The 72,089-nt window shown below is 44.7% G+C and overlaps 1 protein-coding gene across 1 annotated transcript; it reads left to right on the top strand.

The window, feature by feature from the left end:
- Positions 1-27,680: 27,680 nt before the first annotated feature.
- Positions 27,681-71,630, top strand: MRPL20 (mitochondrial ribosomal protein L20). The gene is made up of 4 exons (XM_078642403.1): positions 27,681-27,884; positions 52,176-52,286; positions 64,224-64,301; positions 71,010-71,630. The coding sequence occupies exons 1-4, from the start codon at positions 27,798-27,800 to the stop codon at positions 71,181-71,183; spliced, it is 450 nt and encodes a 149-aa protein (XP_078498529.1). The 5' UTR covers positions 27,681-27,797; the 3' UTR covers positions 71,184-71,630.
- The last annotated feature ends 459 nt before the right edge of the window (positions 71,631-72,089 follow it).

The raw sequence follows: 72,089 nt of genomic DNA, 5'->3' as shown, positions 1-72,089 counted from the left end.
GTTTCTTGCTTCCACGTCATATCTTGGCACATCAGGCCACATTCCTTTGAGGTCTGGTGAAGGGCGGGCTGTCTCCCTCCTTTTTGCTCTTTAGACAGAGAGATGCACCGAGCAGCAACAGATAGAAAGGCTCTTTAGATTTAGATGCTAAACTTTAAGTTTATGTTTTGACTAATTAGGTCTAAAAAGATGTATTTGTTTTATGCATTTATTTCTCTTAATGGGAGATTTTTTGCCAACTATTTAATTATTGATTAGCTTTGCAAGACTATTTTTCTTAGAAACTCTTTAAGAATTTTGACTGATATTTTGCGCCACATTTTCTTCCCTACATGTTATGCTTATATGCAGACTGTAATGTGTTCTTTATTAATGCTATTTTTCCTGTTCTCCAAATTCTGTAACCTGATTGATATTTTACTAATGAATAAAGGGTCAGAGAAAAACTTAACTTTTGACTAGAAAATAAAACCCTTTAAATACTCAACAACTCTCTTTATTGGCTTGAATAATAAAATTGCATTTTTGACTGTTCAGGTTTATTTAAAGTCTCCTGAAGGTAATACATGCTGTGAAGGGCCCAACACCTTTTGAGCGGTAAATTAGAGGTAGCATGAGGGTTTTGCATTGAGAAACTACCAGAAGAAATTAACGCTCCATCAGTTTTTGGTAATCAGAGGATGGTCATTATTGATTAGTTTGGTAATTAATGATTATTGATTTCACCATCAACTATTCAACTAATGGATCATTGACCTTAAGAGGGAAGTAAAATAATTGCCCAAGTTAGATAAATGTCCAAGTCCTGATTCCTGACTCCAATGCTCAGAACCTGAAGACTGACAAAGCAGTACTGGCAGGTGATGCAAGAAGTGGTGTGAGTATCAACAGGGTTGTGAAATGTTGTTAATATGCTTGCATGTTTTTTGAAGTGTTGAAAATAGTAAGGATTATTACTGTTGGTGACATTTTGCTCATTTTGAATTGATAGTGTTATTGATTATATTGGTAATTTCATAGGACATAATTTTTTTGGTTATTGATTACATGTTTAACTCTTCATGTTAAGTTAGTGTCTTATTTATTTATTTTATTTATTTGCAGAGTTTTATGTAGCGCAAACTAGACCCTTGTTCTATGTTGTCTGGAACACGCAGGTATGCACACCTGTGGAATCCCGGGAAGGAATAGCGGGTGGTAAATGGAAGCCACACTGCACTGAGGTTACTCGTCTGTTGGAATAACACTGAGAAGCTAGGTAGGGCTGGCAGTGTTAAATTAGGGACTATTTTCTGTGTGAGGGATTGTAGCAAAGAGTTCGCTGGTGAAACTTTGGTCTGATATCACCTAGAAAGGGTCACACTAAAGGAGTAGCAGGTTCTTCTGAGCCTGAGTGACAGCAAAAGGGTTCGCTGGTGAAACTTTGGACTAAGATATATCCTGAAGGATAAGTCCAAAGGAGTAGCAGGTTCTTCTGAGCTTGATTGACAGCAAAAGGGTTCGCTGGTGAAAATTTGGCCTAAGATATATCCTGAAGGATAAGTCCAAAGGAGTAGCAGGTTCTTCTGAGCTTGAGTGAAAGGTAAGCGGAAGGGATTTACCTGTAGTGTATGAAGAGTAAACGGAAAGTCTTACTTTGTGAAGGGTAAGCGGAATGTGTTACTCGCAGTGAATATAAATCTATCCTTTATTTAGCACAACAGACAGAGTAGCGATTGTATTTATGTTGTTACTAACAGAGTTATTGATTAAGAGAAATATTGCAGTAAGATTTTGTGGAGGGTCAGTGGTAGGAGTAAAACTGACTAAAATTGAGACCGACAGCTTTGGAAAAGAGAAATTGCATTGAACTATTGCAAAAATGAAAATGTTTGAAGGTTTAAAGAAGCTGTTAGGAGGTAAAGTGAAAAATTCGTTTTTTATTGGTGATGCTCCTGAAGGAACGCCTGTGCATTTTATGTCTACCAATTTGGGACAAAACAAATGTATGTGGGTTCACCAATGGTGCAAGATTATTGAAAAGGAAGGTGCTTTGAGGGTTCCAAAAGATGGTACTTTTGAATTGCAAATTATTGACAAATTAAGGGAAGTGTTATGTGAAAGAAAGACACCATCTAAAGCTGCACATTTTGAGGCCTTAAGCCTGTGGGAAAAGACAGCAAGAGAGAAAGCAAGTGAGGATGAAAAGGTAAAGCACCAAATGCAGGAGAAGGGAATTAGTGATGGTAAAGAGCTTCAAATAAATAATGATTCAGAGGATGAAATAATGGATGAATTGTTAACTGAGTGTCCACCACTTTATGTGGTTCCCATGAAAAACACTGAAAATAGTGCACCAGTAAATACTACAGGGGCTACTGCTTCTGTTGAACAGAGAAAAATACAGACTGCGAAAACTGTGCAAACATTTCAGCTTGACCCATTACCTTTTGATTCAGTACTGACAGTGATACCTCCAGGTGTTACTGCTTCAAATGTGCCTGATTCAGTCCAAGAATTGCTAACTGCAGATGCACAGATAATGCCTAGAAAAATTATGACTGTCTCAATTAATATGGTCTCTACTGAAAAGGTTCAAAGAGCTGCAGAATCAGTGATTTTGCCAGGGTTTATTTCAGAAACTAAGAATACACAGATTATTGAACAGAAATTACCCCAAGCACTGAAAGGTGAGGGAAAAATTGTATTTACAACTTCTGGAGCCCAGGATAAAATAAATGTAATTGAAAATGGGATTTTTCAAACCTGCTCTGAGGAAGCAGCAGTAATTAAAAAGATAGAGAACGTGGGAGAACATATTAACACAGGCCCTGAAAAAGAGAGACAGCTTAGTGTTTTAAATTCAACATGTGAACATGAAGAAATTAACTGTCCCTGCTGTTTAAATAATGAAAAAGTGAACCAGTGTCAGGAAAAATAATTCATTTCCCTGAGTAAGGAAACAGCTACATGTGCATTAACTACACATAATGGACTGACAGATTTGGCTCAAAAATATGAAACTGATGTTTCCCATTTCAGAAAAGTTTTAGGGTACACATGGATGATGAAGCAAATGAGAAAATGTGTTCTTCTGGAATGCATTTGCACATTGCAGAAATAAAATATATTTTCAAATGCAATGGGTTTGAGAAATTAGGAGACAAGTGGGCAAGAAAACATGAGAAGAAAAAGAAACCACCAGACCTAGCAAGGAAACTGGATAAGGAAAAGAAGCCACCAGATATAATTGAGAAAAATAATAAACAGAATGAGGGAGAAGATTTTGCTTACTCATTGAGAGAAAAGGTGGGAGACGTGCATGTTCATATGCCACAGAATAAAAGTGAACTTGCAGCATTTCTGAAAACAATCCCACAATTGAGAGACAAGATTGTGCTGTGGTACCCACAAGTTGATGGATTTGATGAACTATTGAAAGAGTTGTGCATTCATTTGGAAATGTTCTTTTACATTGACTTGCAGACTAAATTGTGGTTTGAATCTAAAGTTGTGGAAAGGCCAGGTGAAGAGACAATGAAAAGGGTTTGCATGAATGCACCATCATTTTCTGTTGTAATGGATAAAACATAGCAGTGATTACTTTCCTGAAGGGCAGAGTGCCAGCAGAGGATGTTGATTGGGTACAGATTAAAAGAGCACAGGATGGAAGTAAAGGTGTTTTGGTTTGTGCAAATTCAGGTATGGATGTTGTACTGCTGGAAAATGTGTCCTTTTGCCATCTTTATAACAGATTTGAGCATTGGAAGAAGAACTATAAATGTAAACATGATGCACAAAAACATGGAGAAATGCAGGTGCAAATTATGCCAGTTAAGCAAATGCAAAATGTCAGTACAGGTACCAATGGCAGGAATTTGTCAAGCACAAATGGTCCCACAAAATATGGAAAATGCTAAAATTAATTTAAATAAGGTGTCCAGAGCAAATGTGAAATATTTCCAGAGACAAAATGAGAACCCAGTCAAACAGGTTGCTTTGTTTGCAAATGAGAGTTTTAACACTCACGATTCTGAATTTACCAATTCCATAGTGAAGGCAGTGGGAAGTCCAGATTTAGTAGCAGGAGTATTAAAGAAAGAAATTACAAACCCAGTTTTAGAAAAATGTGCACCAAAAATAGGCCCATTTGAGGAAAATTGCAAAACTGTTGTCTGTGACTCAGGCCTAGCAGGAAAACAATTATTTTGCAAATTAAGCAGCACAGATTACTGTACACCAGATAATGTTATTTTTCAGATTCCTGATGAGGATGTACATTTTAAAATGGTCCAACAAGAGACAGCTGTAGCATTATTTTCAGAAAAGACAGTTGAAAAATTACCTTCTGCTTTGGAAAAAATAATAAACACAGAAATAAGAGAGTTCACAGAGAAGGATGGCAGATTAATAAAATGTGCAGAACATGTCTTATTAAAATTTGAACTAGATGACATGTATTCAGGAACACAATCAGTTGCAGGAATTTTACTAATAAAAGGATTTTTGATGGAATTGATTAGAAGTTTGTGTAACTTTCTGATCATAGGTTCACAGAAAATAAATGAAAATAACAGAATAGTGCAGGAGATTAAAAGCATAATTTTTCCATGTTGTCCTGTGGTACCGAATCCAGCCAATATATTTGTTCACATTCCATGTACGGAAGAATGGCGTATTTTTATTGATTTTTGCAAAGTTCATGTCACAGTGCCATTGGATGAGAATAGTCAGGAGTACTGTCAAAAAGTAGATGAATACCTGGGACACAAAATTGGAAAGGGAGGTAGAAAGGTGTCACCAGAGAAGGTGGAAATAATTTCCAAGATGAATGCACCTCAAATTCAGAAAGAAGTCAGGAAATTTTTGGGAATGGTTAGCTGCTGTAGAGAGTGGTTACTAAACATTTCCCTAGTGGCTAAGCCTTTACTGAGGCTGACACACTCAGGTGTGTCTGATCCGCTTCCATTGGACAACAACTGCACAAAAGCATTCCTAGAGTTGAAAGAGAAAAAATGTCGCGCCCCAGCACTAGGAATGAAGGTTTATTTGAAAGAAAATACACTAATTTGCAGTGAGAGGGAGGGCTGCGCTCTCTCATTGCCTATTGAAAAAGATTACTGTGTTCAAAGGTCTGTGATGTATTGCCCAATGACCTTTGACCCTAACTTCACAGAAATGTCAGCAAATGAATTGGATTATGATGAAACTGAAAATGAGTGTCTAAATATCATGAAAATATGCATAAAGCCAAATTCAGACTTTAATGATGAACGTCTGAGTCAGCCCAACATGTCCATTTTGTAGATGGCCCATGTTTAAAAGGTGACACATTAAAAGCAGCACATGCTGTGCTCCTTATACATGATGTTGTCAAAGCTTCATGGCTTTTAGTAATTACCCCAGCCCAAAATTCTAAATTGTTTGCCCTTACCATAACATGCAGTATATCTGCTCAATTGGGAGTCACTGTTGTCATGGGAGAGAGAAATGCTAATTCAGTTGCACAAATTTGTGTTCTGTTAGCATGTACATTCTATGGAATCTTCACAGTTCAATTAAAAGAGGCTCAAGAAAATGTTTTTGAAGCAGAACAACAGGGTTGTATCAGAACTGTTTTTGAGAAAAGTGACAACTGCATAGTGGCAAAAGTGTTATTGCAAAGACTGATGCCCAGGTATAGATTGCCAATTTCTCTGAAATCAGATCATAATGTGGTCTGAAAGATAATAAGTGCAGAACAACAGATTGGACAAGGAATGGATTGTAGCTATCTGCCTGAAGTGTCAAGCATAATAAAGCAACACAGTGGCAGCACAGAGTTACCTTTTGCAAAAGACTGTGTTTCAGCAACACTAAAGTGGCTTGAAAATACATATGCAAATACACTTGTGGAAAACACTGATGAGAACACTAGCCATTGCTGTGTAGGTCTGGTTGATGTACAGTGTGCAGTTTCTCACCAGATTGCAGCTGCTACACAAGATCTGCATAATGGATGGTGCAACGGCTTTGATCTGAGAGATGCTGTGGTGAAACATCTGAATCTGATCAAAGTGAAAATAAGAGTGAAAGGCCTTGGTTAAAAAAGTGCAAAAGGATTGATGGTGCTCTGTCAGAGTTTCTCAGCACCTAAGTAGTCCAATTTGCATGGAAGGTATGAGCCATACTGATGCCAAGCTGATGACAATGAGAAAAGAAATGCTGAAACTGTCCTGTTGAATTCTTTTTATTGTTTTAGTTACTTGTTTTAAAGAAGACTAACTGTTCCAAGAAGCTACTTACAGATCTCTGCACTAAAACATTTGAGCTTGGCTATATATGATCTGATTACAGACCAAACTTGTGTTTGCCTTAGAAATAGAAGTAACATTGTTATATGCTCAGCTTTTGCAATTACAAAAAAAAAAAAAAAAAAGATATTGTCACTTGTGAAATGAAATATTTGTGATGAATTATAAATCATGTTATTATGATTTGAATCATCAGAAGGATGGATTGATGGAGCAGATTTCATCTGCAGTCAGGCATTGTTTTATTTTTTGTGCTTCAGACAGGCTGCATTTAAATTGCCACGCACATTTTGGTGCAAGTTAAAAACATGGCACATGAAAAATATGAAAGTGAGGCCTAAGTCAGTCTGAAATGCTTTTGCTGAATTTACATGTGTTTTTACAGTGTAGAGAAAAGAGGCCTTTTTAGCTTTGAAGATTAATAGAATGTGTTTTTCTCTTCCCAGCCCATCCCATGTATACTAAATTCACTATTTCTGTCTTAAAGGACTTTGACTTGTTGCATATTTTGATAAATATTTTCAGTTAATAACACCTCTTTTTATAATGTGTGTGTGAATTAACAAATGCACCAAACACTACACAGGGGACTAAATGCTTTTTTGCATGAAAAGCTATCTAAAACACTAATGCATGTTGCTGTGTGCGCTGTATTAACTGTGTGTGTGCTTTTAAATTTTACACTAAATGCATGAAAATGCTATGTTACACATTTATTTTGCATCTTGTCATAAATAATAAAAAAGCTGCTTTTCACTAATAGCTTGGCTAGGTAAACATTTATAAGGGGTATTAGTATGAGGGAGGGAAACATAATGGGCTGATTTACATGAAATTAATATTATCTTTGTGTTTTGTTTTATTTTTGGGGCCTACACAAAACATGGCTGCCTGTGAATCCATCAAGGCTATGGCTTGCAATTTAATGAGAAGGGAGCATACGCAGACTGTGGCAGCTTTCCTCATGTCAAGAAGTGACGGACATCTTCAACTATACATTCTTGTGATTCTGCCAATGTACCAGTGTTAGTTAAAAGTGTCAATCTGACTACGCTGTGGAAGGAAGGAAGGAGAATTAGAATGAAACATTTTTCCTAGTAAATGTTGCAAATTGTTTATGAATGTAGTTATTCATGTATGCTTCTTTTGTTAAAACTGGTAAAGTCAGGATTTTAGAATGAGTCAGGGTATTGAGAACTCATGCCATCATGACTGACCAATCACGTACAGGTTTTCCTGAAAGATGCTACATCTTTGTGTAGTCTGCCAATAATTAGGGTATAAAATAATGTCCTCTCTGGATGGGGGCTGGCTTTTTTCTCAGCTCAGCTGGCTTCTATGGGTTAGGTACGAGAAACGTCCCGGGAGATTGCTGAAGGGGAGGTGCGTCCGAGGAGATTCAGGGGGAGGTTTCTTGCTTCCACGTAATATCTTGGCACATCAGGCCACATTCCTTTGAGGTCTGGTGAAGGGCGGGCTGCCTCCCTCCTTTTTGCTCTTTAGACAGAGAGATGCACAGAGCAGCAACAGATAGAAAGGCTCTTTAGATTTAGATGCTAAACTTTAAGTTTATGTTTTGACTAATTAATTAGGTCTAAAAAGATTTATTTGTTTTATGCATTTATTTCTCTTAATGGGAGATTTTTTGCCAACTATTTAATTATTGATTAGCTTTGCAAGACTATTTTTCTTAGAAACTCTTTAAGAATTTTGACTGATATTTTGCGCCACATTTTCTTCCCTACATGTTATGCTTATATGCAGACTGTAATGTGTTCTTTATTAATGCTATTTTTCCTGTTCTCCAAATTCTGTAACCTGATTGATATTTTACTAATGAATAAAGGGTCAGAGAAAAACTTAACTTTTGACTAGAAAATAAAACACTTTAAATACTCAACAACTCTCTTTATTGGCTTGAATAATAAAATTGCATTTGTGACTGTTCAGGTTTATTTAAAGTCTCCTGAAGGTAATACATGGTGTGAAGGGCCCAACACCTTTTGAGCGGTAAATTAGAGCTAGCATGAGGGTTTTGCATTGAGAAACTACCAGAAGAAATTACCGCTCCATCAATATCACATGTTAATTTGCACGTTTAATGAAAGGCACATTTCCATATTTCTGTTTCTTTTTGACATAATTTGTGTTAATGTTTTACAAGTTAACCACTTTATTTTAAGCTACGTTCTCTTGCTTTATCACAGCTTTTAATTACTTTTAATCCCACCCTTTTGGGTATGCACCAAGAAGAAATTGAAAAAAAGCCACTTTCCCCCAGAACTGGACTTAGCGACTGCGGTAGTACGACAGAAGTCAGACCGACCAACCTCCAGTCCGATGTGTCTCCTATCGACTGATATCTATATTACTAATATAATAAAGAGAAAGCCCAAACCTTTGAGGCGGGTAATCTCAGGAACCACAGCACCAATCACAACACCCCATACAGTGTTGGAAAGGGCAGTTGCAGAAGAAGGACATAGGCTATGCAGACGCCCACCATATACATTTAAAAGGTAAAAGAACCGTGCCAGCAAAGTAGTCCCTTGTGGGCGTGTCTGCATTGTGCTGTGGGCATGTGCTGGGGGTGTGACAAACACTGGGGGCGTGTGGTACGTTCCGCCCTTCATGCCATGTCTCATATCGTGTGCTGTGGGCGTGTGCTGGGGGCGTGGGCGTGTGCTGGGCGCAGGATTACAGAAAAAAAAGCGAGCATTGTGCCTAATATTTCATTGTTTTTTCTTCCCAGGTTCTGTACATTCCAGCTCCGGGTGTCCACCCTACTCACTTTAAATACCCCTCAACCCCATAATCATAACCCACTCTTACTCCTTAAAATACCCCAACACCCTTAAACACTAACCCATCTTAACCCTATAAATATACCCTGTACCCCAAACCTATCCTTAAACCCTAAAAATACCCCTGTACCCCAAAACCCAAACCTAGCCCTGAACCCTTAAAATACCCCTGTACCTCAAAACCCAAACCTACCCGTGAACCCTAAAAATACCCCTGTACCCCAAAACCAAAACCTAGCCCTGAACCCTTAATACCCCTGTACCCCAAAACCCAAACGTACCCCTGAACCCTAAAAATACCACTATACCCCAAAACCCAAACCTAGACCTGAACCCTAAAAATACCCCTGTACCCCAAAACCCATACCTATCCCTAAACCCTTAAACTACCCCTGTACCCCATAACCCAAAACTATATCTGAACCTTTAAAATACCCAAACACCCCAAAACATATACCTCAGTACCCCAAAACATATTCCCCTATACCCATACTTACCTTATCCAAACATTAAAAAAAACATGCTTTTACCATTCATGCATTTACAACGAATTTTGTTGTAAATATATGTGTGGTAAAAGCATATAAAATGTAATGCCATGCGTTATAATGGCATTGCGGAGTCATGGTACTTTCGTAATGAAAGTATGCGGAGTGATGGTATGAGGAAAGAAAGTTGCGGAATAATGGGTGTTTACCCTCCCCCCGGTAAGTACATTGGTGGTACTTCAGCCCACATCTCCAGCAACATACTTATATTTTTTCACCACCGATTTGAAAAATGCACAGGTCTCTTTCATTGATGGCCAGCACCGACATACACTTTTAGACACACCTGCCGCCACAAGTTCTAGAATTGCGAACTTTAGAGCTGGGGAGCTACGTTTGAATCTCGGCATCAGCTCAACATCCTGTGATTCCAGGCAAATCGCTTTGTCTCCCCGTGCCTACTACAAATGAATGTGTTCTTCTGGAATGTAAATTGTGCTCATGCCATGTTGTCGAGTTCGCGCTATATAATATTGCAAGGAAAAATAAAGTAGGGAAACTGGAGTTCACACACTACTGAACGCGCACTCTTAAGTGCATCAGCAGTGCACTGTGAATCGGAGCGTTTCACAGGCCTATCATAGATAAGAAATGCTATCGAAACGAAATCCTACAAAACAATATACTACTGGCCGGCAGCAATTCATACCCGGACAACGTCGGGACGGGCTGCTAGTCTCTCATAAATGCAGAGATCAGAATTTATGCAAAAGCCTTTACAAACAGGCTACTAAGGGCCAGATGTATCAAAGGGGTTTACACATTCTGTGTCTATGGGAAAATGTGTTCATACATATGGCCCTTAGAGTGTTGCTAAATTTCGTCGATCCAGACCAATGTGCTTCATGCCATACCGTAGCACTAGACACTATATCTGTAGACACCAAATACCTTTGGCGATTCGAGCTGACCTGAAAGATCCCAGTGGCTTTGAGAAGGCCTTTGATTCGGTTAACTGGACTTTGCTTGAGTGAGCACAATGAAAATTGGGGTTGGACCTAAGTAAAGGACATTTATCCAGAATCCACATACTTGATTGCGTGCTCAGTTTCAAGTTAATAGTACTCTTTCCTCTCCATTCCTCATCTGTAGAGTCTACAGACAGGAGTGTCCTTTATCCCCTCTGCTCTTTGCCTGAGCCATAGAACCCCTAACAGTGTGGATTAGCTGTGACACTCAGATCTGGAGATTCAACTAGGTATGGCAGTGGAGGACCAGATTGCACTATATGTGGATGGCATCCTCCTGTTTCTCTCTCTACCCTCCCTCACAGGTCCTCGAATGCCTGAGAAGTTGACCCTTCATGAGAAAGCTTCTGGCCTCACAGTTAACTCGGTCAAACCTCTCCTAGTACTGTTGAAAGTTTACATGGATGCAGTACACTGGCAAATAAATGCTGCCTGCCTGCAGGTTAAGCTTCCACTATTTGAGGATCAACATAGCCTAATTTATCACAGAATCTCAATTTGGGGAACGTGATGCGCAGATTGAATACTGATCGAACTACCTGGGTGAAACAGCCACTTGGCAGGGTAGCACTGTTTTAAATTATGGTATTGCCACATTTGTTGTATGCTCTCAAGCACTTTCCATTGGTTATCCCTCATACCTGGTTTTCGGAAGGTGTAAGCTAAAATGTGATCCTTACAATTGCTGAATCAACCTTTCAAATGCCAACCTTTTGTAAATGTATGCATGACTAAACTCTCCGACTAGAAATGGCACTGATAGGATGGGGTAACATTTTGGGACTGCTCTATGGGGATCCTATCCCTCAGACTCTGCCAGAAATCACCAAAGTAATCTTGCACACATGACAATTTGTGCTGTGATGGATTGCATGAGATCAGAGGATCACACTCAAAATGCCAATGCCCCTGTGGCGAGGCAAATAGTGGCAACACTCGGCAGTCCTTGATGGTTTTAATAGATGGGACCTTATTGATATATATATTATTATTATTATTATTATTATTATTATTAAATTTTATAAAGCGCGTAGTCACCCGTGAGTATCCCAGCGCTAAGATCCATACATCTGAGGGGCAGTGGGGCAAGGGGGGGGGGAGTCAAATTAGGGAAAGAGGTGAGTTTTCAGGCGCTTCCTGAATCAGAGATAATCTAGTTCTGTTCTGAGGTCGCGGGGTAACGAGTTCCAAAGGCGGGCAGTATGAACAGAGAAGCGCCTTCCTCCCGTGCGCGCCTTCTTGACTCTAGGAATGGTGATAAGATATTCCTGATCGGAATTCCTGATAAGATATACGGTGTGCAACCTTTGGCAGGGAACAGACATGAAAGCCTTCCAGGATTTTCAAACTTATTTCAAATTAGACTAGTCTCAAATTTACCGGGATCTACAACTGCGCCATGCTTTCATGTCCTAACAGGAATACCTTAGGGATATACCCAAATTTAGCCTGCCTGAAGCAAAGATCTTTATGGGATCCTGAAGGAAAGGGGATATTGCGGATCCACAAGACCCTGGAGATCAACTCCCCATATATTTCTTCTACCTAAATCTTTTTTTTGTTTTGTAAAGCGCAACAGCTGTCCCGGCGCTACCACATGAGGAAACAATAACAATGTGGGCCAGCCTAAAGGAATTGATAGAAAAGACTAGGGTGATGGGAACAAAAAGGTCTTAATAGCCTTTCTGAAGGACGTCAGACAATCGATAGCGCGGATGTGTACCGGGAGGGAGTTCCATAACTTAGGCGCAAGATATCGGAAGGCCCGACCACCTGTCCTGGAAAGCCTGATTCTAGGCACCTTTGCTAAGTATAGCTCTGCTGAGCGAAGGGGGCGCGAAGGAACATAGTGCGAGATCAAGTTACTCAGCAGGGCCGGGCTAGCACATTTCAGGATTTTAAAGGAAATACAAAGTGTTTTGTAATGAATACGTCTGTCAAGGGGGAGCCAATGCAATTTACGGATAGTGCTGGAAGCTGAGCAGAAACGTGGCAGACCCACCAAGGCTCTAGCCGCAGCATTTTGAATGTGTTGCATTCTTGTAATTTCTGCTTTATTTACCCCCAGGAGAAGAGAATTTGAATAGTCAAGACGTGAGATGATGGTAGCTTGCACGATGGCAACAATATCGCTCTAAAACAAGAACCATTGGTGTGGCCTGGACACTGAAGATAGCAGTTGCGATTTGAGAGAGCACTGCACCACTGCCTCAATCCCAAATGATCCTGCACTAATCTGTGCAGTCGACTGGAACCAGGGGGCTGGTGGAAGAATGGTATATGACATAAGACACTCATGGAATCACAGATGCCTTTGCAGACTACTAAGAGGCGCTCTACATATTGCATCCACCTCCTCAACTGGAGACTTGCCACCCAACTGTGTGGGATATGATCATGCCCAGACTTACTCCGAGGATCGAAGGATCCTAGACACACCGATCAAGGAAGAGGAATTATGATGATTTGCAGGCTATCCCATCGGGGAAGGCCACAGCTCCCAATGGTTACCCAGCAGAGTTTTTTCAAAAGAAATGCGATGGGAGGATGGCCCAGAGGAACGCATTTCCCTATATGTTGATGGTGTCCACCTGTTCAGTCAGCGTTCTGAGGCCTTGATCCTGAGGCCAATTCAAATTTTGCAGGTTAACAGGATGGTTCAGGCCTTCGCATCAATTAGGACAAACCCACCCTGGTCCCCTTGTCTGGGTCTTCCAATCCCCCCATGAGCCCATATACTCCGAAACCTGAAATATGTGACAGGCATCTTCCTCTATTTGGGTATTCTGGTGTCAGCAGACCCTGATACTTGCTGGATGCTAAATGTGTCAGGATTCTGACATCCTACCACTAGATGTAACTCATGAGTGCCCTTTACATCACTATCGGTCAATATACAAATCAATACTCCCATACTTAGCTTTGCTTCACCTTTTAGTCCAGATTTCTGTTCCACGTCTCTGATGCATTATGGTCCTAGTAGTTCCCTCTCTCTTCAGACCCTTCCTCAATCATGTCCTGATGGTGGTTCCCTGTTCACTTGCTTGGCTCCTGGACCATTTGATTATTCTGGTACCTTTTTATCTGCATTTTATCCCCCCCCCCACCCTGCCAAAAGGTAGGCACATAAAAGATGTATTTAGGCACCCTTTGATGAGGGCTTAAGGGCAGTGGAAGTACAGTTACAATACAGGGCTATGCAAATGTGGCCAATTAACAACTGGATTTTCAGCACCATGAACGATCCAGCATTTTGTCTGGAACTAGCAGGCTTTCCGACATTGGCCCCATGGTCATGGCACAAAGACTATCCCGCAATTACCCCAGGTCACTGCTATCCCACTTGAATGCTGTATAAGGCACTGAAATGGATAGGGAGGGACCCAAGGCCCACCAATGAACAGCCCCTGTGGCTGAGCAGTTGGATAAAGTCATCCCTACGGCTGCACATGTTTCAGAAGTGGGACAAGCTGGGCATATCCAAATTGGGGGATGTCAGAACCCACAAGCTTCTGCTCTTCTTCATACAACTGACCAAGGAGTACGAGCTACTTTGGTCTCAGTATTTCCTTTATTTACAGTTACAATATGTCTTGGAACACCTGGGGAGAGGTCCTGCCCTGCTTCACAATCACAACTAGCTGAAACCCAAGATTACCATGGGGGAGATTAGTGGGAAAGGTATCTCACAGCTGTATAGGACTCTAGTCATTAATGTGCCAGGCCCTATGATTATCACGCGGGAATGATGGAAAGCCAACATAGGCGAATTGGATGAGGAGGACTGGGCTCAGACGAAAATGGTAGCCAGACATTTGGTAATTCTGCTAAATTGTGACTGATACAATTTAAGCACTTCCACAGAATATGCTACACACCAGATAGGCGTTAGAGGATGAGAAAGGACTTGGGGCTGGAGTGTCTCCGATGTGGGGATGCAAGGGGCAACCGGATTTACACATTTGGGCGTACCCAGTTATTTCCACCTAAAGGAGCTGAATCCTTTCAAAGCTGGAGGAGGTGAAAGGAGTCACCCTTGAGCGGGATCCCAAATTGGGTCTTTTAGGAATATTAATGGGTTGGGATGGGCTAAGGGGCACCAAATTCTGTTTGGTATTGATTGTGTGCTGGCCAAGCGGGACATAGCCATGCACAGGCGCTCAAAGACATTCCCCACTCCCTTTAGGGAATGGCAGCATGGTATGGACTACAACTTAATAGCAGGAGAGGTGGTTCTTGGATCCAGGTGGTGTCTGCATAAATATATTAAAATATAGGTCTCTAGAAGGACTCCTACTGAATCACTTGATCTGCCGGAATTGTTTGCTTCGTAACCCATGGCCCATATATCCTAAAATATCTTGATAGGAGTGAGGCGGGTGTAACTGTATTATCCCCCACCTCTTTTAACTAGTGCCCCTAATCACACCAAATGTCATAGGATATATACCTATTACCAAGACAACGAAGATCCGCAAATGTTCAGTTCCCAACTCTGTAAAATACCTACCCTAACTCTATCTTCACTCATTCCTTTCCCTCTCAAATCTTCTCTTACTAAGAATTTACTCCTGCGCTGTCTTCAAATTAAAAACATAACCTATTCTCTATGAGCACACCCATGCCAATACCTCTGGCACCATCCAAAGTCAGTAAAATGCTTTCACAGTATATTGGGGCAACAAGACAAACACTTCACTAAACCTTGTTCAACACCTCCATTGCCAAACACGCCTGAAACCAATATGAGCAATCCACCAATCAAGTTCTAGAACTATCAACCAATTCATGATTAAGTAAAGAAATGAAAAGCAACTCAATGCGTCAACACTACAGAACATCACACCCCAGCAACACTGAAAACAGAAACTTATAAAAGACTGGCTGTCAATCACTCCCGAAACCATTTCACTGCAATACTTAAACAAAGAGCCATTTATTGTCTCCCACCACCCAGTCCAGTGGGATGAGGTACCTAGTAACTTCGAGCATTACATGACATCTTGCCTTACTCGCTACTAAAAACATTTGCTGCTATTACATTTGCTTCGAAAATGTAACTCTCTGCACTTTACTTTTTAATCTGCCCTGCAGTTTTATTTCTTTGTTGTGTGGGAATTTTAATAACTGGGAATTTGATTGTGGAGGGAGGGGGAATCAAACCGGTCTTCTGGAGCTCCGTGACCGCTAGCCGCCATTTTTCCTCTTCGGCGCGGTCTAGTGGTTGGATGCTGCCCCCTTCAAAACGGGTCGCTGCGCTATCGCGCAGCAGGCACACCGCTGGCGCGCCTAAGGCTCGCCAAAGGCAAGCCCGTCTGCACCCGTCAGCGTCCCGGTAGGGCCCCGGGCCGGTCATGCTGCCAGTTTTACTTTGGAGCCATCTAAGGTTATGACAGGGACCATTTAGTAGCGCTTGATAAGGACTCGGCGTGTAGACCCCATTCGATTACCTTGGGGTACAATGGTTTTGAGAGGTGTAAAGAATGTAATTGGTCAGCCCGACCTTCTCTAAGAGAGCACAAAGTTAAATGGGCTATGCCTGCCCCGGTCAGGGGACAAGAGGTCCCAGATATATTTTGGAAGGCTTCTCTGTTGAATGTCCGTTCCTTGAAAAAACATGAATTTGAAATTTATGATTTTCTAAGCGACTCATCCCCTGACGTGTTGTTTCTTACAGAAACCTGGTTAAATGATGCTTCTAATCCCACTTTTGCGGATGCGATTCCTCAGGGTTACCAGATCTTGAGGAAGGCCCGCCCGGAGGGGAGAGGCGGAGGGCTAGCTATCGTATATAGGAGCTCCTTTATTTGCACGCCTTTAGCGAATGTGGAGATAGAGGGGGCGGAAAGTTTGGGATTTCTCTTAACTCTCTCGCGTCAGCAATCCATGGCAGGAGTAGTAATTTATCGCCCTCCTGGTCCGGCAAAGAATTTCCTGGACTCAATTAGCCATTCCATTTCTCCTATTGCAGTTAAATACAGCCATTGTATGGTCCTGGGGAATGTTAATATCCATATGGATAAATCTTTGGAGCCTGACCCTATTAGACTATATGAATCTTTGGATATCCTTAATTTGACCCTGTTTGTATGTGGTGTTACGCATGACAAAGGCCATATACTGGATCAGGTTTTCTCCTCTAATCAGATTCATATGGATGCCCCCTTAGCCCTAACCTGGTCCGATCATTATTTGATCAATTTTAAAATCTGTAGAGTTGCCGTTAGGCCTCAACCTTTAGATATAGCCAAGGTGAATCATTGCTTTAGACAATTTCACTTGATGACGACTGTGGCCATCCAGCTTGCGTTGCGACAGTTGCCGATTCTCCTAAGCGGCGTCCTGGAACAGGATGTGAAGACTTTAGAGGATTGGCTACAGGAACAAGCCACTGAATTGGACCCCCTTGTGTGAGACCTGTCAAATCTACTCGAGTCTAAGCCCCTTGGTTCTCTGAGGCTCTAAGGGATAGTAAAAGAGCCTGTAAACATCGTGAAAGAGAGTGGCGGAGGGACTATATTCCCTCAGACAAATTGATTTACAATCTAGCATTGAACAATTATTATAAGAGTATACATGAGGCAAAGAAACTTTTTTGTCCAGAAAAATAGATATGGCGGCTAATAAGAGCAAAACCCTTTTTAATGTTGTAAAAACATTTACCTCCCCTGCCTCTATAAGCCAACCGTTTGCTCCTACAAGTGATTGGACGGAACGAATGGCCCTCTTTTTCTATGAAAAAATTAAACGTATCCAGGATTCCTTTGAAGCTCAATCACTGGATCGGGAGGGTGTTGAGGACTCCCACCTAGCGGCCTGCTTCAGCCCTAGGGCCTTCCTGAGGGAGTTTCCAGAGATTACCTTAGAGCAATATCTGATGTTTATGAAAACTTTGAAATCTGGCTCACCTACGGACCCTTGCCCAGCAAAAGTCTTATCTTCACTAGCAGATGTGATTAACAGGGTTGGATTGGGATTAAAAATCAGCCCGGGCATAATGCCTTCCCTCAAATCTCTGCTTCAGTGTAATTTTACATAAAAATGGAGCGGGGGGGGGGGGAATGCACGCATCAGTTTACACTAGTTAAACACACCTGAAAACAAGTGAGGCCACTTCTGCTCAGGCCCCCTGCCCCGCTCAGTATGCCTACATTAATGGGAGGCCCAGCGAGATAAAAGGGGTGACACCTCTATCTGTTGCTGCTATACGGGAGGTAATGAGTGCCCATCTCCCTCCAGAAAGGTCACTCGAACACCCACTGGACCGCTGGCGGTGTAGTCAAACAACAGAGACACCGCCCAAATCGGCCCCCAGGCTGCTCAACAGCAGCCCTCAGCTGGAACTCGGACCCCGGCCCCTCAGGCATAGCCCGAATGCCCCCATTACCAATCCGACGCTGGTGATTAACCCTTGTGTGAATACTATTCTGAACACGGCTCTACGGGTGGGGCTGATGCCACATAGGTGGAAACATAAAAAAAACTTCCATTATTGAAAAAACCTTCGGCAGATCCTGAGGTTGCATGTAATTACAGACCCATCTCGCTTTTGCCTTTCCTTTCGAAGGTTCTGGAAAAATTTGTCAACAAAGTCTTAACGAACTTTGTGGAGACCAATGATTTGCTGCACCCTAGCCAGTCGGGCTTTCGAGCCAATTTTAGTACTGAGACGGATTTATTGGAAGTTGCAGAAACTATTAAACTGCATTGGACAGAGGAGGTAGTGCCGTTTTGGTGCTACTGGACCTCTCTGCAGCTTTCGACACTGTGCCCCACCCGAGACTTCGGGAAAGACTTAGTGATAGTGGTATTGGAGGCACAGTGTTGAGTTGGTTTGCATCCTTTTTGGCTAACCGCTCTCAAACCATCTGGGCTCCTCCCTTCTCGGCGGTAGTTCCTTTTCTGAATGTGGGGGTGCCTCAGGGCTCTATTTTGATCCCTCCGCTTTTTAATTTGTACATGGCCCCCCTGGCCCTTCCCGCTGAGAGTTTTGGTGCCAAAATAGTGTCATACGCAGATGACACTCACCTGTTGGTCTACCTGCGAGAAGGGAGCTGAGTTTGATGGCAACTTAATTAACACCTGTCTTTCCAAAGTATTCTCTTGGTTAAGTCACAATCATTTAAAAGGCTACCCCGAGAAGTCTGAGATGATCTTTTTTGGGCCTCAGCCACCCGATATCTGGCATGAATGGTGGCCCAGGATATGTCTCCCCCTGTGTCACCCGTTTCTCCAGTGAAAAATCTGGGAGTCAAGATGGATTCCACCCTTTCCATGAAGGCCCAAGTACACTCGGCAGCCAGGTATGCATTGGTTTGTTGAAAATGCTGTGAAATTTCCTCCCATTGCTCTCTATCCCATACAGGAAGACAGTGGTTCAGGCGATGATAATGTCCAGATTGGACTATGTTAATTCCTTGTAACTCGGACTGCCTGAATATCTTTTGAGACGACTACAAGTGATCCAGAACTCAGCAGCCAAGGCCATTTTCCTGTTAGGTTCTAGAACTCACACCACCCAGCTTCTGTCTTTTCTTTATTGGCTTCCAGTCCAGAAAAGAATTCTGTTTAAAGCACTGGTTCTGGTTTTTAAAGCCTTCCATAAGATCAGAGCTCGTTATCTTAGGGAAAGATTTCAGCCTTATCTCCCTCAGTGCTCCCTGAGATCTTCATCTCAACTTTTGATCATTACTCCCAGGGGGCTAGGGGCCTGGATAGGGGGTAGATCTTTTCATGCAGCTGCCTCACGGTTGTGGAACAGTCTCCCTTTCGCGATTAGACAGAGTCCTGACCTTCTTACCTTTAGGAAAAGGCTTAAAACGTGGGTCTTTCCAGTTGTGAGTCGTTGGCAGTGTTCTTGTTGTGTTTAATGTTACTTGACACTTGGATGTTTTTTAGTGCCGGGACACTCCAGGGAGTAGCCGTGCGCTCTATAAATATGCAAAGAAAGAGAAAGTGTAAAGCAAAATCACAGGCCCTTCAACAAATCACCATAGATGTCTAAAAAATCCTGAACAAGAACAGTACACAATCAAAAAGACCTAGAAACTCTTTCCAGGCAAGATAAGCATGTGTGATGCATATTTCTTAAATCACTAAGCAAAAACAGAAACCACAGATGTGATACATTAGTAGACCTTTATTAAAGATAACCTCGCATAGGCCAGCTTTTGGCGGAAATTCTTTTGGACTCCACAATAGACAAGTCAATTAACACAAAACCTCTGCATCCCAAGGGATGTCAACATTTGGTTTGTTAAACCAGGACTAGGTTGAACATCATGCCTAGTCACAAAGATTTTAGCAAATGGCTTTCACCAGCTTGCCAAATAATGGACACAACTGACTCTCGCACAATACTGTGTTTTTGTACTTGCTGCTAGCAATCCTATCTTCAAACTCCTTTGCCTACAACCACAACTATATGCTGCACCTACATTCCACTGCACCAAGCCTGGTTTCCACCACGCACGCTACTATACAGTAATAACTATGAAGCTCCCTGGGTCCTTAGAACAGTAGCTTTTTATAGCTATACACAGGACTACAAGTCTCAAAATGCAACCAACAAAACCTGAACCGGACGAGTTAGTCGTCCTTGGACCTGTGAAACTTGAGAGCTCTAAGCAAGAGCTGCCGGAGCAGCTTATGACTTTCAGCCAGTACAATGACTTCCTGTGGGCTGTGGATATGTTTCTTGACTATGTTTTTCATTATCATGCTGTTGGCCAGTCAGGAGAAGCCCTTACAATCTTGCAATGGCCACCATTCTCTGTGGAGAAGAGTCCTGTGCTTCTGTCTCGACTAGGCGCAGGCGAACAGGCAACCAACCGCACAGATCTCTTCAGAAGATTGTCAGCGGACCTCAGTAGGTAGTACCTAAAGTCAAAAGAAAACCTGCTGCGGGAGGTGGTGTGGTTACTGCTAAGCCAATAAAAATGTCTTGTTGGTAAAAAGCTGAAAATATAGTGCTTTTCTTTGAAAATAAAAAAGGATGTACAAGTCTCTGTGATGTAATGCTCACAATGTGGAAGTTGCTTACAAAGTGCATTCTAACTTCCTTTTAGGAAAATGTTTGAGGATGAGCCGCCTGTTGTGGGAGATTAGTATAGCAATCAAGATGTATTCTTTCATGCTCGGTGATTCTACGTGCCACGCTGAATTTGTGTGGCATTTTGCACCTGTTCTAGTGCTGAGCTGTGAAGGCTTTTGGCCATCTCTCAATAAGTTCCCAATATGCCACCCCCTTTCTCTTTTCACAGAGCTCCCTGGAAAGCAGGAACAACTGTGTGGGCTTTACCAGGTCAATGAACAGCTCCAGCAAGGACCGCACCGACCATACAGGAGGTGGAATCGCTATCGTCCATAAGAAAACAATCCGCATCTCAACCAGCTCTGATGCCAACCTCGCCAACTCCGAACACCTTCACTTCCAGATCCACATCGACCCCAAGACCACACTCAGAGGCACCCTCCTCTACAGACCACCAGGACCACGCGCAAAATTCAGTGAAGACATCACGGACTTCATCACCCCACACGCGCTCCCCTCCAAAGACTACATCCTTCTGGGAGACCTCAACTTTCACCTTGAAAAGATCAACGACCGCAACACCGCCACCCTCTTAGACAACCTCGACAACCTCGGACTTAAACAACTGGTCACTTCCCCCACCCACATCGCAGGTCACACTCTCGACCCCATCTTCACCTCCAGCAACCATGTCTCCTTCAGCCACACTACGGATCTCCTCTGGACTGACCACAGCTGCGTCCACTTCACCTACAACAAGCCGAAACCCATCATCCACCTCCAACCAACTCTACAAAGAAACTGGAACAAAATCACCACAGAACAGATCTCCACATCGCTCCTTCAAACCTCCCCAGCCCTCTCTTCTAACGCCAACGAAGCCGCCTCCAACCTCACCCTTTGGTTATCCAACACCGCCGACACCTTAGCACCACTGAAAAAACGTCAACACAAACTTGGCATCAAGAAGGCCGCATGGTTCAACGACGACCTCAAGAAGTCCAAGAAACTATGCCGCTCCCTTGAAAAGGCCTGGAAAAAAGACCCATCCACCAGCAACAAGGACGCCTTCAAAAGCGCCATCCGTACTCACCACCAACTGATCCGAAAAGCCAAGAAAACAGCATTCAAAGATCGACTTGACAACAACGCCCACAACAGCAAGGAACTTTTCAACATCGTCAAGGAATTTTCCAACCCCTCGGCCAACTCCAACGACATCACCCCCTCTCAAACCCTCTGCGATTCCCTAGCCTCTTTTTTCCACAACAAGATTGCTGACATCCACAACAGCTTTGTCAACCAACCCGGAAGCCAACCCACCCTACCATCAGCTGACCATCTTCCCCCCGTTAACACCCTTAACGCCTGGAAGCCAATCTCCACTGAGGACACCATCCGCCTGATGAACTCCATCCACTCTGGATCCCCCACAGACCCATGCCCTCACCACATCTTCAACAAAGCAGACTCCGTCATAGCTCCGCACCTCCGAGACGTCATCAACTGCTCCTTCAACTCCGCTACCTTCCCAGAAGACTGGAAACACGCTGAACTCACCGCCCTTCTGAAAAAACCAACAGCAGACCCCACCGAACTCAAAAACTACCGCCCCATCTCGCTTCTTCCATTCCCGGCCAAAGTCATCGAGAAAGCCGTCAACAACCAACTCGCCGCCTTCCTCGAAGCCAACAAATCCCTCGACCCCTCACAATCTGGCTTCCGAGCCAAACACAGCACTGAGACCGCCCTCATCGCAGCAACAGACGACATTCGAACTCTGCTGGACAATGGAGACACAGTCGCCCTCATCCTCCTCGACCTCTCTGCAGCCTTCGACACAGTCTGCCACAGCACCCTTTTACAACGCCTCAGAAACATCGGAATCCAAGGAAAGGCACTGGAATGGATCACTTCGTTCCTCACCGGAAGAACCCAGAGAGTCCGCCTCCCACCTTTCAAGTCCGAGGCCACCGAAGTCATCTGCGGCGTACCACAAGGATCCTCACTTAGTCCCACCCTCTTCAACGTATACATGAGCCCCCTCGCGGCCATCGCCCGCCAACACAACCTCAACATCATCTCTTACGCGGATGACACTCAACTGATCCTATCTCACACCAAGGACCCCAGCACCGCCAAAACTAACCTACACGAAGGAATGAAAGAAGTCGCCGAATGGATGAAACAAAGCCGTCTGAAACTAAACTCAGACAAAACAGAAGTCCTCATCTTAGGTAAATCCCCCTCTGCATGGGACGACTCCTGGTGGCCGGAAGCCCTCGGAAATGCACCCATCCCGACAGACCACGCACGGAACCTTGGCGTCATCCTGGATTCTTCACTCTCAATGAACAAACAAGTCAGCGCCGTATCCTCTTCCTGCTTTAACATTCTTCGCATGCTCAGAAAAACATTTCGCTGGATCCCCTCCGATACAAGGAAAACAGTCACCCACGCTCTAGTCACGAGCCGACTGGACTACGGAAACACCCTCTACGCAGGTACCACCGCTAAACTCCAGAAGAAACTACAACGAATCCAAAACGCCTCAGCCAGGCTCATATTAGACATCCCACGCAACGAACACATCTCTGGTCACCTTAAAGACCTCCACTGGCTACCCGTCAATAAGAGGATTACTTTCCGACTGCTTACCCACGCACACAAATCACTCTACGACATCGGACCAGATTGCCTCAACTCTCGACTGTCCTTTTACACCCCCTCCCGACAACTTCGCTCTTCCAGCCAAGCCTTCGCCACTGTACCTCGCATCAACAAGACCACCATGGGAGGCAGATCCTTCTCATACCTGGCTGCCAAAACATGGAACTCACTCCCCGCTTACCTTCGCCTCACCCAGAATCACCTAGCGTTCAGAAAGCAGCTTAAAACGTGGATATTTGACAAATAATCCTCCTCCCCTTCCTAAGCGCCTTGAAACCCTCTGGGTATGTAGTGCGCTATATAAATGTTATGACTTGACTTGACTTGACTCCTGCAGGTTAACCACGACACACTGGAGCGGCTTATCTTTCACCTCGTCCAGTAAAAGCTCCCAGCACAATTCGATTTTTGGTTTACCTTTTATACTTTAAATCAGGATCCAAACTGAGATTCACGTTCTCATGACCTGCATTGTTTGCAAAACTATGCATCTGTACAATTTAATGTATTTTTTATCATTTACTGTTAAAAAGTTATTTAGATTTTACTTGATTTCCTCTGTCCCGGAAAACAAGTCAGGACAATTCTTAAACATATATTTAAGTCCTGTCTCACAGCATAACAAACATATTGATACTGATAATCATGCTGTCTTATGTCTTGCTTTCGTACCGCCATTGTTTTGGTCTCTACATCTACCCAGGGCTCGAGTCGGGGTACCACGCGGGTGGACGGCGTCCCCCCACTTATTTTACCAGAAGCTCGATTACTGGAGCAAATGGAGCCACACATTCACTCATTCAGAAAGCTGGCTTCTCTGATGCAATCGCATCCAAGGGGTGAGCGAAGGGGAGGCAATGAGACTGATGGTGCAAGCCACCTTTTGTGATGTCACTTCCTGTCGTGACGTCAGCGTCCCCCACTTCTTTTTTTAGGACTTGTGCCCTGCATCTACCTTAATCTGTAAACCGATAACTACTGCTATGCAAATTTTGTGAAGCGCTCTGATACCTTTAGGACAAGTTCGCGCTATATAAAACTCTACAAATAAATAAATAAACAGAACAAAGACTCCCTTGCACATGTACACAACGAAAGAGCAAGTGCAGTCCTGTCAAGTATCACGCATCAAACGTGACACTAACGCATTTCAGTGTGGTGCTCCGCATCACCGCACTGAAATGCATTGTCACGCATAATTCATAGCACCTCAGCTGGAAGACATGCTGTTTTATTAAGCACTCGGCTGCCAAATTAAACTGTGGAGTCACTGGGCAGCTAGCAGCGCTCCATGCGGTGTGTGTGCTGCTCCGACAGGCTTGGGGCACTCGCATTGCTGCTTAATGCCACAATGTATCATTAGTTGAAATCTCGCCTCGGCGATGATTTGCGGCGCGGTTATCTGATGATGTCAGGTCGAGGTAGCACCCAATGGCTACTACCGAGACATGACACAGCCAGTAAGGTTCTGTAACACTGATGTGGGCTCCGCTGGGAGCCGACGTCACATCCTCCATCCAGAGTTCACTTGTGAGAGGCAGTAGGCCGAGGCGCTGGCCTTCTTTGCGGAAAATTCGAATACATCATCATAATCACGGCTCGCAGGCAGCGCTGCCTTTTGCGCCGCTTGCCTCCCCTGCTGCATACATCATCTGTCTCAGCAGTTACAGTAAACTTGACCCTCGGCCTCGCCAATTAAATTGGAGTCCTGCTGCAGGTTGGTAAGTCACAGAGATCTACTTTATCATGTCTTGTTGAAGGCCCAATGCAGTAACACTTTGGTCTCGTGCTGGCCTGTAAAAGACCAGCCTGGCAAGAGGATTGTCACCGCACAATACCCCTATAAAACGGTACTTAATGTGAACATGAACAATAACGTTTGAATAAGCCATAGTACGGATATCCTGAAACCCTCACTTTAAAACTCTTAGATACGTTGGTAAATATTTCTTCTGAAATACATAGTCCTGAAAAACAATCGCCGTATGTTTGTATGCAAATCTTTTTTAAATGTCGTTTGTTGGAATTAAGTGGGAGATACGTGTGAAAACAAAAGCAGTTAAGAACGGAGGCAGTTTATTATGTACACATTTCTCACTGTCTGCAGGTCGTAAAAACTATTCTGCATTAAATCAGCTGCTAGGGTATATGTAACGAGTGGACTGTACTCATTAGGTTTTACTCATTTTCTATGTAACTGTGTTACTATGATATCAAACAGGCTTGTTGAAACGAAGCCTGTTTGTATGTTTGCAATTTATTCACGTTACAGAGACAAAGTCCGTGTAGTGTAATAATAAATATCGGACCTTCTCAGGTCTTGTAAAGGCTCCCAATGTAACACTTCGGTCTCAGGCCTGTAAAAGAACAGTGCTGTGAGATTGGGAGTCAGCTGGCAAGTATTCTCTGCGCACAACACCCTTATCCGTCTATTGAAAACAAGATGAGACATCTTTTTGGAGTTACACGACAGAGAATAATTCTGACAAATGGGTGCTAAAATAGGGTTTTCAATAAGCCATAGTACCGATATCCCGAATCACTCACTTTAATGCTCCTAAACGCATTGGCAAATAGCTCTTCGGAAAATACACAATCCTGAAAAACAATCGCCATATGTTTGTATGCAGATCTGGGAGATAAGTGTGAAAACAAATGCAGTTGTTTCAATAATGTAAGAAAGGAGGCTGTTTATTTTACACATTTCTCACAGTGCCTGCAGTTCGAAACAAAACGATTTTGCATTAAATCAGCCACTGGGTGTACCGAGGGGACTTCGCTAATTAGATTTTACTAATTTTGCATATTACTGTGTTTCAATGATAACAAACAGGCTTTCTTGCCTGCTGAAGTGTCACCTGGTTGCATTTCTGCCATTTTTTCACAGCCCATGCACATTATATGTTTATTTACTTGCCATATGGCAAGCACGTGATCGGCAACTGCCTGCAGTCAGTTGGGTGCCGATCTGGTCGTGATGTGTTCGACTCATTTAGAAGTTCTGCATTGTCCTCTGGCATGGCTGCCCACTGTGACCCAGGCTGTGACAAGCGTGTGTTTAGATTCTGGCCACCTTAAGTTTGCGGTTTATTTCTTAAAACCGCCGGGGCTGGGGTAAGTTTAAAAGGTTTCTGACAGGCGTTGCTATGTTGTATGGGAGATTATTGCACTGGCCTTAACCTGTGACGATAATCCAAAACAGTGCTCAGCCTGTTCCCGCGCGAGTCAGCTAACTGGCACTGTGTGACAGGCAGCTAAGATACCTGGATCCCTGTGTAACTTGTCTTGTTCATGTTGGAGCCACACTCATCCTTTCTTTTGGGCCTGGGTTTCCACGTCATGTGGACAGACAAAGGCCCTGGAGTCTTGATGCTCTCCTGATTGATTGCTGGCAGGCAAGGGGCCAAAGGTGGGAAATGATTTCTGGTGCTTTGCTGCAGTTTTAAGATCTTCTTGGAGTTTCTTGTTGCTCAAATGGGTGTAATTTCTGATATTTCTATGTTTCCCATATCTTCATTGTTTGATTTTGTTCTCGAGAAAGTGTCACTCATAGTTGTTAAAATGTCACTCAAAATTACACTGAAACTATGAAAATGTCACACATGGCAATCTGAAACCTTGGCAGCTATGCAAGTGGGGTCGTTAGCTGGCACTCGCATCTCCCTGCAACACTAGCACATCATAGCGAGGTATAAACAGTCTGTATACTACATTACTGCGTATATGTTATCGGTATTTTTATGTTATATGTGTTTTTCTAGCGCTCGTCTCGAATCAGCCGTCAGGGTATCTAGGCGCTCCATAGGTGTGTCTAGCAGCCCTTGGGGGCTTACTCGAAGAGGCAGGCCTTCAACTTCTAGCGCAAGTCAAGAAGAGAGAAGAAATGAGTGTACAGAAAGGCGTGGTGCAGTCTCGCCTAATGAATTTGTGTCTTGAAACGGCTGCCTTTCTCAATAAGAACAAGTCTAGGTGATGTGTAAATGAGTGCTTAAAGCAGTCTGTAACGTGCTCTTGCAGATCGCAAGCTTTTTATTTTTTGCAGATTTATATAGCGCGAACTCGACCCGAACGTATTGGAGCGCTTTCCATAAATACCAGCTGCATTACAGAGGGGCACATTTATTTTTGGTAGGCACAGAGAGAATTATGTGATTTGCCCAGTATCACAGCCACTTAGAAATTAAAAAATATATTTTTAGCCAATCACCAGCCAAGGACAATCTTCGCGGACTCTCAGTCAATAAAAAGCTGACAGCGTTCAGCTAGCCAATCCAACAATACATAGCTCTTCTAACCAATGCAAGATCGCAACACTCCCTCCAACTAGAGGCAACGGTTCTTTCTGTTCCCTTGGCTGTGCGCGTTCCAGTCTCCGTTTGTGTCCGCTTTAATTATTGGGCGAACGCTGTCTGTTCAAAATGCAATCAATCACAGCGGATATAGGATATTGAATACCGTACAGTCAAGAGAAATTGTTGACCGGTGGTACTGCCGACCGAAGGATGGTGTTTCTTAGTTTGTCACGTTGGATACGGAGCAGAGGCCCAGACCGGTACTGGCGGGTGCAGGAAGTACTGAAGCATGCTCGGGTGAGCCAGAAACACATGTCTGAACAGTTCTCGACTTCCGATTTCGGGCGGTGCACTGCTGACCTTCATTTACAGTTGTATATTGCGCGAACTCGGCACAAACGCATTGAAGCGCTTTACACGAGCACTATATTACTTTACATAATTTCAGGATCATGTTTTAGGCATGGGGCGATGACTCAATGGATGCTGAGCTGATTTTCCATTTGTCGCCGTGCTTTTAATGGGCAGGTACTGAGTACCTGCACTTCGTTAGTTTGAATGTAAGTAACTGCACTTCTCAGGACTGCTGCAATATATGTAATGAGGCAGTGCCCGCAGGTCTTAGAGCAAATCGTTACTTTATAGTCTGAGTACCTGCATTTCTATAATTCTGTTTAAAACACTGCTTTCTCACACATCTTGAACGCCCGATATGTTGTGACACTAATGCAACAGTCGATGTTTAGCCCATATTATATTATATATTAATGTTCTGATGAAATACATCCCCGGTATAAAATGCCTCACTAATATACCATAGCTTACTACGTTGTATTTGTGGGTTACGTTTTCTTTGTGTGTTTTTCCTTGACACTCCCTGACGTCATAGTATCCTGCTTGGTTTAGGGACCTAATGTTGCCTAGCCAGTCATTTTGGCTTTGAAGGACTTGCTGGACAGCAGTTTATCTTGGAGCTCTGTGTATTGGCTGCTTTGTGGGCTTATTCTCTTTGTATGCTGGAATATCAACTAAACCTGTATTCATCCACTTCTTCGTGATCCTGTCATGAGATTGCCTCAATTTATTTGTGACTAGGATTAAAAGGACTGCAGTGAGGATTACGGACTCCTGTGAAGCCCACCGAAGCGCATTTCAGTAGTTAATATTTTCTACATTTCGGCTTGCTTCATTTGGCGCGGCCTCTCTTCTCATTGGATTACCTGGTATGTGCTGTCTCGTTAAAGTTTCAATATTTTAAATAACATCATTTTGGAAAATGTAGTTACCTGTAGCTGATTTTGAAACCCTCACGTCACTTTGGCAGTGTGCGCTCTGCAGTTCGGGTTGAGCAACAAATTCTGCTTCGCCAGTGGAGTTTAGACCACTCTGTATTCCGCTTGGAACACAGAGTTTCAGCTTAATCTACGAACCCACTGCATGGTGGATATTTTTCGCGCGTGGCTCGTCATCTTAAAGTTGGCGAGCTCAAGGGAGAATTTGCGTCCTCAGTGCGATTTTCAGGCGCTAGAACACCTCCCAGTGAGATTTCTCAATGCGGGTTGCTGCGGCAGGTCCGCATTGAGAAAACTGTTGCTCAAATAGAAAATCTCCTTGAGCTGCAAAATGAAGCAGCATCCCGCATGGTGCAGTTTGCGCTGATTTTTACAGCACAGAATAAGGTCCCGGTGCTAAAAATCAGGACGAGCAGAGCAACGTGCTGAATTCTACCCGATCGCAGAGCTCAGCGGAATCTTGCTGAGTTTTTATGTAACTACACGGAGTGAAACTCTGCGAGTTCCGCCCAGCCCGAGGGTAAACAGATTACAGAGCTCAGTCCAAAGAGGAGTGCTATTTGCAAAAGTACCATGCAGTAGTTTGGGAGCTCCTTGGGACTAAGTGCCCATTTATTTTTCAGCCTACAGACCGCTTCATTAGGAGGTGGGTCCTTTTATTTTGTGCTCTTCTGGCAGGTGACTTTCATTATGGCATCTAATCCGGTGTTCCAACTTCAACCAGGTTCTTTTTTTCTACAAAGACCAGGAAAACCTAGTGTAAAATGGCAACAATGGCTTAAAACATTTAAGAACTACATTGTCACTGACAAAAATGTTGCTCCTGAAAGAAAACATGTCTGCTAGGAGATGCAGGTCAATAGATTTTTCACAATTTACCTGAAATTGAACCACCAGCGAGCAGTTTATCCCATGTTTATACTGAAGCTATTACACTCTTAGAGGAAACATTTACTGCACAACCAAGCATTATATTGGAGCAGCATAGTTTCTATCAAAGGTAACAATTTGCAGTTGAAAGCATAGAAGGGTATTTTTCCACTATATGCATTTTAGTGTCAAAATGTGAACTTGGTGAAAACATTGATACTTACTTGAGTGACCAATTTGTTTTCAACTGTTTTTTGTAAAAAAAAAAATCCAAACATAGCTATTGGCTTGCAGGAATCCTATTTTGAAAGAGGTGTTAGACATTGCGAAAAACATATAACATTCTTCCATATCCACAAAAGCCATAGCTGGTAGTACAGCAAGTAGTGGCGAAGTTTGTTTCATTTCTGATAAAGCTAAAGAGACTTTCTTTGACAAAGGAAGTAACATGTTTATGCAACAAAGAAAACTAGTGTGTTTCAGCTGTGGGTCAAAATGTCATCTTGGGAATAATCATACATGTCCAGCTTTGAGAAGAAATGCAAAAAAGTTGCTTTTTTCAAGGAATTTGTCGGTCTAGCAGGATCACTTCTACTGTAAGGATTAATGCAGTGAAGGATGTAGAATATTATTTTGTTAATAACTTGGTGCTTACAGTTTGATAGTGAATGTAGTGTTAAGGAATCTGTATAATTGAATGCACCTTTTTCTATGGTTCTTATTGGTGGGATTGGATTGAAATTTACGGTGGACTCGGGGTCTAATGTGATGCCACCTATTTATATGAAGACATTTAACAAGGAGTTGATGGGGTCCGATGTTCATTCAAAGGCCTTTGGTGGTAAAGCTATTGACATTTTGAGATATTTTCAAGAACCTTACAATTCAAAGGCTGCTTAGTTTTCACAAAAGTGTATGTAGCTCTCAGAATTTGTGATGCAGTAGGCTGGCGTGATCTTGGTAGAGTGGGTATAATTTTGAAACCTGGCACTGATAATCCCATTGTTTTGGGTGACATGCCTATTTTGACTATTGAAATGGAATGGGATAGCACTGGGAAATAAAATAAATCTATTTTGGACAAATATTCTTACATTTTCAAGTCTAATATTGGGTATGTGTAGCCTTGTCCAAATAAAATTATATTTTCTGGAAGCTGTTGTGATATTTTAGTTGCAGGTTTTATTCCATTGAAGGACCCACGACCGCTTGCCACAACAGGAGCACAGTCAGTGAGACCAAAGAGTTGCAACAATTCTAGAATTCCCCACAAACAGAACACAAGTAGACTCATTAAAGAAACATGGCATATTAAATTACACGTCACCATCCCCCTTTTATTTACAGAAAATGAAAACATCAATAAGGTACATAATCTCTAAACCTGATAGGAGCTGTTCTATTCCTACTACTCCTATGCACATTACTACCATTTACACTCAGAGCATCACAACCACCAGTACTCTGCATAACAGATCTGGAAGTGACGCAGTCATTATCCTCTCTGCCCCCACAAGAATTGGGAGAAACTGTGCCAGGAACAGCGCAAATACTAACTGTCATTAGAAGAATTGGTCACTTCATCTAGATAAAGCCAATCATCAGCATCATTCTTCTTCCATACACGTGTTGTCTGAAACTGTGATTTATAATGGCTGTCTGTTCTTTGCTCAACTTGACGAGCATTTTGTTTCCTCCACCCCTTGTCTTGCAACAACAAAGCCATGTTGGACACTTTAAGTACTTTTAACAGGTTCTTCAGGAAATTGAACGTCCTTTCATTACCTTTACCGTTTTTTTTGCTTAACTCCCAATCACCAGACACCAGCCTCATCACTTTCACATGCTTATGCTGATCATAATTTCTTTTGCAGGCAGCTTGCTTTTCTTCCACATGTTCAGTAACCACCATTCAATCCAAACTAAGGGCTTGTCCCACACGATATAGTAACCACACAGGATTTAAAGTGGAAATAGGGTTTCTCCCCCTCAAAAGCACATATGGAGAAACACCTGTTGCACTATGCGGAGTGGTATTGTAACTCCAGACTTTGTGGTGCAAATCTGCTACATTATGTTTTTTAGCAACTGCTGTTTGCACCCCTTCAACAAGTAAGTTACCCTCTCATCAAGTCCAATGGAGGAAGGACTATATATTAGCACCTGACTATGCTTGATGTCCCGCTTTCTAAGAAATCTGGCCATCTCTTCTGCAACAAAGCGCATTCCATTGTCAATAACTATCTCCTTAGTCATGCCTTCAATGAGAAATAAACGTTCCAAAAATGAGATCACACTACTGGTGTTAGCAACCTTGACAAAAGCAAAATATCACCAATTTGAAAAGTAGTCCATGGCCAAAATGAGAAATTTCTTATCACTGCCCAAAACATTGAATGGACCAGCAAAATCCAAACCTATTTTCTCCCAAGCACCCTTAGGCAATTCAATCGGACACAAAGGTGCAGTGGTGGTCTTCCAATGTTTGATGGAACACAAACATTCAGCACACTTCACAACAAGTTGTTTAACCTGACCATCGATACCAGGTCACCAATAGCTCTGTTTAATCTTTCTGATAGAAGCTGTAATGCCAAGATGCCCTTCTTGAGCGAGTGTAATAATCTTTCCCTGCAAACCTTCAGGTGGTATAAACATGTTTTGTCTTACTAGAATGCCATTAACTAGAGATAATTTGGATGCTACCTTAACAAAGACCTAATCTCTAAAGACAAACGTCTATCACATGGCCACCCTTCAGTCAAAAACGTCTTCGCATTATTCAATCATTCATTCTTGATACAACACTCACACCACTCCTTTTCACTAATATTGACGTCTTCTGTAACATCACTCACAGTTAAAATAACCCCTCCTTATTCATATACCTTAGTACAAACGTAGCATAGTACTCAATAAGACCAAGGATGCTCTGGGGGAATCCTTGTCTGTAGTTATAGGAGCATCATTGATGGCTGTCATGAATAACAATTTAGGTTTTATCCCTCCATGTGAAATATGATGCCCAAAATAATGAACTTCCTCATTGACCAATTTGCACTTGCTCAAGTAGACAGTCGAACCATGTTTCGCCAGTTTATCCATCTAGTTTTCTAACAAAAGATAGTGTGCTCCAAACTCCGAGTGAATAATAATATCATCCTGAAAGTTTGGTACCATCCTCTCCCCCAAACATCTGCTCCATCAACCTTTGAAAAACACTGGCCGCCGACGACAGGCTGAACAGCATACATTTGTATGTATAGGCTCCAAACGGCGTTACAAACGTCCTCATAGGTTGAGATTCTTCAGAGAGCAGGATCTGGTGGTATCCTTCATTCTTCTATCCCTCCACTATCCTTTTCAACCAAAACAACAGACTAACATGTCCACTTCTCAAATTTTATATTTCCCTGTAGTAATTCACCACTAATCCTTTATGGGTTCCAGTTTAGCCTGCTACTCGCTGAAAACGTGCGTCAACACCTCATCAGGGGTAGCAAGCACTATATAAATGCAAACCTTTTCCCTCTTCTATCCCTCTGCAACCCTTCTCAATCCAAATAACTTTCGAACATATCCACCACTCAAATTATTTTCATATTTCACTATACTAATTCAACACTAATCCTTTATGGGTTCCAGAGTAGCATGCTACTTGCCAAAAAAGCGCTTCAACACCCCATCAGGGGTAGCAAGCGCAATATAAATGCAAACCTCTTTCCCTCTTCTATCCTTTCGAATCCAAATAAAGTTGAAAGTTGAAAAGATTTGTAAAGCGCTCTGTTACCCAGCGGTTTCCTGGCGCTGAGGGATTGACAAGAAAGGGAGGGGGTAGCACCAGGGAGTTACTGTAAGGGAAAGACTTGGGCAAACAGATGGGTTTTGAGTGCTTTACGAAAGTGCTGGTAAATGGTGATAGACCTGATGTTCAGGGGAAGGCTATTCCAGAATCGGGGGGCAAGAAGGAAGAACCTAGTGCCGCCCACTCTGGACTTACGAAAGCGAGTGACGCAGAGGAGCGCCTGGGTAGAGGAACGGAGGTTACGCAGGGAAGATAAGGGGTAATCATGGAGTTTATGTAAGCTGGAGCCGCACGGGCCAAGAAGACCATGCAACCCATCTTGAAGAGAGTTCTCTGCGAGATGGGGAGCCAGTGTAGGGACTTGAGTAGAGGGGTGGTGTGGTGGAACTTAGGGAGGCGGTGAATGAGGCGAGCGGCCTGATTCTGGATGGACTGAAGGCACCGCAGTTCGTAGGCAGAAATGCCCACGTACAGGCAGTTCCCGTAGTCCAGACGGGACAGAATCATTGCCAGGACAATAACTTTGAGAGCATCAAAGGGAAAAAAACGGGAAATCTTGTGAATAATTCTGAGGGACAGAAAGCAAGATGAGACAACAGAGCTAATCTGAGGGCGCATGGAGAGGTCCTGACTGATTTTGATTCCCAAGGTTTTGACTGAGACGGAGGGTGCCGGGGGAGAACCAAGGATGGAAGGCCAGAAGGCGGGAGTCCAAGGGCTAGTAAGACTCTCGGTCAGGACCAACTCCGTTTTGTCCGGATTAAGTTTAAGATGATTTTGATTCATCCAGTCAGAAATAAAAATGAGGGTGGCTTGAAATTTAAGGAGGGAATCTGAGGAAGAAGAAAGATCAAAGACAAGCTGGAGATCATCCGCATAATTAAATACAGAGATCTCCATATTGAGCAAAGAAACAATGAGGGGGTGAATGTAAAGATTGAAAAGAAGAGGGGAAAGGGAAGATCCTTGGGGGACCCCACAGGGCACCAGGCGGGTAGGGGCGGTAAAACCCGAGAGCTGAACCGCCTGCGTCCGGCCTTGAAGATATGAGGCGAGCCAAGTGAGAGCGGTCCCCCTGATGCCCGCTGCTCTGACACGGTCGAGAAGAATGGAGTGGTCGACCATGTCGAAAGCAGCGGACAGATCAAGAAGCCCCAAGGCTTGGGGAGAGTTGGAATCTGTCTTGCTCTTCAGCTCGTCCAAGACGGAAAGGACCACAGATTCAGTCGAATGGGCCGGACGAAAGCCCACCTGGTGAGAAGCCAATAAATGGTTGTCCTCGATGTAAGCTGATAAACAAGAGGTAATATGGCTCTCTAAAATCTTGCCACGGTAAGGGAGCAAGGATATAGGCCTAAAATTGGCAGGGAGAGTGGTGGTCAATGCCAGGTTTTTTTAGGATAGGGATAACTAACTATTTTGAAAGAGGCCGGGACAATACCCTGGGAGATGGACGCGTTAAGAAGGGACAAGGGGGGGTCGGGACAACCAGAGAGCAGCTCCTTTAACATGTATGCCGGGCCGCAATCGGCGGGGGAGCCTGACTTGACCTTTCTAAGCAGAACAAGGAAAGATTCCTTGGAGATAGGTGAAAACTGGTCGAGGGAAGGAGACGGTGGGGGGGGGGGGGGGAAGGGAAGGGGGAGCATGACAGAGGAATGTTTCGTTTGATGTTGGCAATTTTCTCAAGGAAGAAATCGTTGAGAGAATAACAGAGGGCTTGGGGCTTGGGAAGGGACAGGGTTGGGGTCGGCTCTGTTAGAAGCAGATAAGTTGTGGACAATGGAGAAGATCTCCTTGGGTTTATTGGCCGCTGATATGATCTTCCCAGAGAAGTACTCTGTTTTAGCTAAGAGTATAGCTCTCTTATAGTTCTTAAGAAGAGACCTATATTGAGCCTTCAGAGGGGGCCAGTAATTGTGCCTCCATTGGCGTTCTGACTGTCTAAGAGCCAGTTTGAGAGTTTTTAAATCGCTGGAAAACCATTTATTGGCTTCATGGAGGCGACAAAACCTGACCCTCCTAAGGGGGGCGGCCTGGTCGCAAGTAGTAGACAGCCAGCTGTTGACGGCGTCTACTTGAAAGTCAAGAGAGAGGCCGGATAGGTCAGGGGAGGAGGTCGCCAAGGAAGAGCAGAGAGTATTGAGGTCCACCCAATTCCAGTTCCGGGCCAAGACTTTACTAGGCAGGGGGGCCTATCAATAGCTCCCAAGTCAACGGAAAAGGAGATAAGCGAGTGGTCCGACCAGGGACATGGAAAAGTAGTTGGAGAAAAGATGGTTCGACTAGCTGACCAGAGCTGGTCAAGGGTGTGACCATGCACATGGGTAGGGACGTGAATGTGGGAGACAAAATTGAGACAACGGAGAGTGTCAGAGAGGTCTTTAGATGTCTCGTCTTCCCTAGGGTCTCCAGGGCAATAGTTAGTCGCCCAAGAGAAGGACTGACGAATTGTTGACCACAAGGGTGGCTAAAGTTCCTGTAGGGCTGACACAAAGTGAGGCATAGTTTGAGGGGGGCGGTATAAAAGGACGATAGTAAGAGGGACCAAGAGGTTGACAGAACGGGCAACGATAAAATCCACATTCGAAATGGACGAGTAGGAAAGAGGCTGGAACTGGAGGTTTGATCGGATAATCATGGCCACACCCCCACCGGTTTTCCCGTCAGGGCGGTCGGCACGGAGGGCATAGTAAGAATCAGGAAGTGCGGATAAGACATCGGGCAGTGAAGCTGCAGAAAACCAAGTTTCCGTAAGAAACAAAAAATCGGGTGTCTCAGTATCCAGAAGGTTATAGAGTTCCAGATGGTGCCTAACCGCCGAGCGGGTGTTCAGGAGGTAGGCCGAGGCCACAGCCGGCGGATGAGAAGGGGGAAGGAGCTGGGGAGGCAGCCAGCTGGGACCTGGGGAGTAGGACCGCGGGGGAGGGAGGGTCAGCTGAAAAAATGCCAAAGGCATGGATGCGTTCAAGCGTGGAAGAGTTAAGAGGCAAGTTGCCCTGAGAGGCAAGAAGCTGTGCGGGTGAGTACCTCACAAAAGGAACAGGGTCTGATGCAGGGTCTAGTTTTTACCCCAGGCCAATTCTGCCCACCCTTGAAGCATGAGACCCCCACCAGCCAGCATAAAAAGGAATCTGTTAAATTGACCCATTTTGTCCCAGCTGCTCTTTTTCTATGAATAGGCCCCAAAGTGTCTCTCTCATACAAATCGTCTCAGTGAGGCCCAGTTCCCCCTGGGCCCCCACTCCCTCGATCTGCACGTCGTCTCTTACACACACGAAGATGCTGCAAGAATAGCAATACCACAAGAACAGGGATCTTCCTAAGCTAAGAGAGACATCACGCAATACCTGATGATCCACTTGCCGTCTGTCATCTATCATATTAGTGTATCTGTTGCTAGCCATAATGTAACTAAGACATGCGACCAATATCTTTCTAAATGTTTCTCCTTTTTTTTATAAAAATTTCCCTGAAGTGACGCAAATCCTGGTCAATCGGTGTGCAATTTCATTATGATTCACGGTCAAACTTCCTGTGACCTTTTGAGAAACATAGCGTGGGTGAAACTTCTGTGTTCTTAAAAATGTTCCAGACAAGACCAAAATGTGTCATGTCCTGTACAGACACTTGGTAATGTCGTCATCCTCATGTCAATAGTTCATCAGCGAAAGAGTATAAAAATCTGTTCCTCAGACCATCCAACAGACGACCTCGTGGCAGTGACCCGTTGGGTCACTGGCGCCTGTGTCGTTTCCTTCAGCCTATCTATGCACCTTTGGCTGAAGCTCTAATTCTTTCTGACACTTTAAAATTGTATTTTTCTCTCTCCTCTGCTCTGCCTTTATTCTAAAAAACATTATTGCAATTGCAAAGCAATAACGTTGTTCCACCCACACTTGACAGGTACATTAAGAGCTTTGCAGTCAAGAGTAGGTTTCATCCCCTAAGTAATTTAAATTGTGCCGCCGTAATAATGCTGGCCCCTCACATTAAACTATTCAATCTGCAGGAATTATTCTCTTCATGAAGGCTGGTTTCAAGTTCTTTCCATTTTCATAGAATATATTCTGTGTCTTTTCTGAGACTCTAGCTGATTTAAATGTGAATTTTAATGGCTCCTCACTCCAGCTGGCCTATAGTTCTCATCAGAAAGGCTTGATTCTAGGCACTATGTTTTCATAAAAAATTGTACTCCATGTCTTGAGTCTCTGGTACTTTAGAAGCAAGTTCTATTTAGCATATACTCCTGGCAGAGTGAAGCCAGATTGTCTTAAAGAATATTCACTAGAAATGCGTTTTATCGAAATACATGTGTTTTGTGCAATAAAATGTCACCCAACTGTAATCTTGTTTGCTTGTTCCTTATTCCTCAGTGAAGTATTGCGTCGGTGACATGTGCCCACGGCTCGAAACCACAGGGCAGGGTGGTTTATGGTTTGTAACTCGTGACCACACCCCTGAGGGCTTCAATTCACCCTTCATCAGGTCTATGGCCCCGGCTCCCGACCGGTCGCGGACGGGCGCAGACGGGCTTGCCTTCGGCGCGCCCGCTTCGCAGCCGGGAGAATGAGGTCATTATATGCTGGTCAAAAAAAGGGGGGAGTGGCCGAGAGACTGCACCGGCAACCCCAGAGTACCCTCGAGATGGCGTCTGAACTCGCCGGTCCCCGTGACAGCAACCTGGTCGGCTGTACGGAGGAGCGCTCAGTGAGTAAAGGCAGGGCAGGAGTTAAAAAGATGACACACAAGTTACACAAACAAATACTTTTTTAAAATGAGCAAAGTGTCGGTGCTGACTTACCTATCCACCACTGAAATTACTTTCATATTTCACTATACTAATTCAACACTAATCCTTGAAGGGTTCCGGAGTAGCGTGCTACTCGCCGAAAAAGTGCTTCTTCAGGGTTAGTAAGCGCTATATAAATGATATTACAATGACAAAATGGGAAAATCTCCTAGTACAACTCTCTCGGAATGTCCTGGTGTAAGAATAATACCCATGTTAGCTTGATCTTGTCATCCATTCAATGCGACATATATCTTGGTATAAATCTCTTTCTTTAAACTTAACCACCTCAGTAAAATAACCTTTCATAATGATATCATACTCCCTGAATGCTTTTGGTTGGCATCCATTGGTCTCAATAAGGTATTAGACCAAAATATATTAAATCTGATATCTGCAAGAATGGTAATAGGTGAACCAGAGTCAGCAATGACACCCAAATTAACTGCACCAATCGGAACCACAGAAATAGGACCTTTACAAATTTTGCGAGAACCATTCCGTGTATTGAGCTCCACAGTTAATAACTCATTTAATCCTTCACATACTGACTCATCTTCTTCACTGAGCTGATACACTTTGTACTTTGCATAGAGTGTAAAAATGTCCTATTTTCTTTGCAATTGTTGGACCTCTTTCCTTGTGCAGGACTTGTACTACTATTACCCATGTGATATTTAGAATCACATATGTAGCATGCTCCAGTCATCTTCTTATCCGTGATCTTCTTACTTTTGTTCTTATGTAAGCTAGCATTAATATTAGTATCCTCCACCTCTGCTTCCTTGATTTCCACTCCTACCTTTTAAAGATTTACTCTTGCGAGGCCCGACAGGCGCCTGGAGTGCAGGTGATCGGAGACCGGACTGGAGCCTGGTCACAGAGGACACAGCCATAGCTGAAGCATTTTGAGACTTCTATACCCAGCTATATGCAGGGCAGAAGCTGGAGGAAGCAGACCGGGATGCATGCGTACCTCGCGGAGGTGCAACTCCCTACCCTGGCCTCAACCCACTCAGAGCAACTAGAGGGGGACATTTTAATAAACAAAGTCATAGCGGCTTTATCAAGACTCCAATTAGCCGAACCCCCTGGACCAGACGGTTACACCGTGGCCTTTTACAAACAATTTTGCTCTATGCTCGCACCACTTCTGACCAGGCTTTTTAATTCCTTCGCACCCCCTGGGGCAATTCCGAATCTATGCTCAAGGCAGCCATAGAAGTAAATCCTAAGCCTCAAAAGGACAAAACCAGCTGCGGGGCATACCGCTCCATCTCCCTCCTGAATATAGATCTAAAATTATACACAGGGATCTTGGCGCATCGATTGGCTATTCAAATGCCAGGAATGATTGACCCCGATCAGGCGGGATTCTTCCCGCACAGGCAGTCGAGTGACAACACTAAGAGGGTCTTACACCTAATCAAGAAGGCGTTACGGATCCCGGGAGATTTCATGCTCCTCACCGTTGATGTGGAGAAGGCCTTATTTGTAGCGGGTATTGACTCGCGCTGGACTCTGCGAGAAAATGAGGACTCAAATAATGAACTGCTACCATTCTCCCACGGCTTCCCTCAGGGTAAATGGGCACACCTCGACTTTGTTCCCCATGGGCAGAGGCACACGGCAGGGGTGCCCCCTGTCACCCCTGCTCTTTGCAACTTACATGGAGCCGCTGGCCCAAAGGGTTAGGGACCATCCACAAATCGCTGGAATCCGATGTGGAGGCGACGTCCACGCCATAAACTTGTATGCGGACGATGTGCTGGTCACCCTTTCGGACCCGGAGGTATCTCTGGAGGGCCTTCCTGATGGAACTTGATTAATTTGTGCGGGTCTCGGGGATCAAGGTCAACATTGGAAAGTCTGTGGTTCGCAACCTCTCGCTGTCACCACACATACTTGCCAGCCTCCAACGGCGGCACCCAAGACAGAGGACACGGTCCCCTATCTGGGAATCCAGTTGGCACATACTCTTCAAACTATTGAAAAAGTTAATTACGCCAGGTTACACACTCAAATTTGCTCAGATCTGAGGCGGTGGAAGCATTACCCTATCTCGTGGTTAGGAAGAATAGCAGCTGTTAAAATGACCGTCTTACCCAAGACCCTCTACTTGTTTCAGACGCTCCCTCTACAGCCCCCAGTGGGATGGCTAAACCGGGTACAGTCGGAACTCTCTTTTTTCTTATGGCAGGGCTGTAACCCACGGATGAAGAAGATCCTTAGCACTCTCCCACCCACCGCAGGAAGGCTGGGGGTCCCGGACATTCACCTTTACTATAAAGCCGAGCAGCTGCGACACTTAGTTGAATGGAACCGCACTGAGTCTGAGAAACATTGGCTCTTTCAGGACCGGGCAGTGGCTGGCACGTCGCTCAGAAAAATCCCCTTTCTGAAGAAACCACACAGACCCCCTAACCTATATGCTTCTCTTATCACACGATTTTCATTAACGGTTTGCGACCAGGTCAACACAAGATATGGGCTCACTACCTTTCCCTCTCCTTTCACCCCGCTCTTTGACAACCCAGAATTTGGTCCAGGAATGGGCAAGACCACCTTCTCACATTGGCGTGCTGCGGAGTGTCACGCCTTGGGCCATCTCTATGATGAACGAGGGGTGAACTCCTTTCCATGAGTTAGAACTAAATATGGAATCCCAGAATCAGAACGGTTGTGCTATCTGCAACTCCGACACTGGGCATCACACCCCGACAACAAATCGCAGGCGCAGAGACACCTTACCCTTTATGAACGTTGGCTCCTCACACAAACATCAGACAAAAAACGAATCTCCGACCTGTACAAGATGCTCCTTACACGCTACACCCACACGTACAACGCTAGTCGCACGCGCTGGGAGAAAGACCTAGATCAAGCACTCAGTAGCAAGGAGTGGGAGGGGGCCTACTATAGAGCACGGCATACAGCCAGCAATATGGGCCTAATTGAAACATTAACCAAAATAGTAACCTACTGGTACTATACCCCGGAGCGGATTCACAAGGTAGATCCCACACAAAGCCAGGACGGCTGGAGGGGTTGTGGGAAACCTGGTACGCTAGTCCATCTGCTTTGGGATTGTGAGCATTTACACCTTTACTGGACCCAAATCCTGGCGGAAATTGACCAACATCTGAATACTGAACTGCCAAGATTCCCTGCCTATATCCTTTTGGGGGTGCCAAATACCCTAACATACCCCTCAAGTCGAAAAGAGGAAGCCAAATTGCGATAGCCTTGGGGACGGCCATTCAAAACATCCTGCTGCATTGGAAAACACCTCGCATTCCTACACACACAGGCTGGCTTCAACACTTATGGCTTATATTGGGGATGGAGAAGATTTCCCTTACACTAGCTGGGAAAGGCTTTACCTTTGGAGAATTGTGGCAACCATTCCTGAACATACTAGTCCAAGGGTTTCGGGAACTCACGTGCCCCAGGTACCTGCGCTTACTACGGCTGACCGCACCTGACACCACTACCACCCAGCCAGCTAACCAACAACAAGACACACTTGCTCCGCACGTGATCTTTAATTTACAGTAAACGGGGGTAGGGAGGGTGGGGGCTTTCATTCACACTGTTTTACTTTACTTGTTGGTGCCTTGGTATATCAGCTACCTGGGCTCTGCGTAGCTCCTGCTTGATTACTCTATGTAATGTACACTGGCAACCAGCTGTTAAATCAATAAAAAAGATGTAAACCTAAAGATTTACTCTTACAATCCTCAGTGAAAATTCTAGAAGAAATCACAGAACGTTCTTTACTGGGCACAATAGCCATTACTTCCTTTAAAGACGGTTTTTCACAAGTTAATATGCGTTATTGAATTTTATTGTTAAATTGTTAAATACAAGTTGATCACATAAAGATACATCTAAATTAATGCTACATTCACGTTTAGCTGCCAACACCCCAAGTACAGCTAAATAATCTTCAATAGATTCCTCCGGCATCGGCTTACGTTAAAAAATAATAATTCTCTCTAACATGACAGACTGCTCATCCACATACTGTTTGCGCATACAAGCTAAGGCTTCCTCATACACATCCCAAGTATCATCACCCGCAGCTACAACAGGTAAATTATCGAAACCTTGTTGTCCTGTTTCCCCCAGACCATTGAAAAACAAAGCTTTCCTTCTAATGGCAGAGTGTTTAGATTCATATATTGCCACCAAATAATGTTCAAAGATCCTATACTATTTATGCCATGCCATTGACGGTTTACCTGGATTCTGTAAAAATGGTGGAGGTTGTACAGCATTATTGGGCATAGCCATAGCAAATAAGCCCAACAAGAAACACTTGTAATTCACCTGAGAACACCAAAGTACCTTCAAATGGCAAAGAAACGGAGTCTTGTGTAGAATCCACTTAGAAATATGTGCCAGTCACAGAAGGCAGTTCGTGTGCCCGTCATGGAAATAAGCAAAAAGTAGAATTGAAAAAGTGGAATTCATAATGTAGGGTCAAAGCAACACAGTACAACTCAACACTTGAATGTGCATTGTGTGCCCATCACGGAAACAGGCTATCATCTGATGATCAGGAATTGCAAGGAAAGAACACGTGTTGTTCTAACATCCCAATGAGGAGCAGCCCAACGAATCAAAATAGCTGTGGAAAAAATGGTAAACGTGGTTTTCTAAAGGAATTAGAAGCACAGGAAACCAAGAGGCGTCAACGCGCAGAGACTGATTAGCATCAGCAGGATCTCGCTTACAGGACGCGCTCGCAAACAGTCATGTTCCACTGCAGAAGACCAGTGGTAGTGCATGTTTTGAAATACACAGCAGACTGTGGAACTGCTCAAGTAAATAATGATCCTCTCACATGATCCATATGTAAACACTGAGGAATACAGGTATTTCATCACCCTAAAAAAAACCTCACATGTGCAAAGAAATCCAATCAACTCACATGTGCAAGGAAATACAATATCATAACATCCATCTCTCCTCCATAAAAGTATGGTCTCTTGACATATGTTAGCTGTCAGTGGGTCCCAAAAGCTCCTTAATTCACCAATCGCTTGTCGCCATATAAATGTAGCATTGTCTAAATAAAAGAACAATTCATGAAAGCTGCTTTGCTTTGATAATTTCAATTGCAGGTTTTATTTCAATAAAGGACCCAGCACCCACGACCGCTTGCCACAACGGCAGCACAGTCAGTGAGACTAAACAGTTGCAACAATCTAGAATTACCCACAAACCTGAGACAAGTAAATTATAAGCATCAAAGAAACATGCCGTATTACATGATGCTACACCCATACTACTGTGTCAAAGGAGTCCAACATGAGACATTAAGCGAAACTCTGGTGCCTTTTCTGTTAAACATAAATTCAAGCCTGTACCACCCAGTGTTAGAGAAGTACTGAAGCAGTTGTTGGATGACAGGTGTAAACAAATTGTATAATTCAATCTACAGACTTCTCGAATTTGTTGAAGTTGTAGTCCTAGCTAAGAACAAGTCTAGAAAGTTTCATTTGTGTGCTGACTTGCAGTCTTTGAACAAGAACATTGTAGTAGATTGTCATCCTCATCCTCTACCCAGGCAAGATGGCCACCGAGATGGACCTCATAGAGCTCCAGGATTAAGGATCAATAATCAATAAATATCTCTATCATTACCTAGTCATTCAACCTGCTTTCATACAACCGCTCACTGAGGATTCTACAAAGGACTTTACTTAATTTGCCCCCACCATCCATGGTTTGTATTTGGTGAACAATTCTCCTTCCTTGACGATGATACCACGTGGACCAAGTGGCTGTCTTCAGATCAGTTTCCAGCTCTTCCCACAGCCACCAGGGCAGTTGCTGACCATAATCACCACTGGGCTTGCTCTGCCCTTTGCCATAATTTTTTAAAAAGGCCAGTCGCTGGCTTTGATTCTGGATTTGGGGCCGAGGTTGCTCTGCGCCAGAGACTCTGCATCGGATTTCAGAAGGGACAGCGAGCTGTTCCACCTTGTTGGTCCAAGCACCCACTATTCACCTGTGTTTGGGCCGATTTGCAGCAGCAATGATGTAGAGAGCTGAAGAGTTGTTGCGACCTGCATCACCTGTCTACACATCGTGCCATGATTTGGCCTGGATTGGAGTGCCCAGTTGTGGACCCAGTTTGTGTGGCAGCGCTGAACTGGCGGCGGCCAACTGTTTTGACCAAAATTAGCGTGTTGTTCTCCCCCTCCCCCCCCACCCCACCCCACCCCGAGACACCCACACAGGCCTCTTTCTCCCCGCTCTGTGTGACAGCGCGGAGCAATAGACCACAGGAGGTGTGGCTGCCTCAATTTCATTCGCCTGCTCTCTCCGACCCCTTTATTTTGAGGCCAGCTTCAAGCCGTCGTGGGTAGGGGGCCCAGCAGCCTCCCTTTCATTTGCTCACACCGAGGTCTGCAGGTATTTGGGCAACCTCTCCCTCAAAGCATTGAGACTCCTAGTTGGGAGATCTTGCTTTAATGGTGGATTTTGGCAGAGAGCATTAGTGGCTATCTGGAGTCCCTGCAGGGGCGATTTGAGTTGTTGGGGCCTTGTATTACTTTGTGGCTCAGATCCTGGTGCTGTTGCCTTTTGGCCATTTTAGCATCCCCTCTCTTTCCCTCGGGTATGAGGGCCGCTACCTAAGATGGTGACCCAGGCATTGCTTCTAGAGAAACAAAGGACTGTTGACTTGTTCTTCTATACAAGGTACAGACTACCCATTTTTTTTCTCACCACTCTGACGCCTAGCCTGATTAGCCTAGTTCTCCCATTGAGCGTTAGCTGCTCGCTTAATATGGGCCCCAATTCCCCTAGGGCAGTGGACAACAAACTAGATAGAGCCTACAGGACTTAATGCCCACATAATTAAGTACCCTCCTAATCTAACTAAAAATGCATCTAAAAGCCTAAAAAACAGACTCCTCAAATCTCACCCAGAAACTCGTCTCTCCGACCCACATGTTTTGCTCTAATGAAGGAACTATAATTAGAGATCTCATGTTCTACACAAAAAGATGAGCGCAATGGAGGAAAGACTTATACCCCATTCTCTGGATCACCAACTCCAGGAAAACACCACATGGTCATAGACTATCAGTAGCTCCCTCGCCCTTCTGTAGAGCAGAGGCTACCATATCCCTATATAACAATGGGATCATCCTTCTACAATCTTCAAATAGCAATCTAGAAATATTGACCAGCGCCTGCTCCTGCACCATGACCCCCTCCTACAATACCTTAGATGCAACACCTTCTGCATGGACCGTTGCTCACCCTTGACGCGCAGAACCAGATGACATTCGCACTGCTCCTCTAGAACACTGAGCACAGACTTGTATAATCCTGGCTCTAACACCTCCCCCACAACCATGTCCCCGTCTTCCTAACTCAACCTCGCGGGTCCCGTTTGCACTCCCAAATCTCCCCCCCAGGGCCCATTTGTCAACCATATTGGAGTCCAAATGACCGAACATGATTAACAAATCGTCTTGTATGACTCCTATTCAGCACTCGAACTCCTCACTTCCCCCTCTCCCACCTAACTCCATCCTTACTCTGGCACACCCTCAGCTGGATCTCCTTGACCTGCAAAACTCCTGCACCACTGCCTGAGGCTTCCCTTCACCACCTGGCCACCTGCCCCACACCATGACAACTTGTTTCCACGCATCTCTGGAATCTAGACTAGACGATATTTCACTTAACCTTCTTCAACTCAAAGCAGAACTGCAGAGCCTCACAAACATCACTGAAGAGGTGGTGATCACTCTGAGGTCCAACAGGTCCCCAATGAACTTTACTCATACCCACGCTCAAGCCGTTAACGTCTGCACTAGGCTGCTGGAAATTCCCACCTCTCTTACTCTCCTCACCAGAGTTGAAAAACCATACCCTCCCCTAATTCCCCTTCTTGGCCATGAGACTGAACGAGCGACTAGCTGACAGTGAAATTCACGCCCTGTGCCTTACTTATAACTCTACTAAAGATACTGAAATGGACACTGTGGACCAAATCCAAACTATCCCTGCTAACTCACATAGAGAACCTAGAGGCAAAACTGTAGCTGTAAACAAAGCCAATCTTAGACATAGTAACATCACACAGACTCCCTCAGTTGACGCCGCTACTCGCCTGTAATGCATGAACCTCAACTGCAGATTGGTTGCTAGACACACACCATATATTTCTGGCCTCATACTCGCACATGAATTCGACCTAGTTATTCTTACAGAAACATGACTAAACAATGCCTCTGCTCCTATACTAAACGTACTAGTCCCCCACCGCCCCCCCCCAGTCACAACATCATTAGACTCTATGGCGCTAGCCGGCCTGGCGGCAGGGTCGCCGGCAACTACCATAACACTTTCTCTGTGAAACAGTCACAAACCATTGTTCTTCCCACTTACGAATACCAATGCATCGAAATTGCTAGTAACAACAAATTGATTTTCAAACTTCACGCGATCTGCCATCCACCGGGAGGCAACCTACCTTTCATTGAACAAATCATGGAAGTTCTCACAACCAACTCTAATCATCAACCTACCCAGATCTTCCTTGGGGACTTCAACTTACACTGGAATGACTTGAATAACCATGCCGTGAACAACTTTAAAACCTTTCTATCAGACCTTGAGCTGACCCAAAATTGTAACAGTCCTGCACATAATAAAGGTGAGACCTTGAACCTAATGATTGCGAAAATAGACAACTTTTAACTAGAAGCAATAGGCTGTTGCGAATGGACAGATCACCACCTATCACCTTCCTCATCACAAATGCTGTGAGTTCCAAAAATGCTCAACTAAAGAAACATAAACCATGGAAAAGAAGTTTGCAGAACATACACCTAATGATCTGACTGCTCTCAATAACAACACCCTGCTTCCTTGGGTGGACATGGTAGATGTCCACGTCCTCACAGATCACTACAATACTTAAATGTTTAACATCCTAGACTCGATTGCGTCCTTACATCTAAAAAGAATGTCCAACAAAAACTCTAAACCTTGGTTCAGTGACAACCTTAAAACAGAAAGGAGCAATCTGAGACTAGCTGAATGAGCTTGGAGATTCTTGCCGTCTATTGATCATCTAAAACGCTAAGGATCGCTGAGGAACACCTATAATAAACAAATCTGAGTTTAAAAGCTAATTTCTTCAGAACCCAACTCGATCTAGCTAGAAACCGCCCTAAAAAACCTTTTGAAAATGTTAAACAACAATCAAATTATCAAACTAATCATTCTTACAATGGGTCCAGCATTCTTCCAAACAACGAGGATTTTACCTCCTTCTTCTTGGGCAAAACGGAAAACATTGAAAATGATCTGCAGTCAGCAAGAGAGCCCCTGTCTGTCATTCCACATATCAACCTGCCTCCTTCACTGATAGCTGAGCTTGCTGGTCTGCCAGGGCACACCCCTAAAAACAATGCTTCTTCTCATACATTCACAACCCTCAATGAAAGCAACATTCTTACAGCGTTGAAACCTTCAAACCACTTCGACCTGTTACCCTTGAATATCTTCAGGGAGATTAAATCTTCTATACTCTCACTTGGACCATGATAGTAAATGCCTTGCTTTACCAAGGCACTATCCTGCAGTGCATAAAAGTAGGGCAGGTAACCCCCATCCTAAAATAAACAACTGCACATGCCTGGGACCTTGACAACTTCTGCCCATCTCTAACATTCCCACTTTGGCGAACCTCCTTGAAAAATGTGACCAGGTCCAACTTTGCAACCACATAGAACATTTCCAACTTCTACACCAATTCCAATCCAGCTACTGTCAAGGCCACAGCACTGAATCAGTTCTCCGGCACAAAGTGGACAACATACTAAAAATGATGGATCAGAATGAATTGTCTCTTTTAATCCATCTGTGTTCGATATGATTAAACATGACAGTCTACTAGATTTACTTGACTGGAGGATGGGGTTTTCAGGGTCAGTCCTAAACTGGTTTACCTAGTTTTTCCACTACAGAACTCAGAGTCCAGGTTAATCACTCCTTGTCCAATGCAACAACAGTAACCTTAGGGGTCTCACAGGGCTCCCCTTCTCTCTTCAAAATATTCATTTAGCCTCTAGCAGAAACTTTGAAATGCTCTAACATTCGTTATTATATTTATGTGTATGACCACCAATTGTACTTGAATTGGGTAACTTACAACCATATCAAACTAAATGCTATCAAAACGGAATTCCTCCACTTCGTCTCACCCAGTAACAAGCTTGAGATTGATCTATGGCTGAAGCATCTAACTGCCTTCAACTGCTCAGCACACATTATAGATTTTACGAGATCTCTGTGAATAACACTTGACAAGAACTTGAACATGCAGGAGCACATCAGTACTGCCACCAAAGGATTGAAATATCAAAAGAACATTTTAAGGAAATTAACCCTTTCCACGCTGGGCTAATTTCCTCGCGGTGCGGGGGGGTGCTCGAGATGAGCTCAACTCGTCATGCTGCACAGTGGAGCTGTGCTCATGACGAGCTGAGCTCGTCACGACTCCGCCCACTCCCATGGAACGCCTGCCCAGGAAGGGAATTAGCTCCGCGTGGGCGTTCCGCGGCAGTGAGCACAGCTCCACTGTGCCTCATGACGAGCTGAGCTCGTCATAAGCGCCGATGGGTTAAAACCCTTCCTCCCCCATGATGACTTGAAATCAGAGGTCCAAGCACAAGTTATTCCCAGGTTGGACGGTGGAAGTACTACCCCTTGTGGCCTTTCTAGGTCCAAGTTGGCATCACTAAGGGACTCTCCTAGCGCTGCTGCTAGACTCATCACAGGAACAGAAAAAAAACACATCTCCCCAGATCTAAAATCCTTGAACTAGCTCCCATATGAGGCAAGAATACAACTAAGAATTGCTTGCATGACTCAAATCTTTACATTACAACACATTAGGGTACTTGGCACAAAAATTAGAATGATCTTGTAGATGCATAACGTCTAGAAGCACCAACACCATGTTGCTAAAACCACAGGTATTCCAAAAAAAGAAACCTTGCAACAGAGCCTTCTCAGGTAGTGTCTCAAAAATGTGGAACTCCCTGCCTCTTGAAATCAGACTGATCCCTTCTACTGCAGCTTTAAAAAAAAAAAAAAAGAGGTTAAAACACTACTTATGAATACATTTATGCTCTAGGTCACACATTTTGCCTCTGGAGCTTCACCCATGATTATTTCTTGTTTGTTAAATCAGGTCTATTGTCCTTTTGACTTGTATGGAGGTTAGTTTCCTCAGTTTAATTTACATAGTTTGTACATCTCTCATATATGTGGGTGTTCTCTTGTTTCTTACTTCATATCACCTGTGAAGCGCATTGATAACCTGATGGGTCATGTTTGCTCAATATAAAACTTTATACATAAAATAAAAATAGGATTCAAAAGATGTTATTGGCAGTTGGTGGCTCTACTTGTTTTTATATCATTGATCTCATGTCAGTCCACCAACGGGTGTCATTTTCCAAACGTGGCCCCTTTAAATACTTGAGATTATCATTTAGGTTGGCATCCGCTGCTAGCGTTTTTCAGAAACTTATGGAATTTTTGTTGAAAGGCATCAAAGGGGCGCGCAAGCATTCCAAGATGATATCTTGATCTTTGCTAAGGATATTGAAGAAGATAATCTTATTCTGGAGCAGGTTCTTAGTATTCTTTGTAAAAGAGGCACGGCTGTTTTGGAGGAAAAGCGCAAATTCTTAGTTTAAAAAAACTCTAATATCTTGGTCACTATTTCCATGGAGGTTATCAGGCCTAAGGATGATCTTATTTATTCCATTGTCAGTGCAACATCTCTAACTGATAAAGATTCATTCAGATCGCTTTTGGGCCTGAGTGAATGTTATGCCAGATGTGTACATGTGCGTGCCATAATTGGGAAATGTTAAATGGGTCTTGTACTGAAAAGCAAGACCTTTTTATGGGAATAAGAACACAATGACGTTTTTTCATGCTATAAAGGACCTCATTAGGTTTGCCCCTTTGTTACAACCTTTTTATGGTACAGATAAAAGTTCAGTAATTGTCGATGCCAGTGCCATAGGATTGGGTGCTGTTTTGGCACAGTTACGCGGCATAAAGAACACTATCGCCTGTATTTCATTCCCCCTCAACGATTCTGACGTACATTATAGTACAATTGAGCGGGAGGAGCTGGTTAGTACTTGTGCTGTTGAGAGCTGGCTCTTTTCAAAGGAATGCAGGCAGATCCTCTACTTACCTAGGCCATATATGACAGCAATCTGGTGCCGTTTTCAAACAAAGGAGAGAGTCTCTGCGAAATACATTAAAACTACTATAGTTTCTGTAGAGACTAAAGGAAATTAAAGATGTGGCACACATGTTTTAATACCACTATAGTGAGAATTTAAAGTTCAAATGGACTATAGATTTAAAATGCATTTACTAGGAAACTTTATTTTTCTTTAAAAAAAAGTTTTCAAAAGGTGGCCTCAATTTTCTTTAGAGGTCACAAAGAAAGTGTGCAGAGAACTAGCTTTTGAAAGTATTCCACATGATATGCAGTTTTGGTAAATTTTACATTATTTATTGATAAGCAATAACAATGAAAACAAATGGCCATGTTACTTTGTTGCTTGTGAAACTGAATTTGTTTCCCCAGTTTTGGACATAGTGGCTGCTTTCACATCCAAAGTTCTATTTAGTTCTGCCTTAAAGCACCCGCTTTACAGACACCGCACTTTAACTGTTGTAATTTCGTCCGAAATACACGCTGCCTTGCAGCTTGAAACCTCGAAAAAACTTTGAAACGAAAAAAAGTTAAACCCCTCTTTTCACTATGTTTCAATTCTAACGGACTGCGAGATTGAAATGCAATTACTAGAAAGATTTCTCTTTTGCTCTTCAAAGCGGCATGTTTGATTGAAGGAAATCTGTGCAAATAAACTACAAAAAAAGCTATCTTTCAACACTTTAAAATCTTTGATACAAACTTTAAATATACATACACTAATTATATGGTGTAAAGTTAGAAAAAAAGGACATCACTGTGCTTTTCACGCACATAAATATATGCTTATGCGGTATAAGCAGACAAGTGCTATCTTTTACTTGCACACTCCCACACAAACAAATTGATTGATGTTAAGTAACATGCTGCCTTGTAAATTACACTTTAATTTTAGTTTTAAAAACAAGATTACTCGTGCTTTTCCATAAAAAAAAAAAGAAGGAATGGCTGCAGACATTACATCTGAAGACACAAGTTTGTTGCCGCATCCATTAACATATGTGAACATTTGACTTGGGTTACTCAAAAGGACTTCTAGCACCCTGCTGCAACAGTTTGCACCCCTTTCCATATTCACACCATGCCTGTCTCCATCCTGTCGCTGCATTTAAATAATGTCTTGGCTTGTTTCTTAATTCACAATTTAAGAAAAGGATTCCATACAACTGATGAGTCTATTTCCTTTGAGTCGTATTAAAAACCACTCAATACCACATAACTGCTATACACAACTTCACACCATGCCACATATTTCTACTACACAAATCCACTCCACATCACACAATTCCACGCCACAACTAACAATTCCTATCCGACCCACATAATTCCACTCAAACCACATACCTCCATAACACAAGGGTTATAGACGTTGCCATTTACGACGCCACTAGCTCTAACTCAAACAAATGCGAGATCTATTGCATTTCTAATGCTTGTTTCTCATATGAAGGTGTGTAGTATTCCTATGATGTTCTTTTAAGCAAATACATATTTGATTGTGACTTTGATACTAATGCGTTTTCTCACGGATATTCCAATTTAGCATTTTCGTGGGAGGAGGAATCGGTGCTACAGTCTGGCTGTGCGAGCGGTTCGGAGAGCTTTTGTGAAATCAACCCAGGCCCGTAAAGCTAAGGGACGACGGATGAGAGCGGTAAATTTAGAAGCATCTGTGCCATGTTTATGATTAAGAAAGGAACAGAAATTGCTTGGTTCAGTGGCCACAATTGTGATTTAATTGTGGGGAGGCAACACAGAGGGGAGAGCTAAATTTTTGCACATGTGGGTTGTTTGTGGCTAAAGGGTTAGAAGACCACCATCGCTGTTCATTTTCAGGGAAGGGTAGGGTCAGTGGTTGGTTATGCATATTATTTGATTAAGAGCAGCATTCAACATAAATTATCCTCTTCGTACTAGGAAAATACTTCTGTAATCTGTCTTGCTGAAATCAAGGTTTTCCAGTTTGTAAAGTAGTGCTCCTTTACATACTTTTTGCATGTCTGTTTGAATTGGCTCTAAAATGTGAATATTCGGGGAATAATTGTAAACAATTTGTACAAATAGAAAGGATTGTTCCTTTTTGCGCTTTTACTGTTTAGGGAGTTGTACCTTTTTGTGATGATTCACAAGTGAATTTAAGTGTACTTAAAACAGAAGTACTACTTCACGTACTTGTGCTTTTGTGAATCTTCCGCCTCATGTCATAAGTGTTTTCAAAATAATTTTCAAAGGACGCTAATCAACTGTGGATGAAAATTGTTAAATATGAGAATACGTTTATAACTCCACAATCACACAGAGAGACTAACAGCCCAGCTATGAGACCAGTACAAATTTGATGAGCGAGTAAATATACTGGTCGATCACAAGTATGCGAAAAGCATGCTTCCTCACTGGTTAAAACTTTATATAAGAATTTTTGTATTAGAGACTACTGTGATAGCTTTTTTTGTTATGTGCTAGCCTGTGTTCTAAATGAAATGGTTTTGCTACTGTCCCCAGTAAAAAGAATAAAATCAGACCAAGGCTGGTTATAGTCTTTCTTCACACCACCCATGCCAATAATGTTGTTTTTCTATTGATTTACTTGTGGGGGAAATAGATCTGCAAAGATACTCACACATTAAGTGAAAACGGAAGTGGGTTATCAACTAATAATCTGCTTCCAGACTATCATACTGCTACAGACGCTGTCATCTGCATTAGTAATATTTCTGTTTCAACTATTTTCAGGGAAGATGATCCCAATAATTGTAACCTTCCTCTGCATTATGCCTCCTCCCTTGGGTGTGCTTTCTGGAGGAGCAGTAGAAAAAGAGGCGAATAAGAAGTTGTTCTTGAGTCATTCATTTCTAACTTGGAAAACAAAACATTTGATGCAGATTATTTAACTTGCTTAAAGAAGTGTGCAGACCAGTGTCTATGGTGATAATGTGAACCTACAGATTTTAATTGTGCTTGCCAGCATGAAAATTCAAGCATATATTCAGGTCCAATCCCAGCTCCATTCCTCATTTAAAATGTCCACTAGGGTTTTCCCGTAACCTCTCCTTGACATACACCATCGGCACTCTAGAGTAACTTGTAGAGAACTCCGCAGTTGATCCTTGAGAAAATAAGCAGAGTTATCCACTTTTTCCTCTCATTCTCATCTTTGGACTTCAAATTCTTATCTAAGTAGGCTTGTGATTGTCCAAATCCAAGCCATCCTAGAAAAGAATGTGATTAGTTTTGAGGCCAGAACTCTCCCTTCAGAGTGCTACATCTGTTATGTTTGAATTTTCGTGCTAATTTCCTGATTCTACTTACCTATCCTTTCAGTGTAGCAAAATGTTACACACAATTAAACCCCTCTCTTAATTTCTTTGATTTCTCTATAAAAAATCTTTCTTGGGTACACTAAATATATCCTGCTGAGATAGTGAGTACTCTCTTGTGTGCTCGGTTTTGCATACCAAGCAGGCTTCCCCCTTTGTTCGATTTTAAATATTGCAGTGATTTTTCTGATTTGCTTTTATCTGTAATTTTTCATTCATCAAAGGTTTATGGCTGAAGTGTGTGTTAATACAACTTGTTATGTCATATAGTCTTATAGAGCGCACTATCACCCCACGGGTATCCTGGACTTAGATTACATTAATTCCATTGTTCGCACATGTTGCCATACTAAAGTCAGATGTTCATGAAAGATGGCTAGGCTACGTTACATCCTTGGAAAGAGCTATGTTTTAAGCTTCTTCCGGTTTGTCTGAGATTGGACGGAAGTTCATTTCATAGCCGATCTGCTACAGAGCTGAATGCTCTTCCTCTAAACCTTGTCTTTCTGAATCTGGGCGTGCTCGCCAGATTGGCTGCTGAAGATCGAAGGCTTCTGGTCGGGGAATACCAGACCAATTTGCTCTGTAATGGCATGGGCCCAAGTCCATGCACTGCCTTGTAAACAATGCAGAGCAATTCGAAATGTATTCTCTGCGTTATTTGCAACCAGTAAAGCTCTTTAAGGGACAGAGAAGCAGATGACCTACGCTGTCTTTTTAGAGCTAACTCTGCTGCTATTGTCTGGATTCTTTGAAGCTTCTTTATCAAAGAGTTTGGGACACCCAGTACCAGGCCGTTGCAATAATCTAACCGGCTCAGACTGATGCTACTTCCCATAAGTGCTTGCTGAAGTCAGTAACATTGGAAGTATTTTCCCTAGTGATCCGATAAGGGAAAAGCAAGTTCCGACACTGTCAATAAAAGGGGCGAGGCGCACGTGCCCAATGCCAGTTCTGCATCATACATAACTGTGTCAGTGTCCTAGTATGCGGGCCCAGCGCCCGCCAACTTTACATTGGTGACGAGCGGGACTTACCTGCGTGTGCAGCCACCGTCTTGAAGGTGGTTGAGGGGGAGAATACTGCCCATGTAGAGAGCACCCCTCTGCGAACCGGCGCAGGGTCCGCCTAATGACCCACATGTAGTGTTGGGAAGGGCCCTAGGCCCGCATGGTAGATAGCAGCAATGAGGTGGACACAGACACCAGTTAGGGGTAGTGGGAATGGCCACGAGCACGTGCGCTCGGCCCCTTTTATTGCCAGCGTCATGTGACACCATGACGTCTGTGGTGGGTGGGTGTAAAGTGTAATACAAACACTCTTGAACACTAGGCCGTGTTCATGCTAGGACTCTACATCCCTCCCATTTTTTAATCGCAAAAACCCACTTACAGAAATCAACCTGTGGGAAAAAACAAACTGTATCAGGATGCAGTAAAGTGTTCAACTTCCGCTGAGTCCTTTTATCCACCGCTGCTTGGCATCACAGATAGTGTTCAATCTGCTGCGGGGAACGTCAGTTCACAGTGGCACCGGTTTGGGGGTGCTCAATGGAACCAGTCTATTGACGACTCTGCGACAAGATTGTCCTCACAGTCCTTCTTTTGCTCACTTCCATGGCGACGGGTGCAGTTGGAGTTCTTGTCGTTCGCCGGGGAATAATGCACGATTTCCGGTCTCGGCCTTAGCTTCACTTGTAGTCTGTGTCCTACTTGGCAAAAGGCAGATCCGTTGCAAGGCATCCCTCTCACTAGGATGACCCCTCTCGTCGGTGTTCCCCTGCCACGGGATATCCTTGAGGTCCTCTCTCTCGGATTTGCGCTGGGCTGGATGTGCCACATCAGGTTGCTCCTGCGCCGCCGTCAGTGGGGGTATGTAGCAGACCATGTGCCTCACCTCAGATTCCGCAGCCTCGTCCCGAGGTAGCTGTTGGTTTCTGTCTTCGCTTGCGATGTCTTCGCCCTCCCCGGACCTTTCGGATGGGCGTCTGAGGACCGTCTCTCGTCGCGGGGACATGCATCCCGGAGGCCTCTGCCCCTGAGTCACCACGGCTGGCATGTGTCCAGTGTCCGTGTGACCCCAAAGGTGGATGTCACAAACGGTCTCGCTTGCTCCTCTCCGCAGATCCTGGGTGTGCGGAAACATCGTCTGTCAGCTGGTCTTCTTTGCCACTGGTGTTCTTCCGGCCTCGTGTTCCTCGCACCGTTGTCCTGGCACTTGTCGCCTCCCTTCTCTTCGGGAGTGTGAGTGGTCTTCCTGCACTCCTCTCTCTTTCCTAAGTTGGTTCACTGTGGGGACGTTGCTTCGCCCTGACTTCTCCTTCTACTCTTAACTGTGGCAACAGGCCACATGGATATACTTCCTTCCTTTTCACGGTGGCAGACGTGCCACTCAGATCTCTCCTTTTCTTCCTTCCTTTTCACAGTGGCAGACGTGCCACTCAGATCTCTTCTTTTCTTTCTTCCTTTTCGCAGTGGCAGACGTGCCACTCGGATCTCTTCTTTTCTTCCTTCCTTTTCGCGGTGGCAGAGGTGCCACTCGGATCTCCTTTTCTTCCTCCTGCATCGCGACATCACTTGGTCCGATCTTGTGTCTTCTCTCCTGACCTGGGTCCTCCATGCAGTGCGCGCACTCTGCAAGTGTACCCCTGGTCTTGTCCCCGTCGGGGACACTTTCTCCTTCTTCCTCAGCAGCCAGAGTTGGTGTCGCGAACCTTCTTTTCTTGATGCTTTCTTTTCTTGATGCTTGTTGGTGACGTTCGGGGGTCCACGTCCGTAGACCTCTTCATGGTTGAACGTCCTGGACCGGTTGGTGGTCCACTTCTGCCGACGCCTGGCAGGTTGCTTTCGGTCGTCCTGTCGGACTTTGCGCTACAACAGTTCCTGGGGACCCGTTGTGGGTCAGCACTTGATGGGCGATCATTCTGCGGATCGGCTCCTGGGAGGCGCCATGGATCTGTCGCGGGTCGGCACTTGATGGGCGATCGTTCTGCGGATCGGCTCCTTGGAGGCGCCATGTCGTGGGGTCGTCCGCGAAGATTGTTCTGCGCGATGGCACTGCATGCACTCTTCTTTCTGCTTGCGGCGGCTGTGCGTTGCCGCGTGGCACGTTGATTGCGCACTTACTGTTCAGGGTTCTGGGACGCCTGTTGCGTGACGTTGGGTACTTGCTGCTTTGGCTGTCGTCAGGTACTTGATGCTTGGGACCGTTGGCGGGAGTAGTTGATGCTGCGGTGAGCGCCTGTGGCCACAAGGCGTCGCTGCTCTCTCCGTCCTTTGATCGCGGCAGTCTTTTCCCTGGACGTTCTTCCAGTGCTTGGCAGTCTTTTCCTCCAGACGTCAGTGCTTGGATGCCTAGTGAGACGTTCGCGCCTCTTCCCACGTCGCGTTGGAAGTGGCAGCCGCCGACTCCTTGCTGGTGTGTGTGGGTGTCTTCTGCGCTGTTGCGCACTTTCTTGCTGCGGGAGTTCAGATGCTTTCCCTGGGGGCGCTACTCAGTCTGTTGCCCCTTTGCTGCTGCTGATTGAGCTTGCGTTGTGCAATGCTTGCTTTGTCCTTATGGATGCAGGTGCACTTTTGCTTTTGGCCACTGGGTGGCAGTAACCTTCACTTTGGCACCAGCCTGCCTTGCCTAATACATTCTTCCCTGGTTGAGCACTCTCTTGTCTGTCCCTCAGTGCACACGGGGAGCTGGAGCTGGGACCTGGTGAGTGTCTCTCATTCTGCATATTGTTCTGTTGGTGCAGAGAGGCACAGGCTCCTTGTTTGTGCACATGCTGAGTGAGGCACTGTTATTTTAGATCATGGGGTCAATGCTCACATGCTTGCTGTGTGTGCCGGCACTTCCATGTGTGGTTCCTGGTATGCAGGAGAGCATGTGTGTGAGAGGTGAGGTACTGCTCCGTGTCTGTGCACAGGGGTAAGAGTCTTTAGAGTTTTGGTGTGGCACAGCATATCGTTGGCGGCGCTGGCCGCTTACAGGCACTTTATTGTCTTGCCGGGGAAACGAGGAGGTGGGGGCACACTCCTGTTACCGGCGCCTGTCCTGCCTTCACTTTCCTCAGCCCTCCCGGCCCGCGGCAGCTTTCTGCAGTCCTCACGCGGGCAGGGGGGTTTGTGCCGATGCTTCTCTGCTCTGGCGGGGGGGGGGGGGAGCGCGTCGCCCCAGCCACTCTTCCCTAGGCGGGGGTGCTTGAGGCAGGCCGCGGGTAGGCTCCGCCGGCTCTGCCTTTTTAAATGCTGATGCGGCTCCGGTCTCCCGCCGCAGCAGCTTCACATTCCACACGCTGCGCGGCGGAGACCTGCCACGGACGTCGCAGGCCGCGGACGGGCTCCGTTGGCTCTGCAGTTTCTTTCCTCTCGGGGGTGCCGTCGGCAGGCCGCGGGTGGGCTCCGCTGGCACGGCCTGTACTGTCTTTGTTGGGGAGCCACCGGCGGGCCGCGGGTGGGCTCCGCTGGCGCTGCAGAGTCTTCCTTTGGGGGGGCGCTACCGGCGGGCCTCGGGTGGGCTCCGCTGGCCCGGATCACGTTGCGAGGGGGGTCGGGCGGCGGTTAGCTACTCCGCTCCCTCCCCCTCGTTGTTTTTGGTGATTGCGGGTCCGGCCGCACTTTATTTCACGCAGTCTGTAGTCTCTGTGCCCCGCCGCTTCTAAGCACACACGCGGCGGGGGCGGGGGACGACTCGGGCAGGCCGCGGGTGGGCTCCGCTGGTCCTGCTTATTTATTGGCACAGTTCATGGCGGGCACTTCGCCCCTGGGGCTCACCTTCGGCCGGCGGGCCAGATGCTTTGTCGCGGTCGTGGCGGGTGGGCTCCGCCCGGCCCGTGCACCTCTCCGGTGGGGGTTGCAGCCTCGCGGCCGTCGCAGGTGGGCTCTGGGCAGTCCGCTTGTTTTCGGTGGCACTCGTTGGTGGCGGTCGACGCGGGTGGGCTCCGGTCGGCTTGCTGTGGGGCGCCGACGTGCCCACCGGCTTCACGGCGCGTTGCGCCTCGCTACAGGGGATGCCCTCTAGGCGGGCAGCTCTCTTCCCCTTTTCTCCTTGTTCAGCCGAGGGTAGTGGCACACATGGGCTGCACTACCGGCCTCGTCGCCATTGTAGTGTTGAGAAGGGCCCTAGGCCCGCATGGTAGATAGCAGCAATGAGGTGGACACAGACACCAGTTAGGGGTAGTGGGAAGGGCCACGAGCACGTGCGCTCGGCCCCTTTTATTTCCAGCGTCATGTGACACCATGACGTCTGTGGTGGGTGGGTGTAAAGTGTAATACAAACACTCTTGAACACTAGGCCGTGTTCATGCTAGGACTCTACATCACAGGGCATGTGAAGAGTCCCGGGGCAGAAGTAGGTGTTTGGGAGCCCACCCCGCACCGGATGTGCCCGTGAATACTTGGCGACATCCCACCGCAGTGAAACCTGCGTGGGGAAAGCAAGAGTCCCGTGCGGCGAAAAAAGGAGCCGGTGGCGTGCTCCTGCCACCAACCTGCTGAGTCCCCAAAAAGACGTAAGAGCTGAGTGGAGCCCACCCGCATTGGTCGCGACGACACGCCGGGCAGAAGGTGAGCCCCGACTGCGGGACAAGAGGGGCAGCGAAGAGAGCAAGTAGAAGAAGACTGCACAGGAGTGAAACTGCCTTGGAGCAAATTAAGCCCGCAGTCTCCGCCGGCAGCTACTGCCGCCACCCGCCCCTAGACTGAGGAGAGCCTGGAGGTGTTTTCTTAGTGGCAGCCAGCTGAGGGATTGACATGCCCTTGCGAGAAAGAAACCTCGAGAGCGCGATCGGAGCTAGGAAAACGAGCAGCATCAGACCAAAATTTTGAAAGAAAAAAAAGCAGCACAGCCATCTAGTGGCCATTCTGCGCCACTGCAGGTGGAAATAAAAAGCTCCTAGTGCAAGGACAAGACAAGACTGCAGCAGAAAGCACCCGGTCGCGGCAGCCTACAATCGGAGCCAAGGACAGAAGAAGCTAAGTCCAGGCTCTTACTCAGAAAAATAAACAAAACCAATATGTACATATGCATTGCAGCTTTCCCAATAAATAGAAGAAAAGAGAACAGTTTGCAATCCCATGTTGCCACAACGTAAAGACTGCCAGGACATGCAGAGACTGCAAAAGGAGAGGCAGATCCATGTGTAGATGTTGAAAAGGACAGCACAGCACCAAGCAAGTGCGCAGCCGCATAGGAACAGCTGCTACAGTTCCAGGAGTGAAAGACTGAACAGAATGCGCAGCAAGCGTGTCCCGTGGAGAAAACGATAGGCGCAGTCGGAAGCACGCCAAACAGAAGTGACCAGCAAGAGGTCGAAGATGTGGCTGGATGGACCACCAGAATCCCGGATATCCCAAAGAAGGAATGAAGAGCGCCAAGTCCGAGGTGCGCGACAGACCCACCCAGAAGCGTGACTGCATAGGCATTTGCCCAGGAGTGCAAGACCTCCTCGAAAAGGAGGCGGCATGCAAAAGGCATCAAGGAGAACCACTGCGGTATCCCTGAATAAAAGATGGTGCCAATGGAAATCCCCAAGAGGAAGTACAAGTCCTGCTGACAGGACAGATCCGAGACGTGTCCACAGGAAAGATGAAACCGTCCAATGAAAGTTCCCAAGGGGAAGTACAAGTCCTACTGACAGGATAAACCTGAGACAGGTCTGGGCGCCACGCGAGGTCCAAGTGACACCAACACAAGACATGCGGCAGGACTCCAACCCCAAGTGAGATCCTGGTTGGATGAGAGAGAAGAAACAGTGGCACAGCGTCACAGGGCAAACGACCACCACAGGCGTGCAAGAGGAAAGGAGCAGAACGACCACCACAGGAGGAGCACACCCAGAGACACCAGATAGCCACCAGCTGGACAGACATCCCGAGAGGCAGCCCACGGAGAAGACCCAACTGGAAGTTGCAGCTAGCACGAACCGAGTTTCTCTCCAAAGCGTCCCAGTTAGACCGTCCAGTCCTGAAGCCAGACCGAAGTCCCTGGAGACAGCCTAACGAGGAGAACCAGACATAAGCCGCCAGCGCGAAGCGAGTATTTATCCAACTCTTCCCTGCGCGACCATTCAGTCCTAAACATCGACCGGATGAGTCAGACGACATCCCTGTGTCCCATCGCAGATGATGCAGGTGAAAGACAACCTCAGCAAGAAAAAGGCAAGCTGCGAAGCCCCTCCAGTCCTTCTCGCTCCACAAACTCACCCAAGACAACAGACCGCCACCTGCTGCCCAACTGAGAAACAACCACCGTTCATCTCCACCAAGGAACATCGCACCACCAACGTGAATCCACACTCCAGATAACCGGAGTTCCATGAACGAGCCACCCAGGAACCGTCTGTGTGCGCCCCAAACCTGGAGCATACCGAAGTAGAGCGCATCCGGCCATTGGAAGATCCACCCCTCGAATTACGCAAGACTAGGCCGTGGCCCTGAGGGGAGTTCTGCAGAAAAACCTAACGGCGGCCTACGCAAAGGCCCGCACAGTCCACGTGGAAACCCAGGAGCAAGGGGCCTCGGCGGAGTTCCCGTGAAAAGGGAGTCCGAACGGGAGTAATGCAGCAGCTCCTCGACACACACAGGACGCAGGGAGGCACAGTCTAAGACCGGTCACCCAAAGACCAGGAGAGGAATGCCTCACACACAGATCTTCCAGAGTGGACCTCACCACAGCCCCCAATACACTGATGCTGGACCCTGTACATAGAATTCGACACCGCGAGACCAGGCCGGTCTAAAACACTATGCCAAGGTCAACTAAAACATGATGACCATGCAGTCCAAAGCTCCAGTGAGGCCTGGCTGACGGCCTGAAGAAACTCAATTAATACTATTTGTTTGTTTATTTTTCTTCCTGGTTGGACTTTTGTTCCTTTTCATTAAGGTGGGGGGGGGATATCGTGTCTAGCTAGACACGTTCTAGTGTTCTGCCTGCACATGTAATACACTTTACACCCACCCACCACAGGCGTCACCAGTCAGGTGACCCGGTCAATAAAAGGGGCCGGGCGCATGTACCCGAGGCCAGTTCTGCATCATAAATATCTGTGTCCTTGTAGTCTGAGTCCTAGTACGCGGGCCTAGTGATAGCCAACTTTACAGTAACTATTTGGGCACAGAGGATATAGTGTAGTTTTATTTAACAGTGGGGTCACCATTGCCTGTTTCCAACATGCAGGTACTACTACACTACTCAGTGATTGGCAGCAGATCTGACAAAGCTGAGGAAATAGCTCCTCCTTAAGTTCCCTCCACAACCTGTGTGGGAGAGGATCCAATGGGGACCCTGATGGAATACTTAGAGCAAGTCTATTGAAATCTTCCTCGGTAGGAGTCTCAAAATGGCCTCAAGTTGCTGACTTGCCCTCACCTACCCACTACTCCTTCTTAATCAGTAGCTTCATCTCGGTCGCTCTGGTTTCACCATCTGTCTTCTCCACCTCGTCCATATTCAGACCACTGATAATTTTAGCAATCTTCTCCTCAAAGAAGACTGCCCAGCCATCCATCACAAAGGTCTTGGGTCGCAATAATCTTATTTTTTATGCAGGTCTGGTTTAGAGAGGTCACTCACTATTTTAAAAATGCTTCTAGAACTATTGGACGCTTTTAAAATGATATTGCCGAAATACCCGGCTTTCACTTAAGCAATTTCCCCTTTATAGTTGCACAGTGCTGCCTTCGGGTTATTTTGTCCTTCTCCTTGTAAAATTTCCGCTTTCTGCTTGTTTGCAGCCTTTCTTTAGCTTTTTTTTTAGCTCCTCATTGTACCAAGGGGCTGACAACATGCATATGTTTTTAGTTATTTCACTGGGATAATCTGATCAAGAGTATTGCTTTTCTGATCACAGAATTTCAGATAATTTTCATCCACTTTAAAGGTACATTTGGCAAGGAGACCATAGTTCTTGTTAGAGAGGCACCCCTGGCTGTTTGTAAACAGAACTGCTTATTTCTTCTTTGCAAATGTAAGTGCTTAAGAGCTGGAACCTCCAAGCCAGGGTGGCTTCGTCTTTCTGTCTTGATCCGCAGAGCAGGCGAGGAGAGCGAACTGTGACATTGAGAGACGTGTTTATGATAGGGTTGCCAGTGTTTGTGTAGTGTTTTCGAATGCTGATTCAGTTTTTGCACTATGTTGGGCTTTTTTCTATGTATGTGTCACCGTGAATAGCTCCAGTGCAGAACTTTTGCTTTCTGCTGTTTGCATCTTATCTCACCCTATACCTCTCTCAATATATCCTCTACCTCCACTCTCTGACTCATCTAAATCCTCATTCTACTACTCTCTTCGTTGCACTACCCTATTTCTTACCCTATATGTCTCTATATATCCTCTACCTCCACTCTTACTCATTCGACTACTCTCTTCAGTGCACTAGACTATTTCTCACCCAATACCTCTCGCAATATATCCTGTAACTCTGCTCTCCGACTCACCCAAACCCCATTCTAAAATAACCCTTTCTAGACTCTAACCTCCTCTACCTCTCCTTGCATCATCTCAAACCTCCTTTACTATTCACATCTCCCAAACAAGCCTTTCTAAACTCTCCCCTTTACTCATCCCAAACTCCTCCTACTGTTATCTCAAAATAATTTCTAGACCCGTCCCTCTTCTATTCTTCTACTATCCTGTTCAATCCAGCTAACAGACTCACATGTCCACCGCTCAATTTAATTTCATATTTCCCTATACTAATTCCTCACTAATCCTGTTAGTGTTCCGGAGTATTGTGATACCTGCAGAAAAGCGCTTCAGCACCTCATTGGGGTAGCAAGCTTTATATAAATACAAACCCTTCCCTCTTCTATCCTTCTTCAATCCAAATAACAAACTCACATGAAAATTAATTTCATATCTCCTCATACTAATTCCCCACTAATCCTCTGTGGGTTTCGGAGTAGTGTGCTACTCGCTGAAAAGTGCTTTGGCGCCTCCGCAGGGATAGTAAACGCTATCTAAATGCAATTACAATTTCAAGCACCTCGAACCGACCTCCGCCAGCAATATTACATTGTGGTTTGCAGGAAAGCATCTCTTTGTGGCCCACCTCCTAAACGTTGTGACAGAGAAAAGAAAATTTAGAAGTTGTAGAAATTATGCATTGCTGCAATCCAACAAGCAATTAAGATGCAGAGAGGGAAATGTCAGTTAGTCGGTGTGTTTTGACATAACCGCAAACTTCTAAAGTGGTACTGATGTTCACAGTGTATTCAACAACACAAAGTGAAATTTTACTGTATTTGTTTTTGCTACAATTTCAAATCATTTTTCTTTTTTAGCTGTGGATCTCTCGAATCGCAGGAGCCATCCGTGAACATGGCCTTAAATATCCTATTCTCTTTTACAATTTGGCTAAGGTGAGTAAGCTGTGTTTTTTTTCTTTCTTTTTTTTTTTTTGCACATGCTGGCAGAAAAGCTCCTGAAAATCCAATAAATGACCATCTTGTGCTGACATAAGACAAATGTTACTATTTAAACTTTTGAGATACCCTTCTTACTAACGCTATATGAGGGCTATGTTCAAACTTGCTATGGGTTGCTAATGTTAGCAAAACAGTAGGCCATTGTGCAGACGTTTTTATTACTATTTTTATTTTGATGGGGTAGGTTGAATAATGTTTGAGGTACTTGCTTGCAATTCTCAATGTTTTGGAGCTACACAAGTGTGCTTTGGCTGTTAATGAAATTGATAGAAACATTGTAAGAGGTCCCAAATGAAGCAGATAATGGTGCATCTATCTGCTTTGTTAAGGGAGGGACCGCTGGCACTATTATTAATGTGGTTTCATCTGTCTGGGTAGAATAAGGTCCCTGCAGTTATCGTAGCGCTAACTAGGTTTTTAAAAACCTTAGGGAGGGGCTGGGGGGTTGCTCATTTATATAAAAAAATGGAATAATTTCCTTAGTATTTACAGTGCATAGATTTCCTTGTTTATGCTGTTAACTTTAGGATGCAGACCACATTCTCCCTCGATTTTTACTTATAACAGGAGGCAGAGGGTCTGTGGTCTGTTCTGTAGTGACATTAAAAAACACAATTTAAAAACAAAAATTTAAAAAAAAACATTTAACTGATGTGGCCAGATCATTTTTTGTATATAACTATATAACTAAAAGGTTTTCAGTGATGAAATGGATTTTATTATTTGTGAAGGACACTAGCATAAAACCAAGCACTCACATTTTTGTCATCTGCAATATTGTAGTGTGACGAACACAATATAATGGAAACTTTCAAAAAGAAACAAAGTAAATCATCAGGTAACTGTGCGCCCAAGGTGCAGGCAAATAGCTGGTATTTAAATCGAATACAAAATATAACATAATACACACTTTAAACTAGACCAATAGTCTAGTGAGAGAGCTAAACTTCTCTTAAAGCCCACACCTAGACAATTATTTTTTTTCTACAGAGACAGATTTACATAGACTAAGGTAATTACCAAAAATTGAGAAAAAAAACTGATAGTTTCAAATGGGAGGTTGGTGAATGCTGTTATATTGGCATTTTCTGACGTTGGCTATAACTTGAACACTTTTTCAAGGAACACTCATTAAATGTGGGTGGTGCTTTTAACACCAGCTTGAACCGACTTCGGCGTATTAAAACTCTTTGTCAGTCATAGAGCTTTCCTCTGTTCATCACATGTACTTGATTTGCAGCTCAGCCTACTCTCAGCTTAATGGCAAAATAGGTACTCTACAATAATTAAAAAGGTACTTCAGCTATATGGATGGGTTTCATCTCTGACTGGCCTCTGTCCTGTAGTAATATGAACTAAATTTAATATTAGAAACTGTGGTTGGCGCTTTACGAATGCAGATAACACAAAGAGAAACTTTTGTTTAATGGCCTACACCCCAGGTGTCTTATCTAATCAATCTTTTGTACAGAACACCATTGCGATTCACAATCTTGAAAGGCAAATGTATAAAGTTGTACATACGTAAAACACTGTTTCAGGCAGAAACTGTATATAGATTTTAACTTAAGCAGAACAATAGATCATATTCTTACGCAGCAGACTTTAATACAGGAAGAGAGAAAAGTGAATTACAGTATTCGTTTAGTAGTTTGGAGGAGCTGGAAATGGTGGATTCTTTGAAAAGTTCGACAGCTGCTTTCCTAAATTTATTTGGACCGATTCATAAATCTCAGTAGGCTTACACCTATGTTTTGAGTAGATTTCCAACTTTTAAGGAATTAAGATTGCCCTAAATACTACTTGAAATCTGCAACTGTCACTGACTCGCAAGAATACTAAAAAAATGCATATTAATTTGCATGCCTTGAAAAAAATACAGGCTTTCATTCTCGAACACAAAACTAAAGGGTAGTTCAACATTAAAGTTTTAGTCCACAGGGAAATCATTTTGCAGAACCTTTTGACAATGGAGAAATATATGTCTCTACCTACAGGCCCATCAATTTTGGGGATGGGCCCTCCTCAGTCTCATCGAGAAAACAGGTTTGCACTTCCCTTGACAAGAGTAAACTCCAAAATGATTGATTGGGGAGGTAAATACCATCAAAACATTAGGGAATACACATAACTTGTGAATTTGTGGGGGTTCACCATTCGCAAGTGAATCCACATTTTAAAAAAAACCACAGACCGGTCTTTCTGCGCTTATTTGTTATAAGTGAATTGTCTGCAGAATGTCTGTCACCAAATACCATTTACGAGGACAAGTTGCTATCATTCCTGATCCTGTCGATCAGGAACTGGCTTTTGCCCATTTAAAAGCTCATATGGGATAAAGCTAAGTCCCACTTAGGCATGCAAATAGATGGTTGAATCTGCCATTGTACAATTAAGATTTTTGTTAATTTGCATATCCTATTAAGAATCTCTCCTTTGAACTGACTCACGGTTGCCTCATTCGAATTATGGAACAAGTTATTCACCTTCAGTAACACTCTTTCTGGTAAAGACTATCTAACCTCAGATCCCTCGACCTTTTGAATACTCCTCAAGCGTCAGACAAGAACCGGAAACTTTTGAGTAGTACCGCTGCGTGCCATGTGTCTACGCCCTGACTAGTTCTGCTCTGCCACTCCCAAGCGCTGATGTCAGTTGCTTTTGAGGCTGTCCGCATCCCCAGGCCCAGAGACCCAACAGCAAATTGGCTTTGACCAGTATACAGATTACTAGATTTGGGATCTTATTAATGGCTAGAGCCAGATTTATAGACTGGGGAGGATGGAAGAGTCGTGAGGAATCTGTGGTTAGATCTCTACCAGAAAGAGTATGTCCGAAGGGAAGTAACGAGTTCTTCTGATAGAGACTTCGAACCGCAGATTCTTCACCTTTTGAATAGATACCAGAGAAGTACCAATTAGGAGGTAGGACTAGCCACTGTAAAGAGGCCTGCAAGGTACCCATTGAGTGTGCCCAAAGCAAAGCTTTGCAGGGCAACAGACAAAACAGAACGTCCGATAACTTGGCCTGAAGGGGTCAATTTGGGATGTGCCGCACTAAAACACCAATTTGTCCCAATGATGGGCATATACAGTTTTTGTCAAGATGACATCAACCACCTCCGGAAGAAGCACCTGTCGCCGCTCAATCTCCATGCATGAAGGTGGAGATTACGAAGGTGCATGCAGAACCCTGCCCTGCTATTGTGACAGCAGGTCCACCCGGAGGGGCAGCCTTTCGGAAGACAGTTGCTCAAGCCCATGAGCTATGGCTATCAAGGTTTTGGCACCCAATCTGGGGCCACAAGGATGACATAGGCCTGGTTGTTCCTGATCTTCTTCAGAACTCTGGGCAGGAGTAGTATCCTTAGAAAGGCATACAGGAGTCCTGAATTCGGCTCTAGTCTGCACTCCTCTTAGCAAGAGACGCCTTGGATATACTCTGATCGCACATGTGACCTACTCCCCAGGGTCACAGGGAACGGGTATCTTGCTCAGGTCCGCAAGATCCTACACCATAGGTCAGACCTGGTGTGATTCCCTGGGTAGATATGTACGCCAGACGTGCCGATGAGTGACGCACTCTCAACATGGGTTCAGTGTATGCCCCCCCCCCTGGAATGCAGGAAGACGCACTCACTGCACTTGGTGCATTCCTCCTAGATATGCCTATGGGATCTTTGATCCTGGGGGGAGATATGAATGATGTGATGTCCATGACATACGATAGGTGGCCGAGAAGAGAGGAGACTTGGAGCGGTACACACCTCAAATCCTTTTCAGACTCCATGGGGTTGTTAGATTTATGGAGATAACAACATAAGACCAAACGCTAATACACCCACCTCTCAGCTAGACATGGTAGTCTCTCCAATTGGATTGCATGCTCACCCACTGCGATGGTGTAGGCCACTTCCGGGACCCTGGCACTTAGCCCGCAGCATTTTGGACCACTCCCCGGTGATTACCTTTCTCTGAGGACCAGTCAGGGAGACCGTTCTGCCACCCTGAATAGCGGCATGGCACTTAAAGTACAGGAAAATGCAGGACCAGATAGTGGAGGTTACTGAATGCAACTTTCAGCATAATGAAGGGTCGGTGGCATCACCCTGCTCCCTTTGGGAAGCCTACAAGGCAGTATTACGTGGATTTGCCCAGGCTTTTATTGGGGTCAAGAAAAAGGAAGGCATGGCACGATACAAGCCCTTGGAAAGGGAGATCAGCTCCTTAGAGGACCAAATACTGAGGGGGAGGCCCTAGGGGCAGACCTGGTTCACCCCTTGCATCTTTGTCAGCGAGAAATGAAAGTCATAGCTGAGAATGCTGCGATGGCCCACACCACCATCGGTACGGAGGAGACTGTACGACGTGAGCGACAAGGCTACCAAACTTATTGCTTGGCTGGACAAACGAGATAGAAACAGGAACTGGGTCACCAAACTTTTCGACCACAAGGGGGAGTGTACACACTGTGAGTGGGGATATAGCTGAGACATTTGCAACATACTACAAGAACATATACACATCTGTATCCTGCAGGACTGGGAGGGACTTTGTGGAGCTCCTGTCGACCCTGACCTTGATGATCCTCTCAGAGGAAGAACGGGAGAAGCTGGATCGAGACTTTATGGCAGAGGAAATTGACTGGGCACTCGCAGACCTCCAGTCAGGCAAGGCGGCGGGGCCTAACGGCCTCCCACTTGAATTGTTTAAATGTGTAACCCATAAGATAGCACCTCACCTCCTCAATATGTACCTGGCTGCGAGGGATTCCTGGTGGACCAGAGAATGGCCACAATTGTGATAATTCCCAAGAAGGGAGAGCCCAGGAGGGCCTGTACTTCATCCCGCCCCATATCATTGCTCAATATGGAACCCAATGTATTGGCCAAGGCTTTGGCAAATCAACTGATAGAAGTTATAACATTAGTGGTTCATCCGGATCAGTCCGGCTTTATGCCAGGACGGAGCACCTGCCTCTACCTATGGCGCCTATACGGACGGATGCATATGACCGTGAAAGCAGATGCGGAGGAGGTGGCAGTGCTCTCCTTCGATACAAGAATGGTCTTTGATAGCTACAAATGGGCCTACCCTTTCGCAGTCCTGCTTAGACTGGGGTTTTGGCCCTAAATGTTGTTCATGGATCCATTTCACAATGCTCCTATGGCAAGAGTATGTGTGAATGGAGCCACCTTGTGAGCCTTCATGTTAGGCAGGAGCATGCAACAGGGTTGCCCCCTGTCGCTCATGGTCCTTGCTCTGCCCCTGGCAGTTTTGGTGCAACAGGATCCCTATACACAGAGGATATCCTGCTCTACGTGACGAGACCCTGATTCTCTATTCCGCAGATTCTTCACATTTCTTATCTATTCGCCCTACCAAATTAATTGGGATAAGTCCCTGATCTTTCCGCTCTCGAGGTGGGAGCTAGCCCTTCCGCCCCGGTGCCTGGCTCCGTTGGAGAATCGGGGGCTCTGCTATCTGGGAGTCCATGTAACCATAAGCGAGGAGGACTTTCTACTATACAACCTCTCCCACCCCAATTAGTTTGTTTCCAGATGACGTGAACCAATGGCAGACGCTGCCAATTTCCTTAATGGGAAAAGATGTGCTCTTTAAAATGATGACTCTTCCCCACATGCTTTACATTTTCCAAAATACTCCCTATAGAGTTCCCAAAAGCCTCTTTAGTCAGGTTAACAGTGCGCTACGGACGCTACTCTGGGATGGAGGTAGTGCACATGTATCCCTAGCGAAACTACAGCTCGGAGTCTTGATGGAGGTCTAGCAGTCCCGTACCTCTGAGCCTGCTAATGGGCGGCTCAGTAGATAGAGGTGAATGACTGGGTGTTTGGTGGTAGTGACTAACGGGCCACTGGGCTTTGGGCGACCAGGCATACTGGCCCTTCTATATGGGAAGAGAGATACACTTCCGTTCCACACCCAGGCGGTGGTGCAAGCGTAACTGGTGATCAATCCAAACCTGGGGTGTAGGAACAAATTGACAGCCGAAACCCCTCAGTGGGACAGTGATAGCTGTGTGGAGGTGAAGAAACTGCGAAGCCACAGAAGCTGGAGTCTGATAGGGGTAGATAGACTGGGAAATATGGGAGACATCTGGAGAGGGGGATCACTGTTGACTTTCACAGGAAACACCTGTCATTTCTACACCGTCATAGTTATATGCTGTCATGGATGTACATTTCTATATGGTTCCAGCATTATGTACAAACGGGTATGAAAAGTAATTGGGAATGTGTTTAACTATTTGTGAATATTACTGCATTCCAGTGCCCAACACCACCTTCCCCACTCTTCTAATACCCATAGTCCGACTCTCAATACTAATTACATGACTGGAAAATCTGCTGTATTGGTTTTGTCTTTATGGTGGTCTGCAATTACATTGGGACAATTGCTGTAATCTTGATACTGATAATTGTGATTTCTGACCCCTAACTACAGCCTTTTACCTCTGTTAAGTGAATCTTAAAACTAAAATATTTTTGGATTCAGGTTCTGTTTTAGCTCTTCTTTACAGAACAAGTCCCATTAAGTCATAAAACGACTGTAATATGTTTACAATGAAATGTATATTATTTGCTAATTCTTTAATCTACACCTCTTACTCTTTTGTCAGAGTCAAGTAGCTTTGAACCGAAAAGTGATCTCTGATTTTGCAATCTATGAGCCAAAGACATTTAAATCCCTGGCAGCCCTGGCACAGAGGAGGCGAGAAGAAGGATTCCTGGCTGCCCTTGGAGATGGGAAGGAGCCAGAAGGAATTTTTTCTCGGATTGTGAGCCATCCCTAGCAAGCTCATGATACCTGGAGTGACCAGTGTTACATTGTTCAGATAATGGCGTGGGAAGCTCCAAAAAAACTACGGAATGCAAAAAAGGTTCTGCCTTTTGTGGCCAGAAACTTTTGAAGGACGTGGAAGTTGGCGAATGTGTGACGATCTGATTTATGATTATCTGCTGTAATAACGCAATATTTTTAGTAGCCATTTGTGTCACAGAAGCCACCTTTATGAAATAATCACTGAACACTCCAGTGATCTCAACTGGAGAGTTTTACTTTAGCATGGTCTATGAAGTGGTAAACTGTGTCCAAAAAATGTGGACTCCTCTTTTGAGAGTAAAGTAAATGGAAGTCTGGTGACACCAATAGTAAGATCAATTCAGGCATAAAAGGAGTTTTATTTATTGAAGGATTTTGTGTAATGCCTCAGATTTATTTAATAAAAAAAGGCAATTTATCATTTGTGTATTTCTTCATTTATTGCATCTTTCCTCGAATTCAAATGAGTGAACATTTAGTTAATGCTGTATATCCATATTCATTTGGGAGTAAAATAATGTGACCTTTGTTGGCATACTGCTCTTTAAATTGCTAAATCCATACTGGGGTGGCGGGCAAAAAAATTATGTATTGGTATTGGATTGTGGCCCAGAATAATTACCAGTAGCATAAAGTATTTCAAGCAATCCACCCGTCACTTTGTGTATTGATTTTCTTTAGTTTACCAGCTGTGCCCAGATGTGGGTACCATACTCACTCACTAAGCCGTAACACTTTAGCTGCACCAAAGTGATGAGGCCCTAATAAGCTGGAACTGATCTGAGGTTGCTTGTGTTATGGGTCTGACGTGGCATTTTAAGCTGGTCTGCTGGAGCAGCACCATGGCCAATTTGCATTTTGCTGGCTCATATCTAAG

The sequence above is a fragment of the Lissotriton helveticus genome, chromosome 5_1 (assembly GCF_964261635.1).
Source record: "Lissotriton helveticus chromosome 5_1, aLisHel1.1, whole genome shotgun sequence".
NCBI classification, from domain to species: Eukaryota; Metazoa; Chordata; class Amphibia; order Caudata; family Salamandridae; genus Lissotriton; species Lissotriton helveticus.
The sequence above is the reverse complement of the archived record's forward strand: the minus strand, read 5'-3'. Positions and strand labels throughout refer to the sequence as shown.

What these genes read in the sequence shown, in the direction of transcription:
- MRPL20 (XM_078642403.1), top strand. Translation starts at nt 27,798, where the DNA reads ATGGTGTTTCTTAGTTTGTCACGTTGGATACGGAGCAGAGGCCCAGAC. An exon ending in AGGGACGACGGATGAGAGCG is followed by an intron (nt 52,287 to 64,223) that starts GTAAATTTAGAA and finishes TTTCTTTTTTAG; the next exon opens with CTGTGGATCTCTCGAATCGC. An exon ending in TCTTTTACAATTTGGCTAAG is followed by an intron (nt 64,302 to 71,009) that starts GTGAGTAAGCTG and finishes CTCTTTTGTCAG; the next exon opens with AGTCAAGTAGCTTTGAACCG.